This window comes from Balaenoptera physalus (genome assembly GCF_965194825.1).
Source record: "Balaenoptera physalus genome assembly, chromosome: 10".
Classification (NCBI taxonomy): domain Eukaryota; kingdom Metazoa; phylum Chordata; class Mammalia; order Artiodactyla; family Balaenopteridae; genus Balaenoptera; species Balaenoptera physalus.
In genome coordinates, this window is record NC_138889.1 from 112,461,211 (window position 1) to 112,528,936 (window position 67,726).

Genomic DNA, 67,726 nt, shown 5'->3' on the forward strand with positions numbered 1-67,726 from the left:
GGCCAGACAACAAGGGGTCGCTGCAAGTTCCCTGAAAGCTCGAAGGAGCTGGTGGGGGGCCTGGGGGAGGATGCGAGAGCTGGGTGGGCGGAGTGAAGCCAGGTGCAGTGAAGTGGGGCTGGGGCTCAGGTGAGGAAGGGCCCAGAATGAGGGCAGAGGGTTGGCGGGGGGGTCGGGGGGGCAAGGCCAGCACTCAGGAGTAGGAAGCACAAGCCGAAGGGCCTCCAGGGCCTGCTCGAAGGTGGGAAGTGGGCCTGACCCAGTCACTGGCTCCCCAGCTGCCCTCCAGGGCGCCACCCCCCCGGGAAAGCCCCCTCCCTCCCCAGGACCTGCTCCTCGGTCACTCGGGATGCTCCTGTCACACCCTGGGGTCCTGGACGCACAGGCAGATGGATCTACCTGGACGTGCGTGGACCGGGAGGCTGCCTTCCTGCTTTTCAGGCCCATGGGCTGTCTCCGGGCCTCAGAACATTCTGGAAGCACCACACTCACCTTCCTGCAGCAGCACTTTGCCAAGACCCCTCGGGACCCCAGACCCATGCCAGGCCAGCCGTGGGAGGAGCCCGGAGGTCGTCACGAACACAGGGGGAAACTGAGGCTGGGGAGGGAGGGCTGTGCGGCGCCCGAGAGGTCAGGGTCCAGGCCGGGGCTGCGCCTCCAGAGGCTTCCTGGCTGGCGGCCACCTCCAGCCCCGCGGCTGAGTTGCCCACTCACCCATTCACTCCCCGCGTCCCCCTGAGCACCTGCCGTGCGCCGGGCACTGCTCCGCCCCGGCCGTAGAGCCGTGTGCGCGAGGCCGGCCTTCCTGGGGGTCAGCAGGGGGATGAGTGAGATGAAGAAAACTAGGGGCCAAGGGCAGGGCAGGTGGCAGGGGATGATGTGTGCAGCGGCAGGGCCCGCCCTCCCAGGACCCTGCATTTTAGCCAACTCCTCTCCCTCCCTCGCGGGCAGGGGACACTGAGGACCCCAAGTTTGGGCACCGCTCCAGGACAGAGGCCGAGGGGCATCCTTCGGCTCTGACTTGACTCCATCTCTGCCGCCGTGGGCTGTCGGACGGTCACTCCACAGAGTTAGCCGGCACGGACTGTGCCGGCCCGGGGAACAAGCCGCAGCCAGGCTCACGGGGCAGCGCCGCAGGACGTCCCAGGGCTGTCACCGCCCGCCCTCCTCCCCCAGGTGCCGCGCTGGGGGCAGGCCAGGAAGGCTGAGGGCTGGGCATGCACGTGTGCACGGGGTATGGTGTGCGGGCAGGTTGTGGAGGATACGGTGCACACGTGTATTGCGTATGCGTGTACGGCAGTATATGGTCCGTGTGTGTGTGCACACAAGCCTTTTTGTGACCACACAGGGAAAGGAGACACTCCATCCCCGCTCCTGAGGGCAGCCCTAGAGCAATGGGACCTGGGGGCTGGCAGCAGGGCTCTCAGAAGGGAGACCAGCTGGGGGCAGAATCGGGGGCAGGCAGCCATCCCCCGGGGGCCGTGCCTCCGCCCCAGCTGGCCGGCTCTGCGGGTCACTCGGTGGCTGGGCCCTGCCCGCAGAGCCTCGTCCCCTCACTCACCCCTCCCAGCCCGGAATCCAGGTCCCACCAGCCCGGTCAGGGAGCGGGGCTCTGCCCGCGTGTTTCCTTTGATCTGAGGTTAGGTCATCTGACAGCACCCGATCTGGTCTCATGCACCCTGTTCTCACAAGTTCCCAGATAGCCATCAGGGCTGGCCCAGCTGACAGAAAGCCCTTCTGAATGCTCTCCGGGGCTCAATGCCTGTCCTCCAAATCAATCAAAAGATTCACGAAAGTTTGGGGCCGCTGGCACTTGCTTTGTACTGGGGCGGCAGGGTGGAGGTGGTGAGCTTCAGTGAAGAGCATTGTGGCCAGAGCTGCAAGCACCCCAAGGTCCCCTCCCACCGGCCCTCCCCTTCCAAGAGGACGTCTTAAGGACCAGCCCGAGAATCCAAAGCCCAGTGACGAGGCCCCGGGGCAGCTGGCACCTGGCAGGGTCACCTTCACAAGGAGCCCTGAGTAGCAGTAACGCTGGGCAGAAAAATCAGGTTTGGGGTTTCGGGTCAGCTTCCAGCTGGCAGGGCGACCTTGTAATATCTTTGCTGGGAATTTGCACCAACGGCTTGTGAAATTGACTTGAGTTTATTTTAGTTTGCCAGTCCAACTGTTGCAAGGATGCACGGTCACCATCTGGGGCCCTCTTTGGTGAAATCACCCCTAAAATGTGCACCCTTAGACACTCACCCTGATCCTTCAGTTTCCTGTGTGACCTGATGGGGTGAAGTCAGGGACCTCCGAGCCTCGTGGGACCCTTGGGGACACGTGCCTGGCCCAGGTAGCCCGGGGAGTGAGGACCGGGGCCCGACATGCCCCGATTCTGATCACCAGGACTTGAGACTTCCCCACCGTCCCAGGGCACCTGCCCACCACCCACTGCCCTCAGCTGACCCTTTGGGGGTAGCGGGCCGCCACGCACTCCAGGAGCCCAGGCAGTGTCTGTGCTGGGTCATCTGATAAGCCAGTAAGCCTTTCCTGACTAGAGAGTTGCCGGGTGTCCCCGGCCACTGGGAGAAGGGAGATGGGAGACCTGGGCTTGATCCTTTGAGGCCGTGGTAGCCATTTCCCGGCCAGGGTCCCTGTCCACCTTGCTGGTGCTGCCGATGGGGCTGGCCCTCTGGAGCTACGCCGTCCACCCCGCAGAACCAGAGCCCGTGCAGGGCCTGAGCCAAGAGTGGACTTGGAGGGCAGGTGAGCCGGTCGGGCAGGGGAGGGAGGGAGGCAGGGAGGCCGGGGTGAAGGGCCAACAGCAAAACAGGGGTGCACAGAGGAGGAAGAGGCAGGGAGGATTTAGCCAACCTGCCAGTATTTGTGGGGTGCCTACTGAGTTCCCAGTAGGAACTCCCTTGGGGGAGGCCAGAGGGGCAGAAGGCCAGGCCCTGCCCGCAGGGGATGGTGAGCCTTTCTGTGAGACACACAGACCGGGGAGAAGCCGCACGAGGACCTCACGTGCCATGTGGTGGAGTGCTTTGCCCAGCCACCACCTCCTCCCCCGACAGCTGCCAGAGCCCGGGGCGGGGAGAGCTGCCCTCCCTGCCGCGTGTGGGCCCCTGAGGGCTGAGGCTGACTCACTCACCTCTGAGTCCAGGAGCCCTGGAGAAGTTAACAAAGAGAGAGTGGGTGACTGGAGAGAGGCGTGGATGCATGGAGGGAGGGATGGATGACGGATGGATGGATGTGTGAGTGGATGGAGGGATGGAGGGACGGATGGATGATGGATGGATGGATGTGTGAGTGGATGGAGGGATGGAGGGATGGAGGGATGGAGGGACAGATGGATGATGGATGGATGGATGACGGATGGATGGATGACGGATGGATGGATGTGTGAGTGGATGGAGGGATGGAGGGATGGAGGGACGGATGGATGACGGATGGATCGATGTGTGAGTGGATGGAGGAATGGAGGGATGGACAGACAGGTGAATGGATGGGTAGATGGATGGATGTGTGAGTGGATGGAGGGATGGACAGACAGGTGAATGGATGGATGGATGGAGGGACGGATGGATGACGGATGGATGGATGTGTGGGTGGATGGAGGGACGGAGGGATGGAGGGACGGATGGATGACGGATGGATGGATGGGTGAGTGGATGGAGGGTTGGATGGATGGAGGGACAGATGGATGACGGATGGATGGATGTGTGAGTGGATGGAGGGACGGAGGGATGGAGGGACGGATGGATGATGGATGGATGGATGACGGATGGATGGATGACGGATGGATGGATGACGGATGGATGGATGTGTGGGTGGATGGAGGGATGGACGGACAGGTGAATGGATGGGTGGATGGATAGGGGTGGGGAAGTGAATGATGATGGGCAGATGAACCACCCTTCCTTCAATTATTTGCACAAATGTCACCTTCCCAATGAGATATCCCTTGACCATTTAAAAATAAAATCCCCCAACCATCCATCCATCCTCTATCCAGGTTCTTGCCTGCTTTATGTTTCTCCACAACCATTTTAATCATTTCTTTTTTTAAATTTGCTTCTTACTTACTTCTTTATTCATTGTCTGCATGTCACCTGGCCCCCAGCACAGTCTTGGCGCCTAGATGTTGCTCAGTAAATCTGTGTTGAATGACTGGATGAGCTGGTGGGTGACACGACAGTCAAGGACAAGGCGGGTGGACGGTGCGCTTGGGAGAACGGTTTGAGCCTTAACTGACCCCCAGAATGGTTTGAGCCTTAACTGACCCCCAGGGAGGGAGAATCAGTTTCTCGGCCTCCTTGGGGGCCAAGAAGAAGGGGACGGAGGGGCAGCTAAGGACTGCTGGAGCTGTGGTCCCCCTGGCCCGATGCCCACGTGCCTGTGCTCCAGCTGTACCTGCAGGCAAGAGCCTGTGCGTCCACAGATACGCACACACACATACACATAGTGTGTACACACACACGGGGTATCCTCACACTTACACACGCTGTGTACACACATACACACACACGGGGTATCCTCACACTTACACACGCTGTGTACACACATACACACACACACACGGGGTATCCTCACACTTACACACGCTGTGTACACACACACACACACACACACACCCACTGGTCCTTGCACGGGACGCTTGCCGGGAGCTCCAAGGCCGGCTCTGTCCCAAGCGCTCTCCCTCCCGCACAGGCCCCGCGAGGCGGTGGGACCGTCGTCCCCACTTCACATCAGGACCTGGACCCACAGCTGTCCAGGGACTCAGCAGGGGCCGCCCCTCACGCAGGCCGGGCCAGCACCCTGCCCAACGCTCCACGGTGGTACCTGCTCTCGGGGCTGAAGTGGACGGCTGCTCCTCGGTGACGGGTGGGACAGGAGGCGCTCCCGTATTTGTAGGTCTGCGTTGACCACCAAGTGCCAAGGGGAAGAGGGGAGCGGGCTGGGGGTGTCTCCTTCCTGGACTCCAAAAAACTCGGGGGCAGGATGGTGGGAGGGAGAGGGAGTGAGCCTGGGCCCGTGGCCATGCCCGAGTCCCGGCTCAGCCCCGGCTGGGCCTCTCCGGCCTCTCTCCCTGCGTCTGTGACGGCAGCAGGGAGGATACCGGCCACGGCTGAGGGGGGTGAGGGCCCACGAGGCGCAGCTTCAGAGCTGTGGGCGTCCCCGTGGGAAGGAGGACCTGCAGGTCCCCCAAGTCCCGTGAGGGGGGTGCTACAGAAACCTTGGCATTTGTGTGGGTCAGCAAGGTGGGGGGCAGGTCTGGGCTAGTCGGTGTGGACGACCCTTAGACGGGGTAAACCACCAGCTCTCAGCCTTCACCATGGACGCTCGGGGCAGCCCAGAGGCGGCGGACAGTGGCCCGTCCCGCGGAGCCCGCCCTGCCCTCTCCAACCAGGAGTGGCCAGAGGTGGCGTTCCCCACCCCCAAGGACCAGGGCAGGGCGCTTCCTCTCCGAGGGCCTGAGTCTCGACCTCATGCAGACCCAAGGGAGGCACCGGGTAGGACGAGGCCCCCCCAGGCCGGCAGGGAGACCCAGGGCCAGCCAGGCCCCTCTCTGAGTCGTGGCTTCTGTCCTGGGAGACAAAGACCAGAGGTGGCTCAGGAGGCTGAGTCTTCCTGCAAATTAAGCCCCACGAGGCACCCAGCCTGCACGGGGAGGGGCGGGGGGGCTGCCCCTCTGTCGGGGGCGGGGCACATGTGTATGTCCCTCCCTCCCAGGCCTCCGCCGGGGGCAGAAGACGGTGGGTCCCTGTGGTCAGCCTGCTGCAGAGCAGGGTCTGCCGGCCCACGGACAGAGGCCTGGGGGCTGGCGTGCGCTCTGCCAGGCGTGGCCTCTCCCCCGAAGCAAGCGTCGCCGTGTGAACTCAGTCCTGTCCCGAGTGGCTCCGGCCCTGGACCCAATTGTAGGAAATGGGGTGCAGGCGGCTGGAAATGGAGCAGGAGCGCAGAACGCAGGACGTCCCCCCGGCAGCGCCAGTGGGTGCGGGTGGCCCCTGGGCACCTCCTCCCTTCGGTGGTGCCCCGCCCGAACAGAGTCCACGCTGGCTGCAGCCCCTCAGTCACAGGCTTCCCCGCGTAGAACCACGTCCACACACCGCACCCACTTGCTCACTGTGTATCCTCCCAGCAGCTCCTGTTCTGGGCCCGGGAGGCTCAGTGGCCAAGAACTGCAGGCAGGAAGCAGACAGACAGACAGCACACGAGTGAATGAAAGGTCCCTTCAGAGGGTCAGGCTCCCTGAAAAGTGATGCTGGGTAACAGGGAGAGAGAGACCCAGGGGGCCCGTGAGCTGATGTGACTGGGGGTGGGGGTGGGGGGATGAGGGGGACGGGGGTGGGCAGAAGGGGAGGCTCTGAGGCTAGATGAGAGAGCAAGGGGGAGGCCAGATGGCTGGAGAGGTGGGCAATGGGCGGGGCAGGGCTGCGGGCTCGTGGTGGGGTGTAATTGTGGAGTAATAGGGAGCCATGGAGGGTTGTAGGCAGGGAAGGAGCACAGCCTGGTACTGGGCTGGGGGTGGCCAGACAGGAGCATCCAGGAGGCTGGGGTAGAGGGCAGGCCTGAAACAGAGGAGGCCAAGGACCATGTGCCCCCCGCCCCCCAGGCTCGGAGGCTCTGGGGAGATCCCCTCACTCTGCATATACCCCTGACGCTGGCAGGACCCACAGCGGGGCCAGGCCCCAGGCCAGCAGGGGGTGTGGACCCAGGCTGGTCTTTCAGTTGGGCTGGGTCTGGCCCTCGCCCAGGAACCCCAAGATTTGCATCTCCCCCTCAGAATCTCGTCCACAGGGTCTCAGGCCCCGAGGGTTTGTGGGGTCCCTGCCCTGGAGCCCCACTTACCTGGAATCCCGTCTTTCCTGAGGGATCGTCAGGCGGCCCCTCTCCTCCCCGGGTGGGCTCCAGGCCCATCGATGGGACGTGCCCAGCCCAGGACGGAGCCCTCGTGTCAGGGCAAAGCGGCCTCCACCCGCCGGGCCACCTCCACCAGCCTGCGGTCCTGGGGCGCCCCCTGGTGGCCAACGGGCCAGACCTGAGAGGCCACCAGGGGTCCCAGAGCACAGGGCCTGGACAGGGTCTCCCCCCCATTCCAGAGCTCAGGGGATGAGGGGTCCGTGGGAGGGGGTCCTGGGGTCTCTGGGGAAGGGGAACACAGAGGTGTCAGCTGTTCTCATGTGTTACCCGCAAGCTCCCAGAAGCCGGGCTACTCAGATCCCCATTTTCTCAGAGAAACTGAGGCCCAGAGTTAAGGAGCCCGAAGGATTTGCAGGGTGTGAGCCAGAACTGTGGGGCTCCAGGGCCAACCCCGTGCTGCCCTGTCCTGCCCTTGCTTGAAGGGACAGTGTCTGCGGAGCCTGCCGTGCTGACAGCCTGACAGCTGGCCCGGCCGTGCCACCCTCCCGGACAGCGCACACGGGGCACCGGCGCCTCCCAGCTTTGTGGGTCCAGTCTCTGCCCACGCGTCCTCCACGGGCCGGCCGGCCACACCCCCTGGAGGCAGCCATTCCCACCTGCTGCAGAGGTAAACTGAGGGCCGGTGGGAGGCGGAGACACGGGTGTGGCACAGCCGTCCCCTCCCCCGCCAGGCCGCGGAGGGAGGGAGGGACAGCAGCTAGCCCCACACAGGGCCACCTCTTGGCACCGGGAGACTGGTCACGCCCAAGGGGGTCACGGGGCCGGTCAGGCCCGGGGAAGGCTGGCCCTCGCGCCCGGTGGCTTTGGCCGCAGCAGGCCTGTGGGCCGGGTGGGGCGGAGATCGGGTGGCGCCCGGCGCTGGTCACGGCATTGGCCGCCCAGGTGCCGGGCGTGGCGGCGGGGAGAAGGAGGGGCGGCGCCAGGCTGTGGGCACCTCCACCCGCTCCTCCCCGCGTGTCCGGGCCCGGGGAGAAAGCAGGCAGGTGGGCGCCCTGGCCGCCAGCCCCCAGGGGGAGCGGGAGTCGGGGCACCGTCCACCCTGGCCACAGGCTGCCGCTCGTCTCCGTTTCCTCCTCCGGAGCCTGGGGAGAGCCCGGCCTTCCAGACGGTCCCTCTGCAGGGGAGGGGGGCTCGGGGTGGGTCTGGGCAGGGGGGCGGCCCCGCAGCCTTGGGGGCCAGACTCAGGGAGCCAGGGCTCAGAGCCGGTGCCTGTCCCGCTGGCGGGCTCACAAGCGCGTGGGCAGCTGTGCCCCCTCGCTGCCCCCTCTCCTGGCCCGGGAGACCCGTGTCCTCACTGGGGGCCGGGGGCTGCTGTGCTGACCGCCGCCCTGCTGAGCGTGGGACCCCTGTGTGCCCCCTCCTCCCCATCTCAGGGAGGAGCAGAGGGGCCGAGCGGGTGAGGGGCTTGCCCAGTGACACAGCCTGGGAGGGGGCCGGGTGGACTGGGACCCCCGGGGCCTGGCCGCCCGGCTCCGCCTGCGCTGGGGCCGTTTCCCTGGTGGCCTCTGACCAGGGGTGGCCGTCTGCCCCCCGAGCAAGAGCCCCCAGTGCCCTTGCTGCTGGGGCTGAAGATCCTGCCTCTGTTCTCCCTGTCGGCTGTCGGGGGGGGCGGGATTCCAGCGGGGGGTGACGCAGGACCCCCAGCTGCCCAGACCCCCCTCCCGCCCCTTCCGGGAACAGGGCTGTCAAAGACCGGACACCTGTTCATGAAAATGAGCCGTTTCCATGTCCTTCCCGCTTGGTGGCCCCATTTGCCTGGTGTCTGGCCCAGTGCCCCCCTGGCTCTCAGCACAGGACCCCAATGCCCCCTTGGCCCCCCGTGGCTGGGAAGCCAGGGGTCGGGCCCAGGCCTTCAGGGCATGGGGTGAGGGGAGCTGGTCGTGGCCCCGGGGACGGTGAGGACCACCTGCCCTGTCAGTGAGGAAAGGGCGACGTGGGCTAGGGGGAGGGGGAGAACCACAGCACCCTCCCCCCGCCGCCGTCCCCTCCAGGTCCCCCTCCCTGGGGGAGCAAACCCGGGGCTCTCGGGCTACGAGCACACCAGTGCTGCCCAGCCCCCACACCCCCCGGGCCGGGGGTGCGTCCAGCGGTGGGAGGGATGCCAGGCCCCGGCGGGAGCGAGGCCCCTGCTCAGCCCCACCCTCCCCGCATGGTGCGAGCACATCCCACGTCGCTGCCCGTGCTTTGGGGTTGAAGACTGTCCCCCCAAAATTCATATCCACCCAGAACCTCAGAACATGACCTTATTTGGAAAGAGGGTCTTTGCTGAAGCTCTTAGTTACGATGAGGTCATAGTGGAGTATAGAGGCCCTCATCCGATGACCGGTGTCCTTATAAGGAGAGGGACACTCGGACGGGGACTTGAAGATGGAGGCAGAGGCTGGAGGGGTGCGGCCACAAGCCCAGGGACGCCCGGAGCCCCCAGAGCTGCCAGAGGCAGGAAGGACCCTCCCCTAGAGCCTCCGGAGGGAGCTCAGCCCTGCGACACCTTGTTTTGGGATTTCTGGCCTCCAGAACCACGAGAGAATCAACTCCTGTTGTTTTAAGATGCCCAGTTGGTGGTCGCTGTTACAGCTGCCCTGGGACACCCCTGCAGTTATAACCCAGAGGGCGGCAGTGCCGAGGGGGTGAGTGTTGGCCGGTGCCCAAGCCCAGGCCAGGTCTAGCCTCCCCCCGGCTGTGTGGTCGCGTGCAGGTCTCCCCACTCCCCTCCGTGCCTTGGCAGGGCCCGGCCTCAGAGGCTCTTGGTACCAACAGCGTCAGGCCCAGCACTGGGGGGCGGGGTCGGATGCAATCCTCCTGCTTCCCACCCAGAGCAGGGAGCGCAGAGGGGTGGGATTTGAATATGGCCTTTCCATGCTGGTGATTATGGGTTTTTAATACTGGAGGCTAGTGTCTGGGGACAGGGCCTGGGTGTGGGCAGGGGTGGGGGGGCAGGGACAGGATAGGGGCTGTATGAGTGCCCTGGGCAGCTGTGACGAAGTCCCACAGATGGGCGGCCTAGAGCAACGGGAACTGATTCCCTGCTCTGGAGGCCAGAATCCCAAATCAAGGTGCTGCACCACCGAGCTCCCTCCAGCAGCTCCAGCGGAGGGTCCTTCCTGCCTCTTCCAGCTTCTGGGTGTCCAGGCGTCCCTGGGCTGTGGCCGCATCCCCCCACTCTCTGCCTCCATCTTCACTTGGCTTCTTCCCTCTTCTTATAAGGACGCTCAGGTCACTGGATGAGGGCCCATCCTAATGACCTCCTCTTAAACTGATCACATCCGCAAAGAGCTTATTTCTACAAAAGGCGCATTCACAGGCACCAGGAGCTAGGGCTTGGACACATGATTTTGGGGGACACAGTGGGAGGACCATGTCATGCCTGCAGGTGCCCCCCACTAGCCCCTCCTGTGTACCCAGGTGGCCCCTCTCCAAGAAACAAAGGGCTGGCCTGGCCTTGAGAACCGGAGCCGCCGTAGGAAAGCGTTTTACCGAGAGATTCATTCTCCTCTCCCAAAGGGCCCCATCCGTCCGGGGGGTGGGGCTGACCCTGGAGAAGCTGGGAAAATACCCCAGCCGAACGGGGCGCGGCCGACACCCGTGATGGACGGACGGGGCGACCAGGGAGATGGAGCTTCACAGGTGGGCCTCTCAGGTCTCCTGGGACCTGGGGTCCCACCGGCTCTGAGAAGACCTTTGCCCCTCCTGTGTTCTGGCCCCAGGCTCTGCGAGGGAGGGGGCAGGGCGGGCGCGCTCTCCCCGCTGAGCCCGCAGAGCAGCTACTGGAGACAGGCAGTGGGGGCCATGGGGAGCCGTGGGCAGGTGGTGGGGGGCCTGGCTGGTCCCTGGCTGGCAGCCGTCGGCAGTGGGTCTGGGAGGCACTGGGGGTGCTTGCTGTCAGGCAAGTTGATGGAACCCAGGTCCTTGTCACTCGGGCCACTCCTGGGACCCTGGCGTGGCTCCCGAGTCTCTGCTAATGTGCCAACCCTGCCGGGCACGTGGGCAACGCTGGGCCAGGGGTGAGGGCTCGGTGGGAAGGTCCCTGGGTGGTGGGAGGGGCGGGGGGTGGCTAGAGCCTCCCCTCCCCGGGCCTCCTGGGCCCACCTGGGCAAGGAGGGGTGTCTCTACCACCTCGGCTCCCGCCCAGCCCCCCAGGTCCCCCTGCACCTGAGCTGTGGACACAGCCCTCACCTGCTCGCCTCCCACCCGCTTTCTGCCGGGGCACCAGGCACAGCCAGGGTCCCATCCGTGTCCTGGGCTGCGAGACTTCCACTGAGCCTTTTGGGGTTTCCAGGAAGCCCCCTGCCAAAGCCTCTGCAGAAGTGGCGATGGGCGTGGCCGGCTGGCTGCTCCCAGGGAGGGGTGAGTGGGCGCATAATGGGGGGCGGGGGGCGGGCCAGGAGGCGGGGCTGGGGAAGGGGGAGACGGAGCCGACACGGTGGGGCTTCAGGAGGGCCGGCCGGTGGGAAGGGCACCGGGGCAGACACCCTCTTGGTGGCCCCCCATTTCTGCCAGAGCGGCGCCTGGGGAGAGGGGCTTCCCTGGGGAAGGCGCCCCGGCCTCTGGCAGGAAGGGGGGCAGCACTTGCCTCTCGCGCCTTCAGGAGTGGGCTCTGTCCCTGCAGAGAGGGCCCCATGCAGGGTGCCGGGGGCGCCCGTCCTGGCAGCCACGGGGGTGCTGGCGACCGACAGGGGCCGGGCCTGTGCCGGGGTGAGATCGAATTCGGAGGGTCTGGGAAGAAGCGAGGCAAGGTGAGAGGCTGCCCGCACCCCACGTCCTCCCCTCAACGCTGAGCCCCGGCGCCCGCTCTCCCGCAGCGGGGGTGGCGGGTGCACAGGGGTTGTTCAGATCCCCAGGTGGAGACAGCTGTGGAGCTGGCAGCGCCCTCCGGCCCCTGCCTCCTACCCCCAGGCACGGCGTGTCCAGAGCCCTCCTCTCTCTGGCCTCAGCCTCTCCCGAGGCAATGGGGACACCCAGGTCACACAGCAGGTCAAGACGGGGCCTGTGGGAGCCCTGGCCTCTGGCTGCAACCCTGTCCCCCTCCCCGTGGAGCCCAGCCCTCCCCTATGCCCAGGGCCCCCTTACCCAGCACCCCCATACTCAGCACCCCCATACCCAGCACCCCCATACTCAGCACCCCCATACTCAGTACCCTCATTCCTAGCACCTCATACTCAGTACCCCCATGCCCAGCACCCCCATACTCAGTACCCCCTTGCCCAGCACCCCCATACTCAGTACCCCCATACTCAGTACCCTCATTCCCAGCACCCCCATACTCAGTACCCCCACGCCCAACACACTCATGCTCAGCACCCCCATGCCCAGCACCCTGTGCCCAGGGCCCTCCTCACCCAGGACCCCTGCTCCCTGCCCTGCAGTTCGTGAAGTTGCCCAGTGGCGTGGCCCCGTCTGTGCTCTTTGACCTTCTGCTGGCCGAATGGCACCTGCCGGTCCCCAACCTGGTGGTATCGCTGGTGGGCGAGGAGCGGTGGCTGCGGGACGTCCTGCACAAGGGGCTGGTGAAGGCGGCTCAGAGCACACGTGAGGCCCCGGGCTAGGGCCTTGGCCCCGCAGCCCGCTAACCCCACGGTCACCCTTCCCCGACGGTGCCACGGTGGCAGTGGGAGCAGCTCCAGGGACGCAGCAGAGGAGCCTTCCCCAGGAGGACCTGGCCACACCGTGGGGCCCGCAGGCCTCAGCGAGACACCCAGGGGCAGCGCCAGTTTCCACACCCCGCTGCCCGTGGGTGGGCCCCCTTCGCCCCCTCTGCTTCCCCTGGGGGAGGAATCTGGCCCGAGGAATCTGGCCAGTCGCTGGGGTCAGAATCAAACTTCTGGGCTTTATTTTCAGGCCGGCTGGGCCTTCAGAAAACCCAGTCAAGGACGTGGATTCTCTGATCTCCTTCACCCCAGAAATGATTGATTGTAGAAAAGACAAAAAGCCCGGTCTGTGCACCCACTGGGCTGAGGGCTTTGTAATCTGGAAAGATCTTCCTGGGTTCTGGCCCAGCACAGGCCACGGGACAGAATCGTGGCCTGTTCTGTCCAGATGGCACCTGGCGGGGCCAGCTCCCAGCAGATGCCCCAAAGGCGGGAGGGGGCCCTGGGGCTGCTGGGCGCGGTGACTCCCGGGCCTGCAGGTGCCTGGATCTTGACCAGCGCGCTCCGTGTGGGCCTTGCCCGGTACGTCGGACAGGCTGTGCGTGACCACCCACCGGCCAGCACGTCCACCAAGGCCCGCGTGGTGGCCATCGGCATCGCCTCGCTGGGCCGCGTGCTGCACCGTCGGCTTCTGGACGACGCCCAGGTGAGCGTCTGGCTCAGGGCACGGTGGCCTTGGGACACAGTGGGCCTGGGAGGCCCCCGAATATCGGCCACCCCCCAGGGCAGGAGGGCATGCCTTATGGAGGCCACCAAGGCAGCCTCGCAGCTGACCACGGCCCTCCATCTGTGACTGAGTCCCCCCACAGTGGACAGGCCAGCAGTGGACAGACCAGCCCCTGACCTCGGGGGCTCACGGGCCTGGGGGGGGAGCGAGGCTGCTCTGAAGGACTGAGGCAGTGAAATGACTCAGAACCAGGGGAGGGGGAGGGCTGAAGGGGGGAGGGCAGGAAGGGGGAGGGGGTGAAGGGGCGGGACCGGAGGGGGAGCTGGGAGCCGCATGCCCAGCATGTGGCCAGCAGGTGGCAGCATCGCCCAGGGAACAGCATGGGGAGGGGGCTGCCAGGCTCCCATCCCACACAGACCTGGCACGGGGACCTGGGCTCCAAGGATCCCGCCCAGATCAGTGCCCAAATGGCTGGCTTGGCCACCGCCCCGCAAGTTTGGGTGACCCTGGGCAAGTGGCCTCTGCTCCCACCCTGGGGGAGGGGTCTGAGGCAGGTCCAAAGGAGGCCCAGGCAGCCCTGTGAGAGAAGCTCCCCCCAGTGCTGGGCTCTGTCTAGAGGGTCCCCTCCCTGTGCCTGCCTCTGGGCCCCCTGAAACAGCAGCCAGCCCTCCCTCCATCTGGGGGGCGGGGGGCCTGGACTGAAGCCTCGCCCAGGCCTCATGATGTGCATGCGGGACCCAGGAGGACAGCCCTGTCCACTACCCCATGGACGATGGTGGCCGCCAGGGCCCCTGTGGACCCGGGCGCCCCGGGGAGGGCAGCGAGCCCACTGAGCTGCGGCTGAGGCTGGAGAAGCACATCTCGGAGCAGAGGACCGGCTACGGGGGTGAGGCCCGCCTGGCTGCCAGGGAACACGGGAGGGGGGTGGCCACAGCGTGTGGACAGGGCTGGAAGGACCACCAGGGTGGGCAGGGAAGGGCCTTCCCGGCTGAAGGCACAAAGCCTGCCAGAGTGTTGAGACTCAGGCCACTGGGAAGACCTGGGAGGGGGAGCTGCCGGCCACGGCGACAGGGGACACAGCTGTGGGGAGTAGCCCTTCCAGGCAGCGACATTCCCACCAGTCGGCAGAGTGGCTGCAGGTCCATTTCCAGTGGGGCTCCCCTGGCTAGAGGCTCTGGTTGTGGGCTCCGAGCTTCGGAAAGAAAATGAGATTTGCAAGTTTCAAGAAGCCTATTTCCCTCCACTGGCCCGAGGTAAGGTGCCACCAGGGGGCAGTGTTGTCTGAGGCCTGGGCACCGCTGTGGCCAGTGGTGGGTTCGAAAGCTGGATTTGCTAACACTAGTGCACGACTAATATTTATAAACAAGATATGTATAATTGCTTACAATATTTATAAGCAATGCGAAAAAGCTGTCAGCTGAGCACTCTTTAATGAAAACACAACCGAAGCTGTGTTTAAACCGTCACCATGTGGTGCAGTGCTGAGCCCTGTGTTCCTGATGCCTGGCGGCCCACGCGACCCAAGGATCCTCCACATTCATTCAGGTGGCGCCTTAGGAGTTAGAGGGGACCTGCTGGGGGTGGGGAGGGGGGACGATCCCGCCTGCCTGGAGTCCTCCAGCAGTTTGCCGGGCTCCTCCCGCACAGCCTACCCAGCAGGTCCAGGCTTCTCTGGGGCTTCACATTTGAAAGTCTCATTTCTGGTTTGTTTGGGGAAAAAACTGACCAGCGCCCCTCCTTTACCTCTTCGATGTGCTCTGTGGGCCTCGGATGACCCGGCAGGTGGTCAGTAGAGCTTTCTGCCCTGATGCGGAGAGATGCCAGGCCCTTGGAATGTGGCTGGTGCAGCCGGGGACTGAATATTCAACTTGAGGTTTAAATAGTCACGAAGCGGCCACATCGGATAGTGAGGCGCGGAACTGGCATCCTTTCCCCAGGTGACGGGGCAGCCTGGAGCCTGCACTTCTCTAGAAAAAGCCTCTTGGCTGGAGTTTGCCCAGAAGACGTGGCAAGTTGATGGTCTGAGGCCGTGGTGGTCACCCCACAGGGAGGGTCCCAGGCCCTCCGCTCGCCCGGGCACCTGGGTGGACCCTGTGCTCCGTCTGCAGGCACCAGCAGCATTGAGATCCCCGTCCTCTGTCTGCTGGTCAACGGTGACCCCAGCACCCTGGAGGTAGGCAGGGGCGGCAGGTGGGGGCCTCCTGCAGGTCCCCCCGCCAGGACAGGGACGGACCTGGAGCTGACTCGGCCTGCTGTCTCTCCCTGCCCGCCTCAGAGGATTTCCAGGGCCGTGGAGCACGCCGGCCCGTGGCTGATCCTGGCGGGCTCGGGGGGCATCGCCGACGTGCTTGCTGCCCTGATGAACCAGCCCCACCTCCTGGTGCCCCAGGTGGCCGAGAAGCAGTTTAGAGAGAAGTTCCCCAGTGAGAACTTCTCCTGGGAGGACATCGTGCACTGGACAGAACTGGTATGAGCCGCCCGAGACCGCAGTCAGGAGGGCCAAGCGCTGGTCCCTACCCCAGACCCTGCCCCCTGCAATGCCCATGCCCGGCCCCTCTGGCTGCAAAGCCACCCCACCGCCCCGTGCTCACCCCTGCTTCAGGTCCTCACGCCTGGGGGCGGAGCCTCGGTCTGTGGGCGGGGCTGCCTTGGGCCCAGTGGGCAGAGGGCTGGCATTCTCGCTGGGGGACGTGGGGTCATATACCACCCCGGGGCCTTTGTCCTGGTGTCCCAGCTGCAGAACATCACCTCCCACCCGCACCTGCTCACCGTGCATGACTTCGAGCAGGAGGGCCTCGAGGAGCTGGACACAGTCATCCTCAAGGCGCTGGTGAAAGGTGAGGCCTGGCCGCGCCCGCTGGGAGGCCCGCGGAGGGCACCAGGTGGAGGCAGATGGCGGACCAGCCTGGTGAGGGGCGGCTCCCGGCCCCTGCCCCATCCTGGGTCTCGGCCTGCAGGGGCAGGGCCGCTGCCTGGGGGCTGTCAGTGGCCGGGAGGGACCCCTGGCACGGCTGCACTCTGCTGTGTGTGTGAGTGTGTGGGCGTGTGTACCGGTCACGGCTCACTTCGGCGGTGGCAGCACGTGTAACAAAACTGGAGGAATACAGAGCCTACCAAGGCCTCCGTGCAAATCTGTAGAAAGTCCTGCCTTTGGCAAGTTTTACGTTACTATATTTTATCACAATTTAAAAAACTAAAGTGTTCAATTAATTCAGGGAGTTTTAGTGTTTTCACAAGGTTGTGCACCATTACTACTAATTCCAGAACGTTTCCACCACCCAGAAGACCCCTGCTAGTCACCCCAGTTTCCCCCAGCCCCCTGCAACCACGAATCTGCCGTCTCTAAGGATCTGCCTACTTGTGGCATTTCCTACAAATGGGATCACACACTGTGTGGCCACTGGCGTCTCTCCTTCGCAGAGCACGATGTTTCGGGGGTTGTCCACGTTGTAGCCTGTGTCGGGGCTTCACTCCTTTTTAGGGTGGAGTGATGTTCCACATTTTGTGTCTCTGTCCCTCTGTTGATGGACACTCGGGTTGTCTCCGCTTTCTGGCTGTCACTTGATGTGCTTCTTCTTGGACATAAACACCTGTGGAGGGGCCGACCGCTGGTGGGGCACACAGGCCCAGGCAGGGAGGGGCTGTGCGGGGCAGGGGGCCGGGACACCCTTGAGGGAGGGGAGTCTCCTCCAGACAGGCCGCCGGCTCCCCGCTCTTCCACTCACCCCTGGGGTCCCCTTGGGGTCCTGGCGCTCCCGGCATTGGCTCCTGGGGGTCTTGGGATGTCTTGTGAATCTAGAGGGTGTGGAGCGAACCAGGGCGCCATTCCCGTGGCTGTGCATCTAGGAGACTCCCCTTGAGGGACCCTGTGCCCAGCGGCTCTGCCGGCGCCTAGGTTCACCCTCACGCCCAATGCCCGCTCCGCCCGCGGCCTGCAAGAGCCACAGCCAGGAGGCACAGGACTACCCGGATGAGCTGAAGCTGGCCGTGGCCTGGGACCGCATGGACATCGCCCGGAGCGAGATCCTCAACGGAGACGTGGAGTGGAAGGTGCCGCCCGACTCTGGCCAGCTCCGGGCAGGGACGCGTGGAGGGCTGGGGCAGGTGGTGTCCGGGTCCATCCTGGCCCAGCTGTGGCTGCGCGGGCCGGGGGAGACCGGGGCACCTCCCGCTGCTGCCTCACTCGTCTGCCCCCCAAGGCAGGATGGGCTGAACTGCGGCGGGTGTGGGCCACCGGGACAGGCGCAGCGGGACAGGCGGGGGCCTTGCCGAGGGTCCCCACGCCCCGCCCCACCGGCTCCCTCTCACCCTCCGTCCAGTCCCGCCACCTGGAGGAGGTGATGATGGACGCGCTGGTGAGCAACAAGCCCGAGTTCGTGCGCCTCTTCGTGGACGGTGGCGCCGACGTGGCGGACGTCGTGACGTACGGGCAGCTGCGGCAGCTCTACCGCTCGGCGCCCCCCAAGAGCCTGCCCTTCCACCTGCTGCGGCGCAAGCGCGAGGAAGGCCGGCGGACGCTGGCCGGGCTGGGCGGCAGCAGGCCCGGGAGCCGCCCGCCTTCTCCCTGCACGAGGTGTCGCGAGTGCTCAAGGACTTCCTGCACGACGCCTGCCGTGGGCTCTTCCAGGCGATGAGCTGTGAGTGGGCGGCGGGGGGCCGGGCGGGGCCGAGGCTGCGGGCTGACACCCCCGTCCCCCAGGAGCAGGGCCCGGCCCGGCGGCCCACGGGCCAGAAGGGGCTGCTGGACCTGAACCAGAGGAGCCCTCTCTCCACCTCTGGTCTCGGCAGAAACCCCACTTTCTCAGCTCAGCCCTCCTGGACCCCTGAGCCTGGCCTCTCCCATCGAAGGGTCTTCCTTCCCCAGCAGGATGGAGGCTCCAGGGGACTCCAGGAGCCAGGGCTGCGGGCACAGCAGGGCAGAGGTGTGGAGGTGGGGGCGGGCGGTGTGGGGGGGCAACCGTGCCTTTATTTAAGGCCTTCCTGACCAAGATCTGGTGGGGGGACATGGCCTCGGGCACGCCCATCCTGCGGCTGCTGGGCGCCTTCCTCTGCCCGGCGCTCGTGTATACCAACCTCATCACCTTCAGGTCTGTCAGGACAGAGCGGCTGAGGGGCCTTGTGCTTCACTGGGGCTGGTGGCGGCATGTCCCCGGCGCCGGCCCCCGCCGCACCCAGCATCCGTGTGGGCCCCCCTATGCACGCCCCCTACCCGTGTCCCTTTGCAGTGTGTCCAGCACTTCCTCTGCTGGTTGGGTGCCTGGGACCAAGCAGGGGGCCTCTGGGTGCCCTTCCCACGTCCCTGAGGGCCCCCTTGTGCTCCCAGCGAGGAGGCCCCTCTAAGGACGGGCCCAGAGGACCTGCAGGGGCTGGACAGCCTGGACGTGGAGAAAAGGCTGCTCTGTGGCCCGGGCGGTCGGTGAGGGCCCTGCGGAGGGTGGGCAGTGGCAGGGAGGCTGGACCCCGGTGGGCAGCGGCAAGCTCGGGGCTCTGGCCACCCGTCTCACCGCTGGCCAGGGCCTCCTTCGTGGTGCAGGGCGGCGGAGCCGGCCAAGGCACCGAGGACTCAGAGCAGCCGGGGCCCACGAGCCGCCTTCTTGCTCACGTGCTGGCGGAAGTTCTGGGGGCGCCCGTGACCGCGTTCCTGCGGAACGTGGTCATGTACTTCGCGTTCCTCTTCCTGTTCACCTACGTCCTGCTGGTGGACGTCAGGCCCCCTCCCCAGGGGCTGGCGGGGGCTGAGGTCACCCTCTACTTCTGGGTCTTCACGCTGGTGCTGGAGGAGAGCCGGCAGGTCAGTGGTGGGCCCGGCCCACCGAGCCCCGTCCCAGCTCCAGATGGAGCCCCGATCCCTGACGGTCACAGCCTGGCCCAGGCGGGGCTGTCCCCAGCTAGGTGGGGTGCCGTCTGCCCCCTGCCAGGGCTTCTTCACAGATGAGGACACGCACTGGTGAAGAAGGTCACTCTCTACGTGGAGAACAACCGGAACAAGTGTGACATGGTGGCCATCTTCCTGTTCATCGTTGGTGTCACCTGCGGGTCTGTGGGGCCCAGAGGCCTGGCAGGGACAGCCCTGCTGGGCTGGTGGGCCGGGCTGCCTTCAGGATGGGTCTGCTCAGGCCCCGGAAACCCTGTGTTTGTATGTCCCGTGCTGTGTGTCCTGGGGGAAGCCCCTGCCCTCTCTGGGCACCAGCAGCCGTCCAGCCTGCCTTACCCCCGCCCTGCCAGGATGCTGCCCTCGGTGTCTGAGGCCGGCCGCACGATCCTCGCCATCGACTTCATGGTGTTCACGCTCCGGCTGATCCACATCTTTGCCATCCACAAGCAGCTGGGCCCCAACATCACCATCGTGGAGCGGATGGTGAGCCCCCGCCCCTGGGAGGGCGGTGAGGCCGAGGCCCACCGCCAGGCGGGGGCTGATGCTTCTCTCCCCACACGCCTACCCCCGTGGAGATGAAGGACGTCTTTTTCTTCCTCTTCTTCCTGAGCGTGTGGCTTGTGGCCTAGGGCGTGACCAGCCAGGCGCTGCTGCACCCGCATGACAGGCGCCTGGAGTGGATCTTCCGCCATGTGCTCTACCGGCCGTACCTACAGATCTTCGGGCAGATCCCACTGGACGAGATCGATGGTCAGCACGCAGCCTGGGGGTGGGCGTGGGGGGTCCTCTGTGCCCGCTCCACGTAGGACCCCTACCCCGAGGTGCAGCTGAACTGACTCCAGTTATGAACGTTCCTTTTGTAAGACCCTGGACATGTGGCCCTTGAGAGGGGTGTTTGAGGGTCACAGGAGGTCCTGGCCTGGAGTGGCTGAGAGCAGGGGGTCCCCGAGGCTGGCCCCCCAGGCCCTGCCCACCCACACAGGGCCACGTCCGGCAGGGGACGGCTCCGGGCTGATGTGTGTCAGCTGCGGAGGCCCCAAACTTGGGCCTCGGGCTGGAGATGGAGACGGGGCTGCAGGGAGAGAGAGCAGCCTGGGCGGGGCGGCAGGAGCCTTGCCGGGAGGGGGGATGGGTAGGCACTACAGGTCGCCTGGGGTCTGGGCCCTCCAGCTGCCCCGCCCCCCCCAGCATGTCCCCAGTGGGCATCAGGTCTCCTGTCAGCCCCCATCCACCCGGCCCCACACCCAGCCCCGGGCCCACCTGCTGGAAAGGCCCTTAGCTAGGAAGCCGCTCCTGATGGCATCCGTGCTTCTGGGGACCCACCCAGCGTGTGTGCCTGATCTCCGGCTGGGTGTGTGTGATCTGTCTGAGGGGTGTCTCCAGGGCGGCCCCTGTACGGGGTGTTGGGGGCGCTGGGGCTGGTGGAGGCTCTGAGAACTTCCCACAAGTCAGCACAGTGTGGGGGGCAGAGTGGCTCAGCCATGGGGGCTCAGGGAGCCCTGGACTGGCGGCGGGGATGCCTGTACAGGCCCTGGGATGGCTGGGACTCGGGGAGGGGGAGGGGGGGTGGGGGGGGAGGAGGGGGAGGGGCGGGGGCGGGGGAGGGGGAGGGGGGACCAGCCCCTCAAGCAAGGTGGGCCAGCAGCCAGGGGCCAGTGTGAGGGCCCAGGGCACCTGCCCTGCCGGGCACTCCTGGCGCAAGGAGGGGGGCGGAGGGATCATTCGCTCAGGCTAGTGTCAGACTGAGGCCGCCCGGGGCCCACCGGGCGATCACGGGCACACTGTCCCTGAGGCCTGACCGCGGCCACTGCAGCTAATGAGGCAAGGTCAGCGCCCCACGACCTGGTAAATATTTGTCAACGGGATGAGGACGTGACCGAAGCAAACAGGCCTCCAGGATGGGGCGGGGGTGGGGCTGCGCCGTCATGGGAGTCGCCTCCTAATTAGGGTGTCCTGCAGGCTCGTTTCCTCGGCTGTTTTCTTAGTCCCCCAGCCCCCGGCACTGGGTCCGGTGTTTGCTCATCCGTGGGCACCAGTTTCCAGGCCATTAGTTTAACGAGGCCCTGCCCGCCCTCCAGCCCTCCCCGCCCGCACCATATGGCCCCTGCTGGGGGATGCTACCGTGACCCCCAGCACTGCCTCAGTCCCACGGGGCCCCTCGGAAGGAGGGGAGTGAGGTGGGCGCCCCCAGGACCAGGCAGGGGTGGGGGGTCACTCCTGCCCCCATGGCCACACGCTGGTACGAGGGAACTCTGTCATGGTTCGGGGGCCCCAGGAGCCTGGGGCCACCTGGGCAGGATGGAGGAAGTGCAGACTCCCGGGGGTCCAGCCTGAAGTGCTGCTGTGGCTGCCAGGCCGAGTTCCACAGTGGAAAGCCCGTGACCAGGGCCGGGCCTGGGCCGGCACCGAGGGTCCCAGGCAGGTGCCTGTCTCCCTCCCTGTCTCTCTCCCACCCCCACCCCCGGCCCCGGCCCCTCCCTGTGAGCTCACGGTGGTGCAGCCAAGAGTAATTCACTTACGGCCGAGAGGGAAGGTAGCCTGCGGTCCCACGGGCTCCTGGGTGGCCGCCCTGCCCTCCCTGCCCCACACGCGCCCACGGGAGCTGGGGGCCGAGCGACCAGGGCAAAGCTCCGTCTCTGGGCTCTGGGAGGTCAGAGACGAGGACAACTCATTTCCCAGCCTAGCCTGGTGGCGCCTTTGAGAGTTATGGGGGAGACGCAGGGGTCTCGTGACCACGGAGCCGCTTCCATCAGACAGGTTTACAGCTTCACAGACACGCTTTCCAGGCCTGGCCCTGGCCCACCTCTCGGGGTGCCGGAGGGAGAGGGGAGGGTCACCCATCAGCCCCGGGCAGATCTGCGGGCGGGGAGGGAGGGGGCAGCCGGGGAGGGAACTCACGTGGGGACCCGCCAACCCCCATCACAGTAACTCAGGAGGGACTCGCCCCCGTGAGGGAGACACGCGCACACAGAAACAGGCCCTGCCAGCCTGACACGCAAGCACGGAGGCGGGGACACAGGCACACACAGAGAGACAGAGGCCCCCAGTGCCCCCAGACTCAGTCACAGCATGAAGACTGGGAGGAGGAGCAGTCACAGAAACACAGCCCTACATGCAGGCGTGTGTCCGGGTCCACGCACATGCACACACATGCACACACACGCACGGCCTGTGGAGGTCACCACCTGGAGCCACAAGCCCTCTTGATGGGGAGGCGCCCCAGCACCTGGGGCCCCCGCAGCTGCACACTCCCCCCGCTTCCTCTGCACCTTCCTCCCATCTCCTGGGATGGGGTGGGGGGTCCAGGCTGGCCCTGCAGGGGTAGAGGCAGGCAGGGGAGGGGCTGGAGCTGGGATCCTCGGGCCCCTCAAGGATGTTGGCCCCTCCAGGGCGTCCCTGTCCACGGCGTGGAGCTCAGCCTGCTCCCAGGGCACTCACTGCCCCACGCAGAGGGCACTCTTCAGGCTGGCTCGTCCCCATGCCCACAGTGATCAGTGTCAAGAGTGTTCTGCCTCCATAGGCTTTGGAAATGGTGCAGACCTGCCCCCCAGCTCAGAGTCCTGTGATAGGCAGTAGAGCCATAAAGGCCCTGAGAAGTCCTGCAGGAGGGACTCCACCTCCCCTCGCCGAGGCCAGCTCTCCCCAGACTGGCTCTAGCAGAGCCTTTAGCGGCGGTGGTGGTGGTGCTTGCGGGTGACCCACGAAGCAACCAGCAGAAACCGGGATCCTCCACATGGCCTTGGCGCTGCCTCCAAAGCCTGCGGTCCGGCTGTGAGCTCGGCCCAGCAGCAGTGGGGAAGTGGGGTAGCACCGCCAGGCCAGCCACCCAGGGCTGGAGTGTCCCACGACAGGAACTCAGCGCTGAAGCCCAGGTGGTCCCCAGGAAACCACAAGAGTTGGCCACCTCACCAGGGCCCTCTGTCCCAGGGTGGCCTCGACTGCGGGACAGAGCTCTCGATACCCAAGGGCATTTGCGGCTCAGCCCCGCACCGCCCGCACCGAGCCCACTCCCCTTTCAGAAGCCCGCGTGAACCGCTCCGTGCACCCCCTGCTGCTGGAGGACTCGCCCTCCTGCCCCAACCTCTACGCCAACCGGCTGGTCACCGTCCTGCTGGTCACCAACGTGCTGCTCGTGAACTTGCTCATTGCCATGTTCAGGTGCCCGCCCTGCCGCCTTGCTCCGTCCACGTCGGGGGCCCTTAGTTCCAGCGTCTCTGGCCCAGACCTGCCTGGCCCTCCGGACCTCAAGCTGCAGTCACCTCTCTGCCCCCAGGAAGGACCTGGAAATGGGGTGTCACCCAAAACTGTGGCTCCCCTTCGGGTTGGGCCTGGAGGTCAGGGCACCTAGGAGGTGGTGCAGGGCACGGCAGGTGTGTGCGTGTGGGTGGAGTGATGATGCTTTCCCAGGCCCCCGCCCCCCAGGGAGTAGGGAACGGGTTTGTGAAGGCTGCAGCAGAGGGGGCAGTGGAAGACCCCAGGGGAGTGGAGAGAAGTCACAGGAGGAGGGGACGGCGTGGGGGGAGCCCTTGGGACTCCGGGAACAGCGCAGGGAGCCGGGCCGTGTGCCCACCGCCGCCCACAAGCGTCCGCAGCTACACGTTGCAGGTGGTGCAGGGCAACGCGGACACCTTCTGGAAGTTCCAGCGCTACCACCTCATCGTGGAGTACCACGAGCGCCCCGCCCTGGCCGCGCCCTGGCCCCGCCCTTCATCCTTCTCAGCCACCTGAACCTGGTGCTCAAGAGGTTCTTCCGGAAGGAGGCCCAGCAGAAGCGGCGCACCTGGGTGAGGCTTGGGCTGGACTCAGCTGCCCGGACCGAGGGGGTTGGGGTGGGGGGGCCCTGGATCCGGGGACGGGCAGCGCGCCCTGGCCGCGTCTGCAGTGACCCTGCAGGCTGGCGCACCAGAGGAAGGGCTCCTCCTGCCTGGCTCTGCCCCTGAGGCTGCCTGGCCTTCCCAGAGAGGGACCTGCCGGAGCCCCTGGACCAGAAGGTGGTCACCTGGGAGGCGGTGCAGAAGGAGAACTTCCTGAGCGAGCTGGAGAAGCGGAGGAAGGACAGCGGGGAGGAGCTGCTGCGGGAGACGGCCCACAGGTGTGGGGCCCCGCCCTGACCCCGCCCCCCCGGGTGGGCGTGGCAGGCGGCCGGGGGTGCTGAGCCCACGGGGCGGCTTACAGGGACAAGGGCCCCGCCTAGAGCGCTGGTCGCCTCGCCTGCAGGGTGCCGGTAAGTAGAGGCGCCGGCGGAGCTGGTGAGGGGCCGGATCTCACGCCATGGGACTGGGGGCTGTGAGATCTTTGCCAGGATCACTGTTGGGCATCAGGCTGCCTCACAGCTGGCGTGGGCTCTCACGTCACAGGGTCTGAGCAGGGGAAACGGGCTGAGAGGGGCAGGGATGCGGCCTGGTCCAGCACACCGCCTCCCTCCCGACCCCGGACAGAGCTCTGCTGGGGCCTTGCCCCCCACCTCCTTCGAGAGGCAGCCACTAGAGTTGGGTCACAGAGCAGTGCGGGCGCCGGTGGGCAGGGGGAGGCGGACACAGGGCTTGACCTGGGAGCTCCCAGCGCGCCTCCCTTCTCCAGGGCAACTACTGCACGACGCTCCTCTCCTCCACGGCCGACACGCTGGCCCGCAGGAACACCTACTACGGTCGGTGTGGCTGTCCCCACACGTCCTGGGCGGGCTTGGGGCAGGGTGGGTGCGAGCAATCCACCGCCAGCCCGCTGGCCTGGGCCTCTGCTTCCCACCTGCCCTGGGAGGGGCCCGGCCTACGCCTCTGATGGCCTTTGGCTGACCACGGTCTTCAGGGTGGGTAGGGGCCCTCTGACGAAGCCCACCGACCCAGCCAGGGTGTGAGGGCGTGGCCACCCAGACTCCCGAGCCTCTGCCTGGCCCCACTGGGCTGCTGCCCTCCCCGCCCCCAGCCAGGGCCACCTCTCCCTTCCCTGGCTGCCCCACTAGACGCCCAGCAGCTGAGGAGGGGCCTACCTTCCCCCACCAGACTCCCGGAACTTCAGTGGTGGGAACCCACAGGCCTCTGCTGCCCGTGGAGGGGGCCTGGGCAGCAGGAAACACACAGAGGCCGGCCGGCTGCCCTCGAACACCTGAGCCACTTGGACCGTCTGCACGCGGGGCCCACCTCTCCCAGAGCCCCAGGCCCCACGGACACGCCGGCCTGCCCCCACCTCCAGTGGAGCCCCCCCCCCCCCCCAGCAGGATGTGGCTCGGGGCTTTGCCGAAAGGAACCACTCGCTGCCCTGCCCGGCACCTTCCCTGGACGCCCTGGGCCCGGGGTGCAGCGGTGTGTCGTGGGCCCTCCCTGACAGGCAGAGCCCTCAGGACCCCGACCAGAACCGACCAGGAGAGCAGACACTTGCTGAGCGCCCTGGGCGGGGCACCTCCCGTCAGGTTAGGTGGGCAGCTAGCTGCCTTAGAGTCCATGCCCAACCTGTGTCGCCCACCAAGAGACTGGTCTTTTTCTGAAACTTTTGCACTTGAAATTTCTGTCCTTTAAGACCCAAGACTGAGTGTTCACTGTGTGTGTCGGCTGCCACCGCACGCCCCCAACAGCTCGCACGGTGAGTGCCGGGCTGTCCAGCCTGGGCAGCAGCTGCGGGTCACCTCCCCAAGAGGACCCGCCCCCAAAGCTGCTGTATCTTAAAGCACACCCACACCTTGGGCTGCAGCCCCACATGAGTGGACCCCGGGGATGTCTGGGAGGTGTCAGGTGGTCAGTAAAGCACGTGCAGGGGGAGAGGGATTTCCTGCTCTCCGGGGAGGGGGTCTGGGCTCCTGAGCTTGCCCCAGCTGAGTGGCCAGCCAGGCCGGTCTCTCCTTCCCTTAGGGACCTGGAGCCCTGGGGTAGGGGCAGCAGGGGCAGGGCCAGGCCCGGGGCTCAGCAGCACGACGGGCTGGCCAACCCCAAGTGCTGTCACAGGAGAGCCACGCCCACTCCCGGCTACCTCCCCAGCACCCTCTGGGGACCGTCCTCATCGCCCTGCACAGCAGCTCAGCAGTCCTGGCAACAGTCCCAGGACACCGGTCATCTTCACACAGCCTGAGTAGGACAGAGTCAAGGGCGAGCTTGGCCTCGGCTGGAGAGGGCGCCTGCTCAGCTGGCCACTTCCCCGCTCCCGGCCCTGGGGTCTACAGGCATATGCTGGAGGCAGGGGCTGCACACCAGCGGCTGTGAGCCCACCCCTGGATGGGTCTGGGGTCTCCACCTCTTGCTCTGGACTGAGGAGGGGGTCACCTCAGCTAGGCTGTGAAGACGTGCCACTGAGGAACATAGGCTTGATTTAAAAACCTTCAGAACCCCCTGACGCTAAGCTGGGAGGCTCCAATGTGGGAACAGGGTGATGGGGTGTCTGGAGAGAAGAGAGGGCCCTGGCCACAGTCCTGGGCGGAGGGGGGGTGACAAAGAGACACGGAGCCTGAGGAACACCCAGAGCTTTTACTGTCCCCCTGGGCACGAGGTGGGTCAGGGCTTCCGCCATCCCCTGGCGCACACCCTCAGCAAGGTCTCTGCCCTGGCCGCTGGTGCCGACAGGCAGCCCGCTGGCTCCCTTCCCTGGGGGTGGGGCCCCGAGCCTGCGCCACCCCTGAAGCCACCCCGGGGGGACAGTGGTGGCCGTCCCTCCAGCTCAGCCAGGGCAGGCAGGAGGCCAGGCAGTCTCCCCACTCAGACCTCCGCGCCTGGGGCCTCGGGGCTGCTGCCCTTGCTCCGGAATTGGCCCCTGCTCCGCTTCTTGCTGCTGTGGAAGCCCACCGTCTCCACCGGCAGGGCGCTGGCCCCAGACCCCACGTGGGCCTCCCCCTCGGGTGCACCCACCTCCTGCAGGCCCCCCCGGGGTCTGCTCCACTCCTCGGCCTCCGGGCTCCCGGGCCTGGCCAGGTGGGCCAGCTCCACGGGGCCCTCGCCCCCCGCCGCTCCCGGGATCCCACGGGTGCCCCCACCCGGCTCCCCTGCCTTCCTCGGGACCCTCCTCTTCTCAAGCCGGGCCTCGCCGGTTCGGACCGGTTTAGTGAAGATGAGCCGGCCCTCCCCACAGCTGGAGGGGTCCTGGTTGAAGGAGGGCACGTAGTCGCTGGGGGCGGCCAGGCTCTGGGGGCCCAGGAAGGCCAGGGCGGCGGCCCGGTTGCTCTGTTTGCTGACCTCAGCCACGTCCTCCAGGCTGTACTTGGTCCAGCGCTCGGGGTGGGCCACGTAGTCAGGGACGGGGGGCACCCTCAGGGGAGCGGGATTCCGAGTGGCCCTGCTCGGGCCCCCCGCTGGAGGCGGGCTGGAGAGTGTCGGCGGCTGCCGGAAGCCCCCACTGTCGCCAGGGCCGGCTGGGGCCGCAGAGGGCGGAGCCCGCCTGGCTGCCCGCTCCAGGCCGTCGAAGATGTCGTGGCTGCGCTGGGAGAAGGTGGGGCTCGTGCCTCTCAGGTGGAAGGGCTGCACCGCCGCTGTGGGGAAGCGCCTGGGGGGCGAAGGGGGCTCATCGGGGCCCGAATCCCCCAGGGCCTCCCCGGGTGGCGCCCCTGGAGACAGAGCTTCCACCTCAGCATCATCGGGTAGGCTGAGGTCGGAGTCCGAGTCGCTGAGGCAGACGGGGTCGGGAGGCAGAGCGTCGCCCCCGGAGCCAAGGAAGTGCTGGCCGTCCCCCGCCTCAGCCATGTGTCCCCCAGCCACGCCACACCTGCACCAAAGCAGCCCAGGGAGTCGGTCACTGGGGACACCACCAGCTCAGAACAAATCCCTCCTGCAGACCCACCACCCCGGGGAAGGATGAGCAGGAAGAGCTGCGTCCAAGGAGGAACGGCCAGGCCCCCCAACCCCGAAAGCCCTCCTCTTACCTCCCTGGCTGCTGGGCGCCTGTGCTGGACGGCTGGTGGGCCGAGCGCTGGAGAAGGTTCTTGGTCGCAAAGGCCCCCCCCCAGGCACGGCTCTGCTCAGCGGCTCAGCGGCTGGCTGAGGGCAGGGAGGGAGAGGCAGCCTCAGACCAAACAGCAGACATGCTGGAGTAGAGCCACCACCCCGGGAGTGGGCCTGGGTTTACGGAGCCCCTGACACAGCCAGGCCCAGGAGCCGGTCCTTCTGACGTGTCACCTCATTCAATCCTCTCCAGCCAGTCTGACTAAAGCCACTAGGAGGCCTGCTGCAGGGGGGTCTAAGCAGCCAGCCAAGGCTTGAACCCGGGGCCAAGAGCGACCTCTGCTCTGCACTCCCTCTCTCGGCCAAGCACGGTGCGTGGTGCGTGGCAGACAGCGAGTACTCCACAAAGGCCGGGCGCCTGCCTGCTCCGTGGGGAGGAGGTGTGCTCCTGGCCGCTGTGAGACGCCCTGGAGCTCCAGGAGTCTGCGGACACATCCTTGGCATCTGCGGGCCAAGCGCTCGGGAAGCCGGAGCGGCCCTGCTCCGCAGAGGCCAGCCCCACAGCTCCTGGGGCATTTATCCTGTGCTCCTCCGCACACCCCTCACTCTCCCAGCTGAGCAGAGAAGCGCTGCCAACACCTGGTTAGTGTTCCAGTGTCACCAGGCACCCTGAAGCTTGTTTGCAGGCTCGGAGGACAGCCCAGTCTCACCCTCCGCACAGCCCTCCGTCCACCAACTCCCTCCTCCCACCAAGCCTCCCTCGCCCACGGTGACCCGTTGCTCGTGCACCCACCGAGGACAAGGCCAGGCAGACCAGGAGTGGCTCTGAGTGCCCGGCACCAGATCAAACACAGGCAAGATCTCCATTCCTCTGGGCCTCGCGTGACTCACAAATTGAAGGCACAACTCCAGGAAAGGGACACGAAGTAAACGCCAATGGTGTCTGTTTTAGAGCTGGCAGGACCGGAGCGGGGAGAGAATTTGCCCGTCATACAGTATGTTGCAGGCAAAGCTGGAGTTCCAACCTGACTCCGGCTTCCTAAATTTGCAACCCCGTCCCCTGAAATCGCGGGAACGCCCGTGGTGAGTGGGACACGCCGCGGAGAGACGGGGATCGCGCCCCAAGATAGAGAATGCGAGGTCTGCGTCTCTGAGTTCTCTGAGAACTTCCCGAGCTCAGCGCAGGGCAGGACTGAGTACAGGCTGAGGGCCTGGGGGGCTCGGGGTTTTCTCAGGGCCGGGGTCCGGGCAGGCCAGGTCCCAGGGAACACTGGCGTCTTTGCCGGTTGTCTCGCTCCCCTGGGAGGCGGACCCTTGACTTTCTCCACTCCACGCGCCCAGGGCCTCGGCCCGTGCCCAGCAGGCTCTCCGTGTCGGGGGCTTAAGTTCTGGGGCCAACTCGCGTGGATGGGCCAAGGGTCCGGGCCTCACGAGGGTCTCCCTGCTCGGCGCAGCGGACTGCGGACGGCGGCCTCCCGAAGCCCGACCGCCCAGCGGCACCGTCCTCCCCACCACAAACCTACCGGCTCACCGCGGCCTGGCTGCCTCCATCTTGCGCCGCGCTCGGCCCTCTGGGAAACTGAGTCCTCTGCCGGCCGACGGCCGCGGCTTCCGCGCCTGAAGAACTACATCTCCCACAAGTCACTGGGCCGCTACTCCCGAGGCCTATCGGGAGTGTGGTCTCTGCGCATTCGCTGTCTTCGCTCCCGGAAACGGCGCTCTCTCGCGAAGAGACCGGAATTGACTAAGGCCAGGAGGGAGGCTGGGAAGCCGAACTACGACTCCCAAAATGCTCGAGGGCTAACGGCCAGCGCCGCGTTCCCGGGGCCGCAGCCCCACTTGCCGGAAGCCACGAGGACCGGAAGTGCGTCGACGCGTGCGGCGTCGTTCCCGGGCACTTCCGGTCCTGGCCTGGAGCGGCCGACCACACCCTCGTGGGTTCCGGGAGCCGGGCAGCTGGGCGTGTCCCACGTTGCCCGCTCGTCCCAACCTCCCGACTGCCCGGGCCCGCCGTGCGGCAGCCCTCCTGGGAGAGGCGCCCTTACCTATTCCTGCCGATGGCCGATGGCCTGGCTGGTTATTTCTGCCCCAAAGCGCAGGGCAGATCCCGGTCTCCCCTGGACGGGCCGCACGTACCTCGGCCCGGGGCCCAGGCGGCCGGCGCCCTTTCCCTGCTGGCGCCTCACCTGCTGGCCGGCCAGAGCGCTCTCCCTCGCCCAGGGCTGCACCCCGAGAATCCAGCGTTCAGGCCATGCTGCGGCCTAGCCCAGGGACCCAGAGGGGAAACAGGACCTGTTCTGATCATCCCTAAGGCCGCCCCCATGCAGGGCCTCACCAGGAACGCAGAATCCAGGCCACCGCAGGCAGCTAGTTCACACCGCAGCTAGCAGGGGTGACACCCAGGCCTCGGCCAGGACGTTCCCAGGGCTTCGCAGCACAGGGAGAAGTAAAAAGGAGTGGGTTCCTTGGGCCATCCAGTTTTCCCAACCCACCAGCACCCCCCTGGACTGTGGAAGGGCAGGCCCGCTGAGGCCCTGTGACCCCCAATGCAGGGCTGGGGTTAGTTTCCAAAATCAGCCCCCCAAGTAGGTCCCAGGGAGCCCTTGACGTATGAATCCCAGCCAGGGACTTGTTGTCTCAAGAGGTCAAGTTAATGTACATGCAGGGGGGTACCTGCATGCAGCTCATGGTGACATCACCCAGCATTCCCGCTGGGGGCAGCAGCCTACCCAAGAGGTGGCTGGGCCTCAGTCCACGGTGGTGGGCCAGGTAGGCTCCCCCAGGTAGTGGCTGAGGCCTTGCCCTCCAGCCCCTGCAAGATGTGGCCACCCAGCCCCTTGATGGGACGTCTGCAAGCAACTAGAAGGTCAGAGAAGAGCCCCTCAGACCCTTGGGAGGGAGCAGTGTGTCCATCCTCCTGAGCTGGCCCTCAGGAGGGCGGCGAGTCTTGCAGGGTCCCCACATCCTGTACCACATTCTTGGGCCACCTGCCTGCCCCGCACAGACCCTGCTGGGCAGTGGTGCACAAGGAATGGGGGTGGGAGGGAGGGCCGGGTGGGGGCTGCTCCAGGTGGCACAAGGCCCAACAAAGGGGCATGCCCTCCGCGGAGTCCTTCTGGGCGCCCCACAGACACCCACCAAGAGGGTCGGCGGCACAGCCTGGGCCCAGCGAGGTCCAAAGAGCTGAGCACCGCCTGCGCCAGGCTCCTCGGCCCCTCGGGCTGCCCCTGGGTCTCAGACACCACGGGCACAGGAAGGGGCCGGACATTGTGGTAGCATGCCTGATTTTTCCTTCTTTATTGAATGACTTTCAAGATGTAATTACAATCGAAGGTGACGCGTTAGAAAGGAGAGGTGCGTTGAAGGCATAAGGCTGCTCGTGGACCCGGCTCTAGAGACAGGTGGCCGGAAAGGAACAAGGATTAAAAAAGGCTGAGCATGTGCCACCCATGGGGACGGGTGGATAGGAGGGCGCAGCTCAGCCGGACGGCCCTTCATGGCCCCGAGGAGAAGCCCGGCTGAGCAAGCAGCGCCCCCGAGCAGCCCCAAAAGCAGAGGGGGCCCCTGCCCTGCAGTCCCCAGGGCCACTCACGTGCCACCTACAGGTGACATCAGCCCCGAAAGCAACAGGGAACTACAGGACAAGAACAAAACCTCAAAAGTAAAAAGGCTGATAAGTGTAGCAGTGATACCAGGAGGTTATATACACAGGTGGTGACGGCCCCTTCTCAGAAGTGTCCGGGTCACTCTGGGGGCACTGCAGGGGTCCCAGCGGCCCTCCCTGCGGCCTCAGCCTCAGTACACCGAGCTGTTCCGGATGCCACAGCAGAGCACCATGCTCAGGATCATCTCGAAGATCTGCGGAGAAGGGGGTGCGGGTGGGCAGGTGGGTCAGCACCCGGAGACCCGTGGGGGGGCCCTGAGCAGACGCCCGGCCCGCCCCACTCACCATGATCACAGCCACCACGATGGCGGCGATGCCGATGAGGTACAGCTTCCCCGAGAAGAGCTCGTCGATCTTCCCGTGGCAGTCCTCCTGCGGGGGCGGCCAGAGAGCAGTCAGAGGTGCCCGTCCTCAGCCCCCGGCGAGGCCGCAGCCCAGGGGCATTGCAGAAGGAGCACAGAGGGGCACAGCCCTGCCCCCCAGGACCCCTCAGCGGAGGTGTGAACAGGGCCTGGTCTCTGCCAGGTTTTAACTCACATCCGTTTTAAACAAACACGGAAATGGCGAGTGTGCCGTGTGCGCCCTCTTGCACTCAGAGATTGGGAAGCACCCACGACGGGGCTGACCCGGGAGGTCAGGGCGCCTCCATGCCAGGTTCGGAGGGCTTCCCCATCGGGAACCTGGGCCAGAGACTCGCCTCCCCATAGGCCGGCCGGCAGCAAAAATCTGGCCTCAGCCCCCAGGCAGAGCAGCCCCAACTCCAGCCACAGGACTGCCCAGTATGGCCGTGTCCTTGCCCTTGCCAGCGGGAGCCCTGAGAGGGCCAGCCACCGCCCAGGACCCACCAGGGGTGGCAGCCAAATGGGGGAGGCAGCAGGCCCCGGCCCACCCTGGGAGGCCCCACCCATCAGCACACACCTTTAGCAAGTTGCTGACGACGTTGCCGCCCGAGGGACACAGGCTGTTCTTGAACACGGAGGTGGTCACTGTGGTCAGCGCGTTGGAGCCACAGCAGTTAAGCTGCAGAGATGGAGGGCGCCCGCCGTCAGCCCTGGACACGCGGTCCGCAGGCTACAGAGGCCCCAGGAGCTGCGCCGGCCAGGCGTGGGGGCGGGGGGCTGGGCGGGTCCCCTCCAGGGGGAGAACGGAGCCCAGCGGCCCACTCCGCCCCCTCCTCGCACTCAGCTGTGCTGCGCAGAGACCCCTGCACCCCAGCTGCCTTGGCTCATCTAGTTCCCACCTGGGACCCCCAGGTCCCTCAGAATCTCCCCAGGTCCCAATGCCCCTCCCGCTCCTGGCTGAGGTCTCACTGAGAGGACAAAACCCCCGGCCCTCCGGACGCCCTCCCTGACCCCCGCCTCTCCCCTGGTCCCCCGGCCCCCCGGACGCCCTCCCCGCCTCCCCCCAGTCCCCCTGGACGCCCTCCCCGGCCCCCGCCTCTCCCCCGGCCCCCCGGACGCCCTCCCCGCCTCCCCCCAGCCCCCCCGGACGCCCTCCCCGCCTCCCCCCAGTCCCCCTGGACGCCCTCCCCGGCCCCCGCCTCTCCCCCGGCCCCCCGGACGCCCTCCCCGCCTCCCCCCAGCCCCCCGGACGCCCTCCCCGCCTCCCCCCAGCCCCCCTGGACGCCCTCCCCCGCCCCCGCCTCTCCCCTGGTCCCCCAGCCCCCCTGGACGCCCTCCCCGGCCCCCGCCTCTCCCCTGGTCCCCCAGTCCCCCGGACGCCCTCCCCGGCCCCCGCCTCTCCCCTGGTCCCCGGCCCCCTGGACGCCCTCCCCGGCCCCCGCCTCTCCCCTGGTTCCCCAGTCCCCCCGGACGCCCTCCCCGGCCCCCGCCTCTCCCCTGGTCCCCCAGTCCCCCCGGACGCCCTCCCCGGCCCCCGCCTCTCCCCTGGTCCCCCAGTCCCCCCGGACGCCCTCCCCGCCCCCCCGCCCCCCGCACCGTCTCGTGGAAGGTCTTCACCACGGCCTTGGCATTGTTGGCGTCATCGTCCATGATGGCCTGCTGCAAGGCCTGGTCGTAGAACTGCTTCACGTCCTTGGCGATCTGGGGAGGGAGGCGGTCACAGCACAGCGGGACTGTCCCCCCCGAGACGTGCCCTCGCCTGGCTCTCCCGGAAGGTATCACTCCCAGGACAGACCTGCCCGCCACCGAGCCCTAGAGGTGACCCTGCCTTCCACTCGGTCGCCATGCTGCCTCTTCCAGAAAGCCCTCTGTGGGCTTCCTACCGGGAAGAGCCCTCCCAAAGCACCCTGCAATCTGACCCCCCCCCACCGCAGCCTGAGCCCCTCCTCCCTCCCCACCAGCAGCCCCCCTGCCCCTCCCCACGGACACTGGCTCACCTGGTCCTTGTTGACAAAACCCCAGATGCCGGCGGCCACTTCACAGGCAAAGAGGATCACCAGGCAGGTGAAGAACTGAAAAGGGGAGGGGAGGGCAGAGAGAGGAGGTCAGAGCCGGCCAGAGAGGGCCCGGGGCTTCCTGAGGCCCCAGTGACCGACCGGCGTGTGTGGGGTGGCCGCTGGTATCCACCCACCCAAGACCCGACAGGGGATGAGAGGCGTGGAGCCGAGAAGCAGAATCTAGGACTCGGCCCGGCAGCGAGATGCCAATGTTCTCATCATCGCCGAGGGACCGGGCTCCACAGGATGGGGTGGGTGTGGGAGGGGAGGACACGGTTGGTTCTGGGCGGGTTGGAAAGGGCAGGGAGGCAAAGCCCATGGGAAGGGGGTCGCCGTGGTGCGCCTGGGCTCGCCCACCGGAGACACAGGCACAGCCTCCTGCAGCCCGCGTCTCCCAGACGCCAGGCCCTGGGCAGCACAGCCAGGCCTCCACTTCCCGTCCGTCGGTGGGTGACATGCCCAGGGCCACCTGAGGCTGGCTCTGGCACTGGGACCGGGACTCACTCCCTATTATATCTGTGGCTTTTTTTAAGAAGGAAGAAAGAGAAAAAGCAACTTTGGAACTCAGTAGGAACTAGACAAAGAACTAGACGTAACGGCAGTCCACCTCGGAGGAATTTGAGACCCGATCGGGGAAACCAGAGAGCTGGCATTCTGGGGGAGGTCCGCAGGGCCAGACTGGCAAGGGGGGGCACCAAGCTCCACATCGGGGACTGAAGGCGTTCCGTCTCCACCGGAGCTCCCGGTTCTGCCCCCGGCCGGCCCCGCAGCCCTCACCCTCAGCCCAGCCCCGGCCCAGGGCCTTACCGTCCCCAGCAAGCACTGGGACTCCTGGATGGCTCCGTAGCAGCCCAGGAACCCGACAAACATCATCACAGCGCCCACGGCGATGAGGATGTAGATGCCTGCAGGGGACAGACGGCTGCCCTCAGCGCCCTGGCAGCCCAAGGAGGCGGGACAGACAGACACCCCGATGCCCCGACGTCCCAGAGGCCCCAGCGCCCCCGGAAGCCCTCCTCCCCGGCTGCGTACATACACCCCACTGCCCAGGACTCTGGAGGGGCCGCCAGGCGCTGACGCCCGCCCTGCTGGGAAGACGTCAGATGCCCGGTGGCTTGGAGAGGAGCTGCAGGGGCTTGGCAGCCCGGCGGGGCCGTGTGGGCCCCTCTCCAGGCCTCAGTTTCCTCCTCTGTGACATGGATGGAGACCGGCGTTGCCGAGGCCAGGACCGAACGGCCCGTGGTGAGTGTTCAGAGAACTCAGTGCAACGCCACAACCCGGACCCACTCTGGTCCCCGCAGTCTCCGGGACTTGGGGGCGCCGTGGAGGATCACCCCCGTCTTGGCACAGAGGACCCAGCTGCTGGCCCGTGGGGTGGGGTGGAGGTGAGCCCAGGGGTCTGGCGACCCCACTTCACTTGTGCCCTCTCAGGCGGGGGCTCGAGTCCGGCTGCTCTGCTCAGAGGAGGGGGCTCTACCCGGCTTCTGAGGCCCTGACCCTGGGGGCCGGAGCCTGCTGGACGCAGAGGCCTGGCGGCTGGGACAGCTCGAGCATGGCCCACGGGGTCAGTCTGCCCCCCTGGCCTGCCCAGCACCCACTGCTGGTCATGCGGTCCTTCTCCGCGTCCACAGTTCACCCAGGCGGGGCCCGTGCCCCTTGAAACGCGGACCACGTCTCTCCAAGGACCTCCCACAACCCTAGTCCTGCCAGCAGACCTGGGCCCACCCCCCAGTCGCCGTGGTTACGCGGCGGGCAGGCAGCCCGAGCCCCCCTCCACAGTGCTGGGACAATGGGTCCCAGGGCTCCGGTGCCAAGGGCCCGTCGCCCCTGCCTGGCCAGGCTTTGGAGAAGGAGCCTGGGGGCCAGGACCCACTGCTGGGCTCAGAAAGCACACGGGGCCTCCCCTCTGGCCAGACGGAGCCTCCCGCCAGGCCTGCCCTTGGGAGCGCCTCACTCGGGCACAGCACCCTTGAGCCAGGTGTCCTCTGCTCAGGTCCTGAGACCCCCATCCCCACATCACTACCTGAGGTTCAGCGAGATGGCACAGGGCGCCAGGGAGGGGCACCTTGGCGTTCGGGGCTCTGGAGGGTCCTGCGATAGTCTGGGAGACCCAGAGGCGGTACCCGACCCACCCCACCCCCCCAGGCCCAGCCCCAAGCCCCCCACGTTGCCGGGCTTCCACCTAGAGCCCACGGCCTGGTTCTGGCCAGTGAGGTCCGGGACCCTCCTGGGCCCTGCAGCATTGCCCGGGGTGCTGAGCGAGCCCAGCTCATCCACCCCCGCTGCCTGGCATTGGACAAAGAGCTCTTGTCAGGGCCCACATCTGCTCCCCCACCTCCCTGGCAGGCCCAGTCTGCATCGGAGCCAGCAAGAGGCTCCAGAAGGCCGGCCCTGGGTGGGCAGGAACTCTGTGGCCAGAGGGGCTCTGAGAGGCCCCCGCCCACGGGGACACAGCAGAAGGCCCAGGGGCTGGCACCCAGCCTGCCGGGTGGTCCAGCAGCCAGCACTGCTTCCCCAAGGGCAGGATTCTCCAGAGCCAGGAGAAGCCAGGGTCAGGCCCCAGGTGACGTGCGGCCCCCAGTGAGTGGACGGGGGGGACACCTGCTCCAACGCCAGCCTTGCCCCCACGACGAGCCTCTCCCGTGGGACCACTTCCCCGCCAGAGCCTGAGCACAGCCCCGACGCCTCCATTCTCCCGCCAAGGTCCCCCCAGACGTCTGAGCGCCTGGCCCGGACTGTGTCCCTAACCCAAGTCTGCAGCCCGTTGCCACTCCTGCCCCATCCTGGCCTGAAGCAGGGGAGCTTTCAGCTCCTCTCCCGCCTGCTGGGCCAGACGCTGGGCTGAGAGCAGGAGCCGCCCCAGCCACGAGGCTGGCGGCCCCGTCCCCAGCAATTTGGGAGGGACCCCTTCCCAGACTGCTCGCCCTGGGGCCGGTTCAACTCTGCCACTGGCAGAGCCCACACCCACTGCACCCAGGGTCCCAGAGGTGGGGATGCAGAGGTGGCAGCAGCCCTTCCCACACTGGGACAGAAGGCCCGGGCACGTGCTGGCTCAGACCCCCGTGGGGGCTCCGAGACGGAAAGGAGAGGCCTGGGAGGAGCCCCGCGGGAGAGAAACCCCCCTCGAGGGCCCAGAGGACACTCCTGCGTCCTCAGACGTGTGGGCCCAGCTGACTGCCTTGCTTCTGAGGGGGCCTGGCACGTGTGCGGGGGCCCCGGGTCACGCACCCCTCGTGCCCTCTCGGGGGGCGGCCTCACCCTCTCCTCCTGAGACTCAGACCTGTGAGGGGCCCCACAGAGCGGGGGGAGCCCAGGAACCTGCGGAAGAGGGCTCGGGACCCTCCCCGGGACGGCTGGCCCTGGGAGCCACAGCCCCAGACGGCCACGGGCAGGGAGGGGGCAGGCAGCCCCACGGCCCCGGGCGGGACGGTGAGCGTGTGGGCCACTCCCGCTTCAGCAGCGGAGCGTGTGTCCCGCGTGCGGGGTCCACACAGGACGGAGGGCGCGCGCCAGGCCGCGGGGTGGCTGCTGGCCCCTCAGGGCGCCCTGAGCCCCGAAGGCCCCCTGCTCTGCGGGAGCGAGAGGGCCGGCCCAGGAGCCAGTCCTTTAAAGGACAGAAGCATCTCAACAAACACTCCCAGAGCTCCACAAGGGCCAGGCCCCACCTTCCCTGATGGGGGGAGGCGGGGCCTCAGCAGGAGGCAGGGGGCACCCCTTCTCCCCTCCCACCCCTCCGGCACTCCCACCCCCACCCCGGCGGCCGCTGGCCCAAGCCCCCCGCCCCCCAGCCTGACGGACGCCCCCAAGGGGCCGCCACGGGCACCCAGGAGGCAGACTCGCAGCCTCACACGGCGGCTATAGGTGTGGCTGCAGGGCTGAGTCACGCAGGCCCCGAGTCTCCATCCCGGGGGGCTCCGGGCTCCAGCCCCACCCTCCCAGGAAGCCTCCCCTGAAACACCCACCATATGACACAGGGGAGCGCAGGGGAAGGGGGCAGGCGCGGCCCAGTCTCAGCGCCACTAGACATTCCTGGTCCCCCCCACTGGAAGGGACCTCTGTGCTGCCCAGCAACGCCCCTGTGTCGGGCCTCCCGAATGTCCCTCTGCCCCCGCCCCACCCAGCTGCCGCTCTCCTGCTCCTGCCCGCCCCCCAGAGGTGATCTGGTGGGGTCCCAAAAAGCCACACACACCCCGCCCCCAGTTCCAGCTCTCCCTGGGAGCAACCCCGGCCCAGGCAGGCACCACCAACTCCGGAGGGGACCCTCAAGGCCCCCAGGCTGACATAACCCCACCTGCTCTCTGGCTCCGCCTCACCCTCTGGCCCCAAGAGCCCTTCCTGGCCGGCCTCCTCCCTGCCCCAGCAAGAAGCCAGCCCCGCTGAGCTAGCTCAGCCCCTGCTTCCTCCTGGAAGCCCTCCCTGACAGCCTGTCTGAGGCCTTACTGAGCTTATGATCACACACTCCAGTGGCCCGTTCCTGCCGGCCCCCAGCCCAGAGCTGGCCGGGGCTCCTCAGCCCATCCTCTGCCACTTACCTACGTAGAAGGTGTTGGGTGCGGGCCTGTCTCCGAGCTCCAGGTAGAGGAGGTTGGTGGTCTGAGGGTCATGGCGAAGCCACAGGGCCACGCCTAGGATCACACCTCCAGCCAGCTGGGGAAAGAGCAGGGCATGGTGTCACTGGTGGCCCAGAGCCCAGCAGTGGTGAGCGAGAATCCACCACACTACACACACACAGAAGAGGGTGCCGAACCCTCCTGTCTGCTGGGTCTGCGTGAAGGGCTAGCCTCACTAGCCCCTGGGGTCTGGGCCGCCGCTGGCTCCAAATGTCTGATTTGCTGCCTTGGTTGTCAAGATGCCCCGGGGGGCCTGGGCATGGGGGACCATGTGGCTGGTCCCCGACCCTCCCGCCAGCACCACTGGAGTGAGACTCCCAGACAGGTTGCCAGATAAGATGCAGGACACCTGGTTAATCTGCATTCAGACAGACAACAAACACTGCTTTAGTATAAGTGTGTCCCAAACACTGCATGGAACATACTTATACCAAAAAAGTATTCACTGTTTATCTGAAGCGGAAGTTTAACTGATGACCTGTACTTTATCTGCTAAATCTGGCCAGACCCCGAGCACCCCAGGGAACGCTGGGCCCTCCTCCAGGGCGTGGCACTGCCCCAAGAGTCCCGAGCTCGTCCGGGAGCCCCATCTTTGCTGCCAGGACAGGGAGGGGGTGGGCACTTGATGCCACTGGGGCCCTGGTGTGGTTGGCAGAGGCTGCTGGGGCCGGTGGCAGCCGGGAAGCCAGAGGGCCGGGGCTTTGTGGGGTAACTCCCTGCCGTCGCGGAGACGGGAAACAGCCGGGGGAGCAAGGGAGCTCACTGTACTCGCCAGAGAGACCGCGAGACGGAGGCTGCGCTGAGCGGCGGGCAGGAAAGGGGGCTCTGCTCAGAGCCTGGCATGGGGGGGCGCGGGCTTCCGGCTGACTCATGCCCCTGCGAGCACAGTGGCTCAGTGCCAGGTGGCGTCTGTCCTTGAGGGTGAGCCCAGACCAGGCCCAGCAGGCCCACGCCTGAGCATCTGACCCACCCAGGCAAGCGCCCGGGCTGCCCCCCACACCCCGGCCTCCTCCCCGAGGCAGCAACTGTCCCCGGAGCTACGAGCACCAGCTCCTACACAGACCGCCAGCTACGTGTCCAATGAGGAAGAGAAACCAAAAAGCGGACCCCAAGAAGACCACCTGGCCGGCCCAGTGCCTGCCCCCAAGGCCCTGGCCAGGGAGCGCGGCCCCGAGACAGGCTCAGTAGAGCGTGTGAGACTCGAAGCCCCAGCACCAGGGGCTGCCCCAAGGAAAGCCCCAAGCATCTCCAGGGATCTCCAGGCAGGTGACGCTAGGGCGCTGATGGGGGGCGGGGAGGCCAGGAGCCCCGCGGCCGCGGCCCAGGCCCTCCTACGCTGGGCTCCGGGGACGATAAGGCTGGTGGGTACTGCTGGGACCGTCGGTGCCCGGCAGCAGCTGGGCTGCCCCTGAAGGTGGTGCTGTCGACACCGCCCCCCGGGGAGGGATGGCACCCTCTCTGCCCCGTCTTCCAATCTTTCAAGTAGGGACTCCACTCCCCACACCCAGGGCAGCACGCTTGCTCTCCCCCTTCCCGGAGCACATGCAGCGGGACCGGCAGGTCCCTCCGGGGCACCCGGGCCCTGCGCACCCCTGGGAGGGCAATGCCGAACTCCCGAACTCCCGGAGTCCCGTGGCTGCTCCGGGTGCCTGTCACACCCACAAGTGGGGGGGAGGGCCCGGGACGTGGGCAGGGGGAGGGCGGCGACGGGGCAGGTAGGCTCCGGAGGGAGTCCTGCCCCTCTGGCTCTCCCCGAGCTGGCTGCCATCTGCAGCTCCAGGGGAGACAGTGGTGAGGCTGAGGGTTGCCGTGGTAACTCTGGCTAGAAACCGCCACTTATTCTGTTTTGAAACTGTGGTCCAGAGACCGCTTTGTGAGACGTTCCAGGACGGAGGGGGTGGGGCAGGGGGAGCCCTGTCCTGGGCCTCCCTTGCAGTCAGAGAGGCCTGGCCGAAAACCCTGACTCAGCCTCAGTATCCCCGTCGGTAAGGAGAGCTGAGCGTGGAGTGGCGCCTCCCGCCCCCCTGGCTGGGCTGGGACCACCCCCATCTTCCCCATGCAGCCCCTCACCCCAGAAGCCAAGGGGACAAGCCCATCTAGGGCACTTGGTCCTGACAGAAGTGCTGTGAGGGTGATGCTTATCCCAGCACCCAGATGCTAACCGTGAGGTGGCAGGCAAAGTCCCCAGCTCTCCTGTCTCGGGAAGGGCTTTCCACTGCAGGCCCCAGGATGTGCGGGGGGCAGGGGCGGAGGGGGTACAGCAGCCTCCAGGCTCCCCTGTGGCTCCAGCCCCCCTTCTGAAGGGTTAACAGGGAAGGCAGTCCTGCCTCCAGGCAGGGGAGAGCCTGGTGCTTAAGTGCACCCTCCTCAGCCGGTCCTCAGTCATTCCAGGCCCCGCACAGACCCGCTGGGGTGGGCCTGGCTGAAGGCAATGGTGGCAGTGACCACCCCCAGTTTCGGGGGGTGGGATGGGCATTCACCTAAGGTCACCTACAGAGGAAGGGCAAAGGCAGCAGTGCGAATCCCCCCCCCAATCCCCCCACCCAGGCCGTGAGAAAGGGCAGAGGGTGGGGTGGACCCGTGCCTCTGCAGGGAGGGGGTGCCCAGGGCAGGGCAGGGGTCCCAGAAGCAGCAGAGGTCTGAAAGAAGCCTGCCCTTCAAAAGATAGATAACCCACAGACCGGGGCTTGCAAATGGCTAACAAAGGACCCGTATCCAAAATTTATAAAGAACTTGCAAAACTCTAACGACAAGAAAACAAAACAACCGATTTTTTAAAAACGGGCAAAAAAAAAAAAAAATTGGACACGTCACCAAAGAAGAAATGTGCACAGCAGATAAACGCATGGAAAGACACGCAAGAGTCATTGGTCACAGGGAGATGCAAATCAAACCACAGTGAGACACCCCCAAGCTCCTATGGGATGGGCTGAAGTGAGAAGACCCCCAGGCGAGGGTGGGGAGCAGCGGGGACACAGGAGGCAGAGCTCGGGTCCTCGGGACGTTCTCCACCCCTCCACCCGCCATGCGCCCAGCCCCTGCACCCCCAGTACTGCCCCAGGGGGGGGTGGAAGCTCGTGCCCACACAAACGTGCCAGCAGCTTTCCTGGTAACACCCCCAAACCGGGGACAAGCCGATGTCCTTCAAGCGGTCAGTGGGTGGATACCCACCAGCAGGGGAAAGGAAGAAACTACTGGAACTACTGACACAACCACCAGAGTGAATCTCCAGATAATCCCGCGGATCATCAGAAACAGACCAAGAGGAAAAACCACCACCTTCCGATTCCGTTCATATAAAAAGTACAGGAAATGCCGATCACAGGCACAGATGACAGGCCAGCGGGTGGCCTGGGACGGGGAGGAGGGATCCCAAGGCCCCGGGGACACCTCTGGGGGTGATGGATACATTCACTCTCCTGGTGGACCACTCTCTAGGTCTCACAGGTCCCTCCTTACGTCAAAACCTACCAAGCTGTACATTTTAAATGTGCAGTTGACGCTATGTCAAACAAAGCTGTTTAAAAAACCCCACACACCCAAATCCCCGTCCACTGAACTTCTAAGCAGCAAAGGCTTTAGGGGTAAATGTTTCTTCTGGTCCCAAAGGATCCAGCCTGCTGTCTTCATGCCAACCGTCCACCAAGGTGAGGACCCCCAGGCTTCTAGCGGCCAACAGCAAACATCTGGAAACGCTGAAGTCCTGTCCACAGAACTGAGGTTTTAGGGTCAAAGAAGGGACTGGATAAACTAAGGAACACTTATGCCCGCTATAAAACAGAGTGCAGACTTAACGGAAAGCACTCAGTCCTCGCATTGGGTGGGAATCAGAGTGTGGCAGCCAAGGGCCCCCAGAGCCTCTGGCTGCTGGGTCATCTCAGGACCATCTCGGCACCTTTGTGCCTCCAATATCCTTGTGTGTATAATGAGGAACTAAAAGTACACAAGCTGAAAAGATGTGGTACATTTATACAATGGAATATTACTCAGCCATAAAAAGGAACGAAATTGGGTCATTTGCAGAGACGTGGATGGATCTAGAGACTGTCATACAGAGTGAAGTTAAGTCAGAAAGAAAAAAACAAATATCGTATATTAACGCATATATGTGGAACCTAGAAAAATGGTACAGATGAACCGGTTTGCAGGGCAGAAATAGAGACACAGACGTAGAGAACAAACGTATGGACACCAAGGGGGGAAAGTGGAAGGGGGGGTGGGGTGGTGGTGGGATGAATTGGGAGATCGGGATTGACATGTAGACACTGATGTGTATAAAATAGATAACTAATAAGAACCTGCTGTATAAAAAATAAACAAAATAAAATTCAAAAAATAAAATAAAAGTATACAAGCTGACATACGCAGAGCGCTCAGATGATGCCACCGTATAGAGAGAGCGTTCGACGGCGCTGGCAGTTACTGTGGCCACCCTCAGGAGTTTCCGGGCAGGCTGATCAGTGGCAGAGTCTGACACATCGTCACTCACCCCCTCCCTCTCTCCTGCTAGCTGGCCTGGCAGAAGTGCCACTGCCACCTGCTCCTGCACCCTGAGATGCTCCGGCTCGGGTGGGGCTGGCGAGCAGCTCAGGAAGGAGCCCCTAAGCTGTTGGGATTACTGAAGGGCTCCACACCAGGGGACGGCACGGACTGTTTGTAATCCTATGAAAGATGCAGTTTCTGTTTCTTTCTTCCTCCTTTCCGAGAATTAATAAATAACAGCGTCAACTAAAAAGGGGAGGCGGGGGGGCTGCCAAGTACACTGGGTTCCTGCCCGGCCTGTCTGCGTTTCCAAGAAGCAGCTGGAAGGGCGTAGGAGTGGGTGCTGCCCGGGCAGGCCTGGGGCAACCTTCCCCCCCCCAACCCCCGGCTCCTGCCAGGCCCTGAGTGGGAGCTGAGCTGGGATCTGTCTTCCACCCCTCCCCACCCACACGTGCTGGCCCAGTGGTCACCCCAAGTCCTGCCCACGCGTTCCAGGAGTGACAGGGACACCCACGCATCAACGTGCTCCCTTAATTAGCAGCGCTGATGCTCTCAGAGACAGATGATAGAGCGGGCAGCTCCGTCGTGACCCGGGAAGGGCCTTGGCTCTGAGCCGCTCTGCTCCCTAACCCACCACCGCAAGGGGTGCACACTCTTGCTGGGAAAATGTGCCACGAAGTGCCCATGCAGTTCGGCAACCAGGAGGTCCTGGGGGCCTGGAGACCCTCCCCAGGAGGGCAGTGAAGGCCACAGGCAGGAAACGCCCTTGCAGACACCGGGATAAGTCAGAGGAGAGGGGTGCAGCAAAGACCCTTTGAGGATGGGATGTGGAGGGTCAGTGGGGGCAGAAGCCACCACCCTTGGGCTGGGCGGGGACCTGGGTCCCTGAAGGCGGACCCTCCATCTCCACCCACCATGAGAACAGGGTGACGCGGGGCCCGACTCAGCCTTCCCGGGGGGTGGGCAGCGACCCTACGGCCCTGTCGCGCCCTCCGGGAACACGGCCACCCAGCTCAAGGCGGAAAGGAAGTACAGAGAGAGGAGCAGGGACCCTCGCCTCAGCCAGGAAGCGGAAACCACTCTCCAGGCCCCTCGATGTCAGGAAGCCGCCTGGACTGGCCTCTAAGAATAGCTGCGGGGGCGGAAGAGGACACTGGCCCTCCTGGGCCCCACCAGCTGCGGGATGCAGGAGCCCCTTGTCACCGGGAGGGCAGTGCAGGCCCCCGAGGACACGCTGCCACCTCTCCGGGCACAGCAGAGTGGGCCTGGGGAACCCGCAGGGCCCGGCTGCTTCCTGGGCCCGTCCCCGAGCCTACCTACCACCCACTGCAGGCGGGGAGGCCGGGAAGCGGCCTGCTCCCCGGCCCCACACCCACCCCACTGGCTGAAAGGGCCCTTCCTGTGGGATGTCCCTCTGTCCCCTCAGCCCCTGCAGCGAGGGGCGTGTGGACACAGACGTCCCAGCCACCTGACAGCAAAGGGCACTCGAGGGGCTGCAGCGGGGCGCACACATCCGACAAGGAGGATCTGGGTAGGCTGGGCAAACGCTGGGAGGAAGACAGGAGGTGGGTGGGCCCAGGCAGGGGCCAGAGGTGAGTGGAGGGGCCCCGGGGCAGGTGGGGTTCTCTGGCTGCCACGTGCTCCCCGCGCAAACCCAGGCACAGCCACCCGCCCTTGGGGCTGCCCCGGCCCTGCCTGGAGCCATGCCGGCCGCGAGCCACAGTGGCTGAAGGACCGGCCCTGGTTTCCAGTCCGCCTCCACCACTTCCTCGTGTGGGCACTTGGGACCTCGGTCTCCTTATCGCTCCAGCGGGCCAGCTGGAGGCAAAGGGCATGGCTCCAGCCCAGTGCCCGCCTGGCACAGGGGAGTGGGGCTTCGTGTGCGCCCGAGCTGTTATCTCGGGGACAGAGGGGAAGACTGTTCGTCCAGCAGGCGGGCGGCCGAGCCCCGGGACGCGGAGCAGAGGGGGCCTGGGCCGTGTGAGAGGGAGCCTCCCCGTGAGCTCCGGGGGCCGCAGGACTGCACAGGGTGCTTCCCAAGCCCGCCGGGCACCCCCGAGACCAATGCCGTCAAGCTCTGGGGCTCAGGCCTCCCAGCACCCGGGACTGGAGACCAGGAAGGCGGGCGGCCCGGGGTCCTTCCTTCTGTTCCCCTGCAGCCCCGGGGTCACGGCCTGACCTCCACATCCCCGCCAGGAGCTGGCTGCTGGCTACCGAACTCAACGCCCAGCTGCAGGTGATGTGACAGGTAAGGCGGGTTACAGGGCGCCGTTAGACGTTCCCCGAGGGAGAGTTATGACCCAGGCCGGCCTGCGTGTGGGAGTTGGTACAGAAGATTCCCGTGTGACGGCTCGGGATGCCAGGGGGCCGCCCACCCACCCACCCCGCATGGTCCCAGTTTCCTGTCCTTCACCTTCTCCACAATCATCCCGTTCCCCCAGTAACTGGGGGCAGGGGAAGCACCAAGTTTCCCAAGTCGGAAGGGGCATGGCTTCAAAGAAGACGGCAAGGCGGCTGCCTGCTCCCCAGGCCTCTGTGGAGTTCGGCCCCCCACGGCTGGGCTCTCGACCACCCTGCCCGCAGCACCCTCCCCCACCACGCACCGAGCCCCAGCTCTAAGGTGCCTCCCTGCCCGCCCAGCCCCGCAGCCCTCGAGCCCAGGGAGGGCGGCTACGCGCCCACAGGCACCCCTGCGACCACGCGCTGGTGGCCGGCCGGCGAAGGGAGACCTACTGCCAGCTGATCGGCCGCCCCTGGGGCCAGGACCCCTGCCCGCCTGTGAGGATTCCCCCAGCACCTGGGGGCCCACCTGGAGCCCCAGGTGGTCTTGCGTGAAGCAGCACCTGCTCTGCCATTGGAAGGAGGGGCTTAGGCCAGGCCCCACAGTACAAAGTATGGGGGCGGGGGAGGGGCACTGAAGCCCAGAGGCTCTGGAAGGAGGTGTGCTGGGTCACACCACACCTGCAGGACACCTGGAAAGGGCCGATTCGAAGTGAGCTTGGTGCTCCGCGCAGCATCAGGAGTCCCGGCCACGGGGGTGTGCTGCCTGCAAGGCGGAAACCCCCAGCCCGGGCTGCGGGCCCAGCCTGCGTCTCGGGGGGTGGGCAGAGCCAGGGTCCCCGCATTTCTCCCCCACCCCTACCTGGGGCCCTCTCCAAAACGCTGCACAAGTGCAAAGGTGACGTCCGCCCCTCCCACGGGTGCCCGGACTCTACACCTTATTGATTTTCATGGCTCTTCCCTGTCGTGGGGTTTCAGGCGCTGAAATGAAGGCGGGGGGGTGGGGGGGGTAGATTGTATGGGACGGGGGTGCTTTGGGGGACCCATCTCCCTGTCTGGACTTGGAAGCAGTATGAGTTAGGGATTGGGGGTGAACTCAATTCCTGGAGGCACACTGAGCTCGGGGTGGGGGTGGGAACCCCACAGGGTGGGCACCGCATCGGCACTGGAGCAGAGCCGGCCAGGGTCCCAGGCTCCCCGCTTCTGGCTCCAGCTCTGCACCCCGTAACGCCCAGACACTCTCCCTGGGGCCAGCCTGTCCTGGGCACAGACCACAGATTTCCTCTTCTCAGCAGGGCCTGGCCCAACAGCCGTTTCCCCAAAGCGTGGCAGCCAGACGCCCGGGGGCACCAGGGGAGCCCACTTGCCCTCCCACTGAAACCAGGAACAGGAAATCCCTGCCCCCAGCCAGAGCCTGCCGGGGTCACGTCCCCTCTCCGAGAAGGAAGAAGACAGAACCACTAAGTGATAGACAGCCATGTGCTGTCCGGAAGCAAGAAGCTTTAAAAAGCCAGTTAGCAGGGCTGCCCATCAGCCCCACTCCCAGCCAGGTCTGGCCGCCCTGCCCCTGCTACCTCTGGAAGGAGGCCCTGACTGCATTCGGCTGGAGGAGCTGCCAGGCCCAGGCAGGAGAGGCTATGATCACACCCATTTCACAGATGAGGCAAGCAGGGCTCACACAGGGCGTTCGCCCGCCCCAGGTCGCCCCAGGTCGCCCACTCGAGTGGGGCGAGCAAGGAAGCAGCGGCAGGCGCCTCTGCTCATCCTGAGCTGCTCCAGCAGCAGGCCTTGAGCCCCAGTCACCTCGCCAGGAAGCTCCCGGGCCACCCCACCGGCAGGAATTCCATGCCCTTGGCGGAGCGTCTGCACCGTCTCCGCAGCTCGGGCCGGGCTGCTGCTCTTCCTCCTGCCGTGTCCCCACCTCATACCTCTGGGCCCGCCTGGCCAGGGGGCCCCAAAGCAGGCCGGGGTCAGGCATGCTGAGTGCACACAGCCTGGGCCCCAGGGTCTGGCGCGGAGAGGTGGGACAGCAAGTGTGTGTGCTGGGGTGTGTGGGCGTGCATGGTGACCGGCTCCTTCTTAGACAGCATGCCAGCCTGCCTCTGATGCTGCCGCCCACGGGGGAAGGCTTTACTCTCGAAATGAAACTTTAAAAAGTGCCCAGATCCAGGGACTGGATCCTGCCCAGATCCTGGTGGCACAGTGGTTGAGAATCCGCCAGCCAATGCAGGGGACACGGGTTCGAGCCCTGGTCCGGGAAGATCCCACGTGCTGCGGAGCAACTAAGCCCATGCGCCACGACTACTGAGCCTGCGCTCTAGAGCCCGTGAGCCACAACTACTGAGCCCGCGAGCCACAACTACTGAAGCCCACACGCCTAGAGCCCGTGCTCCACAACAAGAGAAGCCACTGCAATGAGAAGCCCGCACACCGCAACGAAGAGTAGCCCCGTCTCGCCACAACCAGAGAAAGCCCGCTCACAGCAATGAAGACCCAACACAGCCAAAAAAAAAAAGCCTAGATCCAAGTCCAGACACCCATCCTCAACCTCTTGACCCAGCTCCCACCCCCAGCACCCCCTTACTGCACTGTGGCTGGGTGCACGGTGAGTGGGTGGGGCTGGGCACCAGGGGCCCTCCCTCACCCACTGGACCCTGCGGGGGCCTCCCAGGCACCCAGGCGTCTAAGCCCCTTCCCCAAGACACTGCCTACATTGGCCAAGGAATGTGGTCTTCCCTACCAGCCACCACGCCCAACACCCATTTCCTGAACTAATCCGACAACAACCCCAGGGGAAGGACCCCCGCTTCAGCAGGGAGGAAGCCCAGGACCAGAGCAACAGGGTGGGGACTCCACCGAGGTCCAAACCCCTGGCACCATGCTCTTGGCCAAGCGATGCTGGAGGAGGGGTTGCACAGAGAGCCCCGCCCCCCACCCCCCCACCCCGCCTGGCTCATCGTGGCATCCCACCACAGGGGGCTGCCCAGCATGGGTGGGTGGGGCCTTGCTGCCACTGGAAACGAATGCTCCGCTGGTTTGCTGGGCATGCCCAGGGAGGGAGGGAAGGGGAGAGGCCTCAGAAACAATTCCTTAAGCCCAAGTACAAAGTGGCCCAGGGTGGGGGTGGGGATGTGTCAGGCCTCCACCCCTGCTGCCTGGGAAATTACCAGAGGTACCCAGGCTGAGCTAGGAGGGGGCGGGGGGAGCCTGACCTGGAGACCTCCCAGGATGTGCAGGTGGGAGGGACTTACCCCGCCCCTACACTCAGTCCAAAGGCAAGAATCCACTCCTGCTAAGTCCCCTTCCTCCGCCCCCCTCCCCCTCCCACCAGGGCCCTCCCAGGCTCTGCAGGTACGGACTGGCTCAGGGGCTGGTAGAGGGGTGTCCCGGTGACACCCCTTGCCAAGACCATCCCCTCAGCAAAGGCTGCGCGGCCCACCCTGGCCCATCCTGACAGCCTAACCGCTCCCACCCCCAGGGCAGAGGCTGCTGGCTACAGGACCCCCACCGGTGCCCCTGCAGGGAGGATGTGACACCTCCACTCCGTGTCCAGTCCCTGCCCTCCCCACCCCAAATACCTCAGTGCCCCGAGGTCCACCCTGGGACCCTTGGCCGTCCAGATGGCAAACAGATGTCCCCAGGCCCACACACTTTTCCAGGAGCCATTTTTTAAAAGTTTACCCTCCCAGTGTCAACTTAAGAAAGCACCCACCAGACGTTGTCCTGGTCCTCCGTGACAAGGGGTGAGCAGCCTGGGGTGGCAGAGAAGCAAGAAGGGGCCAGGAGGGGGCCCGGGTCACTCTGCCCAGGGGACCGCAGGGGACGCAGACACAGCTGTGAGAGGGGCTCCCGACAGCCATTCCTGGTCTCTCCGGGCCAGAAGGAGATCTCCACCCCCCGAATTCCAACACTGACAGGAAATGGAAACAAAAGCCAAAGCTTCATCAGTCACAGGCCAGCAGTGAAGACTGATGAGGAAACACAACTCAGGCCAGCAGCCCACAGACCCCAGGAGACCCTCCCGCACCCTGAGACGTCCAACCCGTGGGCTCCTCTTTCCAAAGCGGCCTCCCAAGCCCGGACCTGGACATCCACCCAGCCCCGGCACCCCTGGGTCTCGGAAACCCCAGGTCTCCAGGCTCCCTGCCTGTGCCAACTCAGAACACCCGCCCAGCCCCTTGCCCCTCACAGCCTCCACGGCGCCCCAGGGGGAGGACGGGCTGGAAGGTCAGGCCGGGTGAGGGGGGGAGGAGGATGGGGCTCCACAAGCTGGGGGCACCGGGGGGGGAGGCACCCCAGCACGCGGGCCACGCGGGGCCCTGGGCGCTTCCTCTCTGCGCTTCGCCCCGGCCCGGACCCCCATACGACCCTCAGGGTGGCGACAGCAGGCAGGAGGGTGAACTGGACTGGGCCCAGGATGGGGTGGACGGTCCCCAAGACTCTGGCAGAGTGTGCGTCGCCCGCCACAGCACTGGGCCGCCCATCTAGGGGCGGTGGCCCCGATGAGCTCATGGGGGCGGGGCGTCTGGAGCCCCGCCCTCGAGCCCCTCAGTCCCCGCGAAGCAGGGTGGTCCCAGAAACAGCGGCCAGGAGGGCTGAGCAGTGGCCGGGTACTGGGTTCGGAGCGCGCACCCACCGCACCACCACCATCACCAACCGGGAACAGACCCCAGGTCCCCAAACGGCCCGGCCCGGCCGCGGGGCTCTGGGTCCCGACGCGCAGAGGCCCGAAACCCGTCTTGGAGCCCCCCGCCCCGCCCTCGAGGGGCACGGTGGCCCCGGACGAGCCCCACCGCTACGACCCGCCGGCCTAGGACCCCCCACCACGCGCTCGGCGCACACAGGTGGCCCTGCAACTTGGCGGCCCGGTTGCGCCCCCTTGGCAGGGCCTAGCGGGGCGCGGCCTGCCAGGCTCGGGGAGCGCCCTCCCACCCGCGGCTCCGGGCTCACCCAGAAGACGAAATTGAAGACGAAGAGCAGGTACTTGATGCACTTGGTGCAGCCCTCCACCCCCATGGTGGCGCGGGCGGCGGGCGGCCTGCGGGGCGCGGGCCGGTCCTGGGCGGCGGGCGCGGGGCCTGGGCGCCTGGTGGGCGGCCGGTGGCCTGGCGGGCGGCTGGGACGCGCGGACGGGGGGCACGAAGGGCGGTGGAGGCCGGGCCGAGAATCGCCTGTGTGTTTGCCGCCGTTGCGCGCTCGCTTTCTGGCCGGGCGCGCGCCCCACTCCGTCACTTATAGGGCGCCGAGGCCACGCCCCCGAGGCCCCGCCCCCGACCCTGCCGCCCGAGCGCGGAGAGGCAGCAGCCCCAGGCCCCAGCCCAGCCCCCGGGGGGGGCGGGGCGCACGTCCCTTCCCCCCTCGCTCACACACATCGGGGTGTCAGACCTGGTGCAGTCAGGACCCCGGGGCCTGGGCACAGAGTGCCAAGCGCGGCACGCGTCCCTGGGCTGCAGGCGCGCTCGGATTCCCCTAAGGGGCCGCGCCGGAGGACAGGCCTGCAGGCGGGGAAAACTGCTTCCCCTCCTCCCTCAGGCGCCTGGGACTCTGGTAGCAGGCCCCGCGGAGGAGGTGATGCACGGGCGCCAGCTCTGCCGAGATAGCAGCGCGCTTGGTTCACAGCGCTCCCGGGATAGGAACCCGGCTGGCGGTGACGAGGCCCTGGCCTGAATATCCCGGAAGGCGAGCCTAGGCCGCCAAGCCCTTGTCCCATGGAAGGGGGAGTCCCTGAGGGCTGTTGGAAGAGTCTGTGCTGGAAAGGTCACGGACAGGGTGTTCCCTAGGCCCGTGTTGTGTCCAAGAGGCCCAAGCCGCTTATGGAACCTCCAGGTGTTGTGTATTTCATGCACAGCCTGGTGGCGCCAGTACCGCAGGGGGCCGGCCCCACACTCCTGCTGTCTCCCGAGGGCTAAGGAGGCAGAGAGGTGACAGCAAGGTGACATGCAGCTGGAAAGATGAGAGCTCTGCGTCTGCAGTAACCCTGGCACGAGTGACTACTGACCACTTGCAAGGTGGCCAGTGCCACCGCTGGGGACTGAAGTTTTCATTTTGTTCATTGTACAGTGGTTTGAATTTCAATAGCCGTGGGCGGCCAGAGCAGCGCCGTCGTACTCATCGGGACTCTGGTAGTTTTGTACTTTTCTTGGTGGCTTATTGTAAAGTTTGTTTTGGCTTCATGCTTGTGTAAGAGCCACAAGCACAAGTGTGGGGTTTGTGGGTGTCGAAGGGACGTTACAACAGAAGTAACGTCTTTGGGGGTCTGCCCAGATTCTTTCTGTTGAAGCGGAGGTAGAACAGGTCTTCAGTGTGAAGAATCGCTTGTCTAGGTGCCCTGGGCACCCTGCCCTGCCATCAGCTCCCTGCTGCCCACAGTGATAGGGACATTTCCTGCCAAAGGTGTGGGCTGTCCCTTCCCTGGGCCCTCTGGGGAAGGGGGTGGTGGGGGCGGAGAGCCCCCCCCCCCCAGGGAGCACCAAAACCACGCACTTGCGTCCTCGGCCCGCCATCCCCCACAGTGGGTCGCGCCTGGCCAGCTTCTTCTGTCCTCTGCTTCAGTCCTGCATTTAGTGGGTGCCAGCTGTGTGCCAGGCACTATTCCAGGCACTGGCTGTGAGGAGCTGGACAGCCAGGACCCCTTCGCTTGAGGACCTTAGGCCGTGGTGAGGGTGACAGATGTCACCCCGCGATGATCATGCCAGTGCTGCAAAGGGGGGGAGTTCTGAGGATGTGTGACAGGTGGGGGGTGGCACTCCTCCCCGTGGGTCCTGGAAGGAACCAGCCATGGAGCCGACCCTGAGGGGTGCTGGGGGGAGCATTCCAGGCAGAGGGGCAGCTTGGAGGCGTGGTGGGGTGGGAGCGGAAGGATGTGGGAAGGGCTGGACCCTGGGGTCTGAGGTTGGGGCCAGCGGTGAGGTCAGGGGCCAGGTGGGCTGGCTCTTGGGCCTGAAGGCCAGAGTGGGGCTGCACTGGATTCTGGCCCCAGTGGGAGTGACTGGGGGTATTCCACAGGGGAGCCTCAGGCCTTGCCCCTGTGAGGTAGCTCGCGTGGTTATGGGGGCTGGGAATGACCTGCTGTCTGCACACTGGCGGCCCAGGAAGGCCAGTTTGGTGATGCCATCCAGTCTGAATCTGGAGGCCTGAGACCCAGGGGAGCAGATGGTGTAAACCCCAGTCTGAGGGCAGGAGGAGGTGACAGGAGCTGTCCCAGCTCAAGGGGTGGGGCCAGAAAAGGGCACGTTCTCCCTCCCCTGCCTTGCGTTCTGTTCAGGCCTCCGGGACCAGATGGTGTCCTCCCACCTGCTCTCCTGCGTCCGCGATTCAATGCTGATCTCACCTGGAAACAGCCCCCCAGACTCCCCCAGAAGTAATGTCCCACCTGGGCGCCTGGGGCCGGTTATGTTGACACAACAGTAAACATCACAGGGAGAGGTGACATGATGTGTGTGCCAGTGTGATCGGGGGCAGGGGGCACCCAGCGGGGATGTCCTGGGGAAGGCTCCCGTTGTTGGCTGGACCGCAGCGCTTTCCATCCCAGCTCCAGGACGCGTGGACAAGCTCCCAGAGGGGCTGCGTTAGAGGATGAGGGAGACCGGGCAGAGCTTGCTATGCCTGGGATAGGAGACCCCCTCCCTGTGCTCCCCTTGCCCTGCGGCCCTGACTGCCCTAGGAAGGGGAGCTGATGGGGATACAGCTGGCAGCTCGGCAGGACCAGCAGACTTTGCTGCCCAGCTGGGTTTGGCCTGAGTCTTCCCCTCCCAGTGACTTCGGGCTGGTTCCACCGTGTCCCTGTCTGCCGTGGAACATGACCACAGGCCCAGGCACGCGAGCAAGGCCTGGCCCACGGGAGGCAGGAGGCCAGGGCCTCCTTTCAGCTTGTCTGATGGAGAGGCTTCTCTGCCCGTAGCTGGTGACTCACTGCTCTCCTGGGGCACACGTTCTGTCGGGGGGAGTCGGTGAATCACCGAACCCCGCCTCTTTGCCTTCATTTCCTGTGGAAATAAACAAAGACCACCTAAATGAGACAAACCGGCTGTATCTGCAGAGCCTGCTACATACAAGGGCATCAGCCACCCTCGCTGCATTTGGCAGGGACTCGAAGGCCGTCCCCAAGGGAGACAGGTTTATGTTGAAAAAAACAACAAAAAAAGGAGGAGTTTAACATCTGAAAAATGTACTACACCATATCAATAGAATAAAGGACAGAAATTATGTGATCATCTCAATGGATGTAGGAAGAGCATCTAACAAAACCCAATATTCTTTCATGGTGAAAACACTCAACACACTCAAAATAGAAGGGAATGTCCTCCATCCAATAAGGGGCGTCTACAAATACCCACAGCTGACATCACACCTAGTGGTAAAAGTCTGAGAGCGTCCCACCTAAGATCAGGAACGAGACAAGGACCCCACATCCTGCCGCTATCTTTGTGTTGATTTCTCCTGTACAGCAAAGTGACTCAGTTATACATATATATTCTTTTTCATATTCTTTTCCATTATGGCTTATCACAGGATATTGAATATAGTTCCCTGTGCTATACAGTAGGACCTTGTTGTTTGTCCATTCTATATGTAATAGTTTGCATGTGTAATCCCAAACTCCCGACTTCCCTGGTGGTCCAGTGGGTAAGACTCCGTGCTCCCAATGCAGGGGGCCCAGGTTCGATCCCTGGTGGGGGAACTAGATCCCGCATGCATGCCGCAACTAAGAAGTCTGCATGCTGCAACTGAAGATCCCGCATGCCACCACTAAGACCTGGCGCAGCCAAAATAAATAAATAAAATCCCAAACTCCCAATCCATCCCTCCCCCACTCTACCTCCCCCTTGGCAACCATAAGTCTATTCTGTTCTCTGTGTCCTTGAGTCTGTTTCTGTTTCGTAGATAAGTTCATTTGTGTCATATTTTAGATTCCACATATAAGTGATATCATATGCTATTTGTCTTTCTCTTTCTGACTTACTTCACTTAGTATGATCATCTCTCGGTCCATCCACGTTTCTGCATACTCCTGCCACTTCTATTCAACATTGTCCTGGAGGTTCTGGCCAGAGCATTGAGGCAAGAAGAAGGAGTAAAAAGGCACCCATATTAGAAAGGAAGGCTTGAACTATCTCTATTTGCAGATGACATGATGTTGTGTATGGAAGGTCCTAAGAGATCCACACACACAAAATTAAAACTAATAAGTGTGTTCAACAATTGGCAGAATACAAGATCAATATACAAAAATCAATTTTATTTCTATACCTAGCAATGAGCAATCCAAACGTGGAATTATGACGACAATCCCATGTGTAACAGCAGCAAATGAACAAAATACCTAGGAATAAATGGAGCAAAAGAAGCGTAAGACTTGTACACTGAAAACTACAAAACGTTGTGAAAGGAATTAAAGAACATCTAACTAACTGAAAAGATAACTGGTGTTCATGGATCAGAAGACTTAATATGTTTATGGTGCCAATACTCCCCCAAACTGATCTACAGCTTCAATGAAATCCCTATCAAAATCCCAGCTGGCTCTTTACAATCTGATCGTAAAATTCATATGGGAATGCAAGGTCCCCAGAATAGCCAAAAGAAACTTGAAAAATAAGAAGAAAGTTGTTGGATTCACACTTCCCCATTCAAACTTACTGCAAAACTACAGAGATCAAGGCAGTGTGGCACTGGCATTAAGGACAGATGAACAGATCAGTGGAATAGAATTGAGAGTCCAGAAATAAACCCTCACATTCATGGTGGGTTGCCACAAGGACACCGAGACAATTCGATGAGGAAAAGAACAGTCTTTTCAACAACTGGTGCTGGGACAGCTGGATATCCACAGGCGAAAGAATGAAGTTGGGGCCCTACCTCATGCTGTACACAAACATTAACTCAAAATGGATCATGGACCTCAATGTAAGAGCTGAAACTATAAAACTCTTAGAGAAAAACGTAAACCTTCGTGACCGTGTGTTAGACAATGGTTTCTCATATACAACTCCCAGAGCACAAGCGAAATAAGAAAAAAATAAGTAGGGTAATCCCTGGTGGTCCAGTGGTTAGGACTTGGCGCTTTCACTGCAGTGGCCCAAGTTCAATCCCTGGTCAGGGAACTAAGATCCCACAAGCCACGCGGCTCAGCCAAAAAAAAAAGAAAAAGGAAAAAATAGGTAAATTGGACTTGGTCAAATTTTAAACTTTTGTGTGTCAAAGGATATTGTGTATTGATTGATATGATTTCAAATCCACTTGATGATTTAAGTGAAGTTGTTTTAATCCACTTGATTATGGCAAAGACAAGAAAAAGAAGTTGTTTTTAGAAGTAAAGTTGTTTTGGGGAGGAGGGATAAATTAGGAGGTTGAGATTAACATATACACACTACTATATATAAGATAGATAATCAACAAGGATCTACTGTATAGCACAGGGAACTCTGCTCAATACAGTGTAATAACGTATATGGGAAAAGAATCTGAAAAAGAATAGACATACGTGTACGTATAATCGAATCACTTTGCTGTACACCTGAAACTAACACAACATTGTTAATGAACTATGCTCCAGTATAAAATTAAAATTAAAGACAAAACAAACAAAATAGAAGTAAAGTTGTTTTGATATAAGAATGAACCGTGTCAGGATGTAATGTTATTATCAGGGCTCAGCAGCTCAGGGCTCCCTGGGGGCTTATCAATAAGAACCGTGTGAAAAAGCAACTCTGGTGCCGGACATTAGGGCTGTAAATACCAAGAGTCTGTGAGGACCAGGCGAGACTGCTGATCTAGCTCTCCGAAGCCCTTGGGGCATTAGCTCCCGCCCTGGTAAAGGGGATTCCTTTATGAGCAGTGGTGACAAACGGTGCAGCCTTCTCTCCAAAGAGATCAGCCAGCCGGCCAACACCAGCACCGTGATTCCCTAGCAACGCGCTCTAGCAACGAGGGACTTTTATTTTTGCGCGGGCAGCGGGACATCCGCTCTCCCGAGAAACCAAAACTTTGTACAAAAGGTACATCTCAGCTGAATGTGGACGTTATTCCTTATACTTCCCCTTGGCTGGAACAAAGGGGTAATTAATCTATCATTTGTTTGGAGTATGTTATTTCTGTATTGGCTTATTAAGAGACATTATCCTGTATGCTTGTGATATTATTATAACTCCCGCCGTGAACCTGTGTTAAATGAACTATTGGCAAAGACAATCTCAGTCTCTGAGCATGATCTGCCGCCCCCCTAAACAAAACAGATATCGTCAAGAAAGTGGAGAGACAGCCCATGAAATGGGAGACAATATTTATAAATCAGATATCTGATAAGAGACTAGTATCCAGAACATGTAAAGAGCTCTTAACAACAACAAAAAGGCAAACAACCCAACTTAAAAATGGACACGGGATCTGAATAAACTTTTTTCTTCTTTTTTTTTTTTTTGGCCGGCAGCTTGCAGGATCTTAGTTCCGCGACCAGGGATCAAACCCACTCGCTCGGCAGTGAAAGCACAGAGCCCTAACCATTGGACTGCCAGGGAAGTCCCCGAATAAATAGTTTCCAAAGAAGATAGATAGTAGCCAATAAACACATGGAAAGATCTCAACATCACTAATCATCAGGGAAATGCAAATCAAAACCACCATAAGTAATCACTTCGCACCCACTAGGATGGCTATCACAAAAAAGACAGAAAATAACAAGTGTTTATAAGGATGTGGAGAGGCTGGAGCTCTCAAACATTGCTGGTGGGAATGTAAAGTGATGCAGTCATTTTGGAGGACGGTCTGGCAGTTCCTCAAAATGCTAAATGGAGTTACCACATCACCCAGCAATGCCTCTTAGGTACATTCCCAAGAGAAACGAAACCATACGTCCTCTCAAAAATGTGTCCAGCACTGTTCACGACAGCTAACGGGTGGAAACAAACCACGTGCCCACTGATGGCTGAACAGATACACAAAATATAGAGCAGCCGTACCGTGAAGTATCATTCAACCGTGAAGAGGAAGGAAGCACCGACACAGGCTACAATGTGGGTGACCCTGAAACCATGATGCTGAGTGAAAGAAACCAGTTACAGAAGGCCATGTGTTATATTTCTGCTTATGGGAAATGTCCGTTTTGGGGAAATGTCGAAAACAGGCCAGTGCACAGATAGAAAGCAGATTAGCGGTTGCCTGGGGCTGGGGAGTGGGGGCGGAGGGAGTGAGTACTGATGTGTACCTGCGGGGTCTCTTCTTGGGGTGTTGAAACGTGAAATTAGGTAGTGCTGATGGTGGCACAGCTCCGTGAGCATATAAAAACCCCTGAACTGTACATTTTAAAGGAGTGAATTTGATGGTATGTGAATTACACCTCGGTAAAGCTGAAAGAGAAGGGAAGCTTCACTGTGTTCCGATCAGAGGCTGTCAGCCCTGGGGGAGATGGAGGTGGCTAACCAACCAGGAGGCCCGTGGGAGTGGTTTGGGGGCTATCTGGCTTTCTCTGGGCGGTCCTGGGTTGGGAGCAAGAATAGGGGAGCCGGTGGTCCTGGCCACGGCCTGACCCTCTGGGCCGATTTCTGCAGAGGTTGTGGTTGGTCCTCCTGGACTTCTCATCTGGGTCAGACCTTGCTGTCATATGTGGTCTGTCCTTGTCCTTTGCATAGTCACCTCTTGCTCCGTGAGTCTAAAATAGGGATAAAGAATGCACTACATCGGGTGTGAGAGGCATGGTGGGGTAGGGTTATCTCTACTGACCTTCTCGGCCCAGCTCTCAACCGGGGGGCCCTGCCTTCACCCGGGGAGGGGCGGGGCCCTGCCCTCCTGGAGCTCCCACTTCATAAACTAGAGAATTGAGAGTAGTGACAGGAGCTCAGGAACGGCCGAGGTGATGGGACAGGACAAGCCCTCTGGGGGCGTCCTGGCCCGGGGGAGAGCAGAGACCCCAGGCCGTAGAGTGCCGCAGGGGAATGAGCTGGGAGAGGGGAGGGCTGGGGGTCTAGGGTTCTTCTGAGGGCGGTGGCAGGCCAGGGGACCCTGGGGGCTGGCAGGTGTGTTTTGGAAAGTGGGGCGGTCAAGGGCTCAGTAACTGCAGGAGTCCAGGCCAGCGCTGACTGTGCAGGATGAGGGGCAGAGATGGACAAGGGGTCTCAGGCCAGGAGGGCCTCCCTGCGACTTGGGGGTCAAGGGAGGGAGGACAGGCTAGCCACCAGAGGGTGAGGGATAGTTTAGGGTTCGTGCAGGGAGGGATCGGGGCGTGATTAAGGGCACAGTGAGATGTCTCTTAGGAGACCCCCAAGGTGTAGAATCTGTCCCTCTGGGGCAGTTTGCGGTGACAGTGCGGGGCCTGGTCAGGCGTTTCGGGGGTCCACTGGCCTCCCCTTCAGTCTTGCCCTGGGTACGAGGAGGGGTGAGGGGCCCTGGGCCCAGACAGGAAAAGAGGCCTGGAGGCTGTGACCCTGGTTGCACTGAGGCTGGTGGGGCTCCATGGCCCAGGGTGGACATTGGAGTTCCCGCACCCTGACCCCCCACCAGCCATGGGACCCCCAGAGCCGCACAGCCACGTGCAGTCACTATTCACAGGGGACCTCCTCCTGGTCAGCATCTGAGGCCTGAGGGCGGCCTGGCATCTGGTTACTGCTTAGCCTCCGGACCACTGGAAATCTTAGCCCAGGGCAGCTGGAGGAGGCCCTGCCCCAGGGAGAAGGACAGAGATGGTCCCTGTCCGGCTTGGGGGTGGGGGAGCCTCGGCTGAGGGAGTCAGGGGGCCCCTTAAACTTGTCCCTGGGCGCCCAGGCCCCCAACAAGAGGCTCCCAGGGTCCTTCTCCCTCGAACAAGCTCTGATACCATTGCCTTGTTTATGTCTACATGATTAGGACCACGGAGAGGAACTCTGCATCCTGGCTGCCCTGCTGAGACCCGATGGAGAAACGGGCGGTGCCCAGAGAGGAAGGGAGTCACGATTCACTGTCCAGTACCGGCTCCCACGTGGGCGGGGAGGGGGCCCCACGTCATGACAGGCCCGGAGTGGGGGTCAGGTCGGGTCTACTGAGAATGGGAAGTTTGGTCGAAGGGGGATCTTTCACACTGGGACCGAGATCGCCCAGGCTACAGGGATCCCATTTGGTGGACGCAGCAGAGAGTGGGGTCGGAGCCTTAAACCGTTGGTGCTTCCCGTTGAGGAGCTGGTGGGTCTCTCTGGAGGGAGGCCCAAGGCCCCTGAACAGCCTGCTGTGGACGAGGCGGGGTTGTGCAGATGGAGACGTAGGCTGGGGAGCGGAGGCGGGGTCCTCGGTATCCAAACTGTGGTGGCGTGGGGTAATGGGGTTTCCGTTCTTAAGATTAAGGAAAACGAATAGCAATCAACACTGCCTACTCTCACTGCTTTACCGAACGACTCAGCTCTGGTTTCCAAATCAATACCAAATAATCAAATAACTGGGAGAGAACATTTAAAATCGATACCAGCCGATGGAGGTGGGAGGGCAGCAGCGGATGAGAGGCGGGCAGAGATCCTGGGGTCTCGAAGGCCCCCCAAGGAGCTGATATCTGACCTCGGGCAGTGGGGCCCCAGGGAGGACTCAGGGGAGGGCGGGACGCTCTCCAGCGTTTGGATGCCTTTGGTGGCGACTCTGAGGATGGATTCAAAATGTGTGTGTGGGGAGGGTCCTCCAGGGACCCAAGTGGGCGATGAGGAGGCCGGATGCAGTGACAGCATGACTACCGGGGGACAGGCCAAGGGACTTGCAAGAGAGGGCACTGAGGAATGTACCAGGCTTGGCTGCCTTGTGGGAGTGGAGAGGCCGTTTCCCGTGGGGGCACAGGTGCAGGGGAGGGTGGAGAGGGTCTGAGTCTGGGGGGCCGGGGGCCCGATGGGGCCTCAGCAGGCAGGTGAGACGAGGCTGCCCCCCCCGTCCGTCCCTCTCCCCGGATTACACACCAGGGGCTCTCGGAAGGCGGGCGGGGGCAGGCAGGGGACTGGGGACACTGGATACCCAGCCTGAGGTGCTGTACCTGGGATGATCCCGGCGTCTGGGTGCAGCCAGGGGACCTTTGACCTCAAACAACAGGCTCAGCTGGCCAGGCAGGTGGATGGGGGCAGTGAGTCCCACAGCCCTTCTCCCTGGGGACTCCCTGGGGGCCGGTCCCCATCACCCACTTGGGCCAGGTGCTACTCTAAGTCCCCTTTAGAGCTGAGGCCCTGGCCAGAGTGCCTCCACTCCCGCTGGCCGTGGGGGTCTGGACGGCGCGTGGGTCCGGTAGAGGCTGAGCCCTCGGCACCACCGGCCTCGCTGAAACTAGCCCTGGGCGGTGGGTCTCTGGCTTCCCGGCTCTCTGCCCTGCTCGCCCTCTGGGCCCCTTGCATCACTTCTAGGCTCCCATTCTCTTGCTGCCCCTCCTCCCCTCCCCACCTCTGAACTCGCCCAGCCCCGCTCACACCACAAAGCCTGGTCACACTGATCCCAAGAACTCCTGAGTCTCGGGAACACTGGAATGGGGGCCCCACTCGGGCCAGCCTCCCATGGGGACTTGGAGCCTTGGCCCCAGGTGGGCAGAGCAAGGACCCCAGCCGACCCAGCACTCAGGTGGGGTGGGTGATGGGGAAGGGCTCCGAACCCCCGAGCTTGGGGCTGGGGAGAGCGGAGGCTGCACCCCTCCCCGCTGTGCCCGGAGCAGGAGCAGGGGGAGAGGCGAGTCCTGGGGAGCCCCCCACGCCTAGCCTCCCCAGAGCGTCAGCCTTGGGGCCGGCATCTGTGCCCGATCTGGGCCCTGCTGCATCCTGGGGGCCATTTATGTTGCCTGGTATGGACTATAGCGGTTCAACCAACATATGTAAATGACTGAGCAAAGCCCACAGCCCCCCACCCTCCTGGCCTGGCTGGTGGGGCGGGAGGGCGTGACACTGGGTAACTGACCACTCACAGTGCTGGGCTGGGCGGCCGGCTTCCCTCAGACCCCGCCCCGGGCCACAGGCCCCTCCCTGCTCCTTCGCCTCACAGAGCCCACGGGGTAGGAGAAGCTGGGGGAGCCATCTCCTCCCCGAGACGTGGCCCATCTCCGTGCTGAGGCCGCCGGGTCACTGCTGGTCAGTCTCCCACGCTCCTGGGCCGCCAGCATGTAGCTCCATCTTGTTCCATCCCCGTCTCATTTTCCTTGAGCCCCTCTGTACGGGGTGCCAGGGTGGGGACGCAGCACCCTTTGGGCTGGGGGTCTGCTCTGTCTCCGTCTGTAACTCCAGACTCCATGTTCCCCTCCCCCACCCCCATCCCCGAAGTGCATAGGGGTGTGTAAGGTGGAGAAGGTCCCGGGGGGCCAGAACGGAGCTGCAGACCTGCAGGTGTCTGCGGGCGTCGCCATCCGTCCAGTTCGGAGCCCCCTGCTGGCCCATTCCTGCTGGCCCATCCATGAAGCCCCTCCTCACCCGGGGTCTGCCAGCCTCCCAAGAGTCCCCTCCCAGGGCAGGTGGGACGTCCTGCTTCCCTGCACGCCATGCCCAGGTCCGGGAGCACAGGCCTTGCGCCTGCTCCTCCCTCTGCCCTGTGCTGGCTCTGGGGCAACATGGAGCCATCTGTGGAAGTTTCCATCCTCCCTGGGCGATGCCATGCCTGCACCCCACCTCCAGGGTTCCCGAGTCCGCAATGCCCTGCCTGCACCCCACCTCCAGGGTTCCCGAGTCCCCTCTGCCTGTTTATTTTATTATCTCCAAAATGTTTTCTGCAAATCACCCGGAAACCTGATTTTGGTGGTGAGGGAGCTGGGAGGACGGCGTGGTTACAGGGACAGACCTCTGATCACGGGGTGCAGGGCGGGAGACAGACCCGAGAAGTCCAGGACACAGTGACCCCCCACTTCCTCCCGGGGGATCATGGCCCCTTGGCCACAGGAGCCCGTGCAGAGCTGGCGCCCATCTTGAAGTACCTCCAGTTCTTTTCTTCTAACTGTTGAGTGTTCCCCACACTTTCTGCTCAGATTCCAGAGACGGGCACCCAATGGCTCATCGGCTGTTATCGTTTTCACCCTTGACCAGGTCAAAGGATGCTGGCCAGACCCAGATGCTCTGCAGGGGCCCCGGGGGTCCAAGGTCGTGAGGGACAGAACACGGACATCTACGCATAAGGACGGACCTTGGTCCGACCCCTCCAGAGGCTGTGGGCAGGGCCTGGGCTGGGAGACCCAGGGCTGGATTCCTGATGGAGCACCTGTACTTCTTCATGCTGCTGACCCTCCCCGAGCCATCAGGTCAAGCCGTGGCGTGTCTGCCCCCATCCCCCTCCAGCCAGCCCCCCCTGCATCACACCTGCTGGTCTGCTTCCTCTATGGGAGGGGTGATGTTATGGGTTGAATTGTGTCCCCGACAAACTCATATGTTGACGTCATAACCCCCAGTACCTCAGAATGTGACCGTATTTGGAAATAGGGCCTTTACAGAGGGAATTAAGTTTTTGATCTCAGGAGGCAATCACCCCGCATTTAGAGTGGACCCTAAATCCAGGGACAATTGTTCTTATAAGAGAAAGTCACAGGGAGATGGGACGCAGACACAGGGAGAAGGCCATGTGAAGATGAAGGCAGAGGCCGGGGGGACGCTTCTTCAAGCCAAGGAGCCCCACCTATCTCCAGCAAACCACTAGGAGCTGGGAGAGGGGCCTGGACCAGATCCTCCATCACAGCCCTCAGAGGAACCAGCCAAGCCCTCACCTTGACCTTGGACTTCCCGCCTCCAGGCTGTCAGAGGGTAAACCTCTGTTGTCCAATTCGCCCAGGCTGTGGTATCTTGTTACACAGCCCTGGATGACTTCGACACTTAGATTTGGTTCTTTTTGGTGCCCAGGCATCCAAGGGCCAATCTAGCGATGTTTTAGTGCTGTCTTCCAGGACCCTTGCAGGGAGTTAAATCCCGTGTCACAGGGAGTGTTCAATATCCACACACTTACTCAACTTGGTATCCCTTCCCCGTGGGGCGGCCCGCTCAGGACCCGACTTCTCCGGCCTCTCCCAGCCCCCGAAGAGGTCCTGCGGCTTCCTCTGAATCTGATCCTCAACAGGTCTGAACCAGCTCAGGGCTTGTGGCGGCCTTGGTCCCGAAGGGGGAGGTGGGGTGGAATTCCACCACCATTACAAGGACAGAAGCCACGTGAGGGGGTTCATCGTGTGTGTCAACCTGACTGGGCCACGGGGGACCCAGACTTTTGGCCAGACCTTATCCTGGGTGTGCCCATGTTTCTGGAGGAGCTTAGCGTTGGAATGTGTAGACTGGATAAAGCAGGTGGCCCTCCCCAGCACGGTGGGCCTTGTCCAGTCAGGTGAAGGCCCGAATAGAACAAAAGGCTGAGTGAGAGGGAACTCCCCCAGCCTGATGGAGGAGCTGGGACACAGCCTTTCCCTGCCTTCAGACTCAGACTGAAATGTGGACCCTTCTCCGGTCTCGAGCCCACTGGCTTTTGGACTAGAACTGATACCATCTGCCCTCCTGGTTCTCCCACTCGCCAACTCCAGGTCCCGGGACTTGCCAGCCTCCCTGACGGCATGAGCCAATTCCTTGTAATCAGTCTCCTATGTACACACACGGTCTACTGGCTCTGTCTCTTGAGAACCGTGATGAATATGCTGTGTCTTTGGAATTGTTCCAAGAGCCTGAAGTCAGCAGGGGACCGAATCTCCACCCTAGGAGCCGGGTGTGCTGCATCTGGAAGGGACCAGCTCACGGCCGTCTTCTCCAACCCAGCCCTGTGCCCATCGCAGGTGGGACAACGCACTCAACGCCACTGACCTCCCATCGCCGGTGACCTTCACTCCACCTGCGAGCCCACTGTCACCCCTTGGGTGTCATCAGCCTCGGAGCTGCCTCACCCGTGAGACTGAAGATCCCAGGCTCCTCACTTCCACCCTTCCACTTGCCCTGTGTTTACCTCATACCTGCTTTGTCTTGAGCACCTACTTTGCTGCCGTTCCTGTCTCCACATCTTAGCCACCAGCCTACAACAGCCATCCTTCACACTAATCGTGCCCTTGCTCGTGTTGATGCCGAAAACTCAGCCTCTGTGCACCGGTGCCGAATCGAATCTCGGAGACGGAGTTTTGGGTGGAGTAGAAGAGAATAGCTTTATTGCTTTGCCAGGCAAAGGGGGATACAGTGAGCTCCCCCCGGCCCTGAAAAACCATGTGTCCCAACCCGGGAGGATTTGTTGAGGAGTTTATAGCAGTGGTTCAAGGGCGGGGTTGCCGATAAGATCAGGGTTGTGTGTAGGGCCTGCATTCCTTTAATCTGGCCTCGGGCGGTCTCCTGATGAGCTTCTCTGGTTCCTTTAATCTGGCTTCAGGTAGTCTCTTGACTTGGTTCTCTGGAATGAAGAACGATAACATCTTCTGTTTGTTGGGGGTTTTAGTTCTGCAGAAGAGCTCAAAGATATTGTTATGTGCATCCCTTGAGGGGGAGCCAGGACCCTATTGTTCCTTGACTGCTCCTCCCTTGTCTCTGCATCCCCTCCCTTCCCTGATTAGCAACTGTTTGCAAGGCTTCCTGCCCAGGAGCCCCACAGGGTCCTCCGGGCTTTCAGAGTCTGCGACTCCTTTTAGTCGGAATGGACACCACACTCCCTGGGGGCCTTGTTAGGACCTGATTGCTCCAGCATTCCTGAGTCAGAAGTTCCAGGCTGGGGCCTGAGGATCTGCATTTCTACCCCGTTCAGGGGTTGCTACTGGTTCAGCCACCACACTCTGAAACTAGGCTATGTTGCAGTAACAAATACACCCTGAACTCTCAGGGTTCTTCTTTCTACCACAATCACGTGGGCTGAGCACGTCTGCCTCATCTTCTAACTGTTTTTGGAAACTGTGGCCTCCAAGGTCACCTTGAAAGGGGGACCATGTGGGAATTAGCTTACTTCCCTTCCCCTCAAATCCCACTGGTCGGAATGCAGTCATGTGATGCTGAGTGACCGCACTGACCGTAGGGGAGGCTGGAAATTGCAGTCTATCTGTTTGCCGAGCACCTAGTATTGCCTCTTCCACCAGGGCCCCTCTACTCACCAGACAACTTCTTCTCACACACGGAACACATCTTCTTCCTCCCCAAAGCCCCCTGGCTACGGCATCCACCCCCCAGGTCCGAATCTCCAGGTGGTAACACATCAGGTGGGGGTGAACCTCCTTCTGGTCCTGCAGCTTTTGACTTTAAAAGTTGACAGATTGTATCCACGTCCTCAGGCCTCACCCTTACCTGTGCCCACGCTTTTGCTATGGGACTTTGGGGTGCCCTCCCTCCCACCGTGGTTCGGGAGCTTTGCCCCTTGACGCTGGTCTTAGTCACATGACTTGCTTTTGTTCTCACCAAGACAATACACCCACGACAGCCTTCTTGAGGATGAGACACGGGGCGTGGAGCCAGCCAAGGTCTGGGCACAGCAGCCAATGTCCTGACATGGCAGGGAGCCCAGCCGAGACCAGGCGGGTGGAGCCCCACCTCATGTGCTGCAAAGTGTACTGCCTGGTGTCACGGTGACGTGTGGATACTTGTTAATTTAGGTGTTTTGTTATGGCAGCACCCTACTTCAAAGAACCTTTTTCTCTGTTAGTCAGGATAGACCAGGTTATGCTGTGGTAACAAATAAGCCCTAGACTAAAATGATGTGGCACTGGCTTAGCAGACAGGCTGCTGGTGTTACAGAACCAAGCTTGGGTCTGCGCACATGCGCAGTAAAGCCAATCTCCTGACCTCAGGTCACGGAAAAGGAAAGTGCAGCGTTTATTGCAGGTGCCAAGCAAGGAGTCCGAGGAACTAGTGCTTTAAAGGCCTGAACTCCCCGAAGGCTTTCAGGGAAGGATTTTTTTTTCTTTGTTTTTTTGTGTGCGTTGGGTCTTAGTTGCGGCACGCAGGGTCTTCGTTGAGGTGTGCAGGCTTCTCTCTAGCTGTGGCACATGGGCTCCAGGCCACCTGGGCTCTGTAGTTTTGCGGCACGCAGGCTCTATCATTGAGGCGCCCGAGCTCAGTAGCTGTGTTGCACGGGCTTAGCTGCCCCGCAACATGTGGGATCTTTGTTCCCTGACCAGGGATCGAACCCAAGTCCCCCGCATTGGAAGGCGGATTCTTTACCACTGGACCCCCAGGGAAGTCCTCAGGGAAGGATTTTTAAAGACAGGGTGAGGGACGGGAGGTTGTGGGGTGTGTGATCAGCTCGTGGACACTCTTCTGATTGGTTGGTGGTGAGGTAACAAGGAGTCAACATCACCAGCCTTCTGGTTCCAGCTGGTCTGGGGTCTACGTGCTGGTGGTCAGCATGTAGTTAACGTCTTCCACCTGGTGGGGTTTCAGTATCTGCAAAACAACTCAAGGGACATGGCTCAGAATATGATCTACAGCCCTGGAGGAGGAACTAAAGGTCCTTGACTTTGTTTAGTGGCTAAACCATTATTATTTTATCTTATTTGACGGTTTTTCTTTCTTTCTACATTTTCTCACTTCTCTGATTAAATTTATTCTTTGACTAAAGATTTTTGCAGACAAAAGGCAGGCGGAGGACATGGAGGGGGAGTCCTGCTCTGTTACACCGGCCATGGGAGCCGATAGCAGAGGCTGGAACGACGGTGGTTGGTGGTCCACGTGATGCTGAGGCCCTGCATTTGGTAGAAAACGCCCGTGGTCACTTGGCAGGGGGACTGTGAGGGGACTGAGCCAGTAGCCAAGGGCAGAAGTCGGAAAACAGAATGATGCGTGTGTGCAAGTGTGCTGTGTATGTAAGTGTGCTCTGTGTGTGTGCAGGTGTGCTGTGTGTGTGTTGGGTGCCATTGGCCTCATGTGTACAAGGAAGAGGTGAGGTCGAGAAGAAGGCCCACTTTGTGAGCAGAAATGAAAGTGAATACGGACACGGATCCAGGAATTCAGAAGTTGGCAAAGTTGGAAAGCCAGCTGCTTCCAGAGTTGGGATTTTAGAAGCTTGGTGACAGAGGCCCAGAACAATGTCTGAGTTGGGGCAAGCGAGGCAAAGGTCAGAGGGAGGGTCAGGCGCACGTCAGCGCCCGAGAGCCCTGGCAGCGGCCGTCGGGTGCAGAGAGGAGTGAGCAAACTGGCGCGTCCAGTGGGCGTGTGTGGGGCTGGCAGCCGTCCCGTCGTCCCGTCGCCGCTCCCCACCCTGGACGTCCAGCTTTTGTTGCTCCTGACACAGGGCCCTCACCTCCGAGCAGCTGGACATTTGGTTTCCTCTGCTTGGAATTTCCCCCCGACCCTGCCCGACACACACGTGCACACGCACACACAGCCAGGTGCACACACACACGCATGTGGATACACACACCCACATGTACACAAGCATGCCCACGTGCACACACATCCACGTATATGCACACACAGGCACACACCTCTTCATCCCTCTGGCCTTTCGGGTCTC

At 63.3% G+C, this 67,726-nt stretch overlaps 3 protein-coding genes across 5 annotated transcripts; 1 reads left to right on the top strand and 2 right to left on the bottom strand.

The window, feature by feature from the left end:
- The first annotated feature begins 11,278 nt into the window (after nt 1-11,278).
- TRPM5 (transient receptor potential cation channel subfamily M member 5) lies at nt 11,279-25,625 on the top strand. Its single transcript, XM_082476805.1, is given in 28 exon segments — nt 11,279-11,639; nt 12,270-12,432; nt 13,031-13,197; nt 13,960-14,104; nt 15,327-15,391; nt 15,494-15,685; nt 15,953-16,055; nt 17,114-17,268; nt 17,538-17,763; nt 17,766-17,996; nt 18,047-18,305; nt 18,542-18,634; nt 18,752-18,840; nt 18,843-19,009; nt 19,137-19,158; nt 19,161-19,254; nt 19,444-19,576; nt 19,669-19,719; nt 19,723-19,843; nt 23,113-23,251; nt 23,686-23,773; nt 23,776-23,866; nt 23,869-23,877; nt 24,053-24,184; nt 24,186-24,317; nt 25,093-25,142; nt 25,144-25,218; nt 25,221-25,625. Coding segments are annotated over 28 exon segments (3,663 nt in total). The 5' UTR covers nt 11,279-11,522; the 3' UTR covers nt 25,575-25,625.
- A 904-nt stretch (nt 25,626-26,529) lies between these two features.
- On the bottom strand, nt 26,530-30,934 carry TSSC4 (tumor suppressing subtransferable candidate 4). 2 transcript variants are annotated; one of them, XM_082477730.1, is made up of 4 exons: nt 29,472-30,934; nt 28,742-28,902; nt 27,930-28,044; nt 26,530-27,772 (listed from the first exon to the last, which is right to left on the bottom strand). In XM_082477730.1, exon 4 carries the CDS (start codon nt 27,748-27,750, stop codon nt 26,773-26,775), a length of 978 nt encoding a protein of 325 aa, XP_082333856.1. In that variant the 5' UTR covers nt 27,751-27,772; nt 27,930-28,044; nt 28,742-28,902; nt 29,472-30,934; the 3' UTR covers nt 26,530-26,772. The 2 variants fall into 2 exon arrangements, with proteins under 2 accessions (XP_082333856.1, XP_082333857.1); XM_082477731.1 differs by lacking the exon at nt 28,742-28,902.
- A 287-nt stretch (nt 30,935-31,221) lies between these two features.
- On the bottom strand, nt 31,222-50,602 carry CD81 (CD81 molecule). Of its 2 annotated transcripts, none has more exons than XM_082477732.1 (8): nt 50,333-50,602; nt 38,543-38,657; nt 34,818-34,915; nt 33,951-34,025; nt 33,550-33,654; nt 32,531-32,632; nt 31,898-31,984; nt 31,222-31,806 (listed from the first exon to the last, which is right to left on the bottom strand). In XM_082477732.1, exons 1-8 carry the CDS (start codon nt 50,396-50,398, stop codon nt 31,744-31,746), a joined length of 711 nt encoding a protein of 236 aa, XP_082333858.1. In that variant the 5' UTR covers nt 50,399-50,602; the 3' UTR covers nt 31,222-31,743. The 2 variants fall into 2 exon arrangements, with proteins under 2 accessions (XP_082333858.1, XP_082333859.1); XM_082477733.1 differs by lacking the exon at nt 50,333-50,602 and adding an exon at nt 49,095-49,276.
- Nucleotides 50,603-67,726: the final 17,124 nt, after the last annotated feature.

Bases quoted from the DNA above. Each gene is read 5' to 3' on its own strand.
- TSSC4 (XM_082477731.1), bottom strand. From the start codon at position 27,750: ATGGCTGAGGCGGGGGACGGCCAGCACTTCCTTGGCTCCGGGGGCGAC.
- CD81 (XM_082477732.1), bottom strand. From the start codon at position 50,398: ATGGGGGTGGAGGGCTGCACCAAGTGCATCAAGTACCTGCTCTTCGTC. The intron at 38,658-50,332 runs GTGAGCCCGGAG...CTCTTTCCCCAG, and splicing joins TCTTCAATTTCGTCTTCTGG to CTGGCTGGAGGTGTGATCCT. The intron at 31,985-32,530 runs GTGTGTGCTGAT...CCGCCCCCGCAG, and splicing joins TCGTCAGCAACTTGCTAAAG to GAGGACTGCCACGGGAAGAT.